Source organism: Phyllostomus discolor, chromosome 13 (genome assembly GCF_004126475.2).
Source record: "Phyllostomus discolor isolate MPI-MPIP mPhyDis1 chromosome 13, mPhyDis1.pri.v3, whole genome shotgun sequence".
NCBI classification, from domain to species: Eukaryota; Metazoa; Chordata; class Mammalia; order Chiroptera; family Phyllostomidae; genus Phyllostomus; species Phyllostomus discolor.
This window is the reverse complement of record NC_040915.2, coordinates 66,175,672-66,247,760: the sequence shown is the minus strand read 5'-3', so window position 1 is coordinate 66,247,760 and position 72,089 is coordinate 66,175,672.

Here is a 72,089-nt window from a genome sequence, read left to right as displayed (position 1 = left end):
CTCACTGTTTTCTAAGTAACTTGTTGACATCAATTGGAACACATTTTCTGTCCATGTCCTGCACCCACACATTTAATGCCTTTTTCTTTTTAACTAAGCACGTACATGCTGTGACTGTAACTTTTGCCATTTGAGGTGAAACAGCAAAACTAGCAAAACTTTCTTTTTCCTTCTTCAGTTTCATTGATAGTTTTGTTCTTACCGTAGGTCTTAGTAAACTGAGCATACTTTTTTCTTTCTATTATATCCATAGTTTGCACCTTTTCACTTAAAGGGAGCATTGCTGCTTTTGCACTTTGGGGCCATTATTAAGTAAAACTAGGTAAGCACATCGATACTGTGATAGTCGATGGGAAAACTGAGATGGCTACTAAGTGACTAGAGGCATGGGTGGATGCTCTGGGCAAAGGGATGACTTGAGTCTTGGGCAGAACAGAGTGGGGCAGCAAGAGATCCATCACACTACTCAGAATGGTGCACAATTTAAAACTTATGAATTGTTTGTTTCTGGAATTTTCCACTTAATATTTTTGTACTATGGCTGCAACTGCAACTGAAACCACAGAAAGGAAAATTGCAAGGAAAGGGAACCTACTGGATGTGTCTTTTCTCACCTTCAGAGGTATACAAACTTCTCTCTGCAGAGGAGTAAAAAATTACTCATGTCAACCAACTGGCTAAGGCATTTCAAAGGTGCATATTCCTGGCCTATATTTTTACATGTTAATATGTCTAGTGTATCCTTGTATGTTAATATATGTTGCTATATCTCTATACACATGAGATCATGTGGAGCTGGGCAGATGTGAGCAGCCATCACTGTTTTCTCTATCTTTTTTTCTTCAGAAATAGGTACTACTTCATAGTCTGCTGAGCAGAGGCATGCTGGGAAATCAGTGCTTTGGCCCAAGATGTTTTGCTGAAATAGTGAGTGAAGCAGCTCTTACCACTTGCCACAAATCTCCCTGATTTGTAAAATGTAACAGTAAAGACTCCTAGAGACCGGTCCTGTGACATCACCCTGATTACACCAAAGTTGTGGGTTCTGTCTCTGGTCAGGGCACACAGAGGAATCAACCAGTGAATGCATAAATGAGTGGGACAACAAATTGGTGTTTCTCTTTTCTCTCTCTCTCTACCTTCCTCTCTCTCTAAAATCAATAATAGTAACAATAACAACAATAATAATAATCATAGATTCCTCGAGACCATCGATTCCAAGCCTCTTTGTTTTACAGAAAGAGAAACTGAGGACCAGAAAAGAAACCCGATTTGCACAGGGCCCCTATTTCTGGTGGGCTTGGGGCCAGCATTTTGATCTCTGACTCCTTGGCTAGTGCTATTTTCAGTCAACAGCAAAACCCTGAGGGTCCCTTTCCCCACTCCTTAAACCCCGGTGCTGTGAGGGGGGCAGATAGGGTGACTCTGCTCTCAGCTGTTCAGTTCTCACACTCCTCGGCTTCTGCATGGGGGACTTATTTGGAGTTCCTTCTCCTGTCTCCTGGAGATTCCTGGTTCACAGTCCAAGTTAACACCAGAGAGTTCCTTCCCAGGGGCACGCAGGATATGTCAGCACTTTCCATCTCATCTGGGACAGAAGTGGCAGGACCTCAGAACTCTTGCTTTTTAGGACTCAGCTCAATCTCTACCTGACTCAGCAGAGGTTTCCCGGCTCCCCCTTCCTTGTGTGGACCAACTCTCAGATCGACATTTACCAGAAGCGGTAGGCTGCCTCTCTGTTTCTGCAATGAGAAGACCAAAAAAGCTGACGATGACCATTGAGAAAGCAAATTCACTACACATAAACACAGCAGTCCCCGCTCTATAAATAACCCTAATTAAAATGAAAACACCCGCATAGTCTCATCTCGTTTTATTTTCTCTGTTGTACATCATGGGAGGTCCTTGCAGCAGATTCTCTGGTGCTTGCCAACAATAACCAGGCTCTGAGAAAGAGCAATTTCTGTGCTTCTTCCACTTTTCTTGCTAACTGCAATCTGACTCTTTCTTGAGGTTTAATGCTGGTCCTTCTGGCTTTCCCCTCTTGTTTTTAAGGTGACTTTTAGAGCCCTATCCCTGACTATATTCACCTCCTAAAGTTTCAAGCAAAAGCCAGTTGATTAATGAAACCAGTTCAGCAGGGCTTAATTCATCACGCAATTCAAATAGTGCCAGGAGGGTTTCCCTTGGAGGGAGGAAAGTGGCTATTCTAGTCTCGTTTTTAAAAGGGACCAGATAACCTTAGACATAGCACAGAAATCTCTTTCTCTTAGAAGCAAGTGGGAGTGGGAGAAATGGCTCAGCTGTCTGAGGGGCTGAGAAGACTCCTGGGGCTCAACGGGAGGGCACTGGAGGGGCCGGTCTCTGTGCGCGAAGGGTGTGGGGATGTGGCTGCAACCGAGCAGCCTCAGAGCAGGCTGACTGCAGGCACAGAGCTTGCGGAGGTGCCTGCCCTAGCCCTACCCTGTCTCCTGAAAGAGGGGCTTGAGGTTTTCACATCCTGCCTTGAAGCCGGGAGGGATGCTAGGAGGCCACACTGACTAGCCCTAGGGCTCAGGGAAAGGGCCTGGGACTGGAGAAATCGTGAAATCACCCAACTTAGAATGAGAGTTTATAAAAATTTAAACTTAGAAATAATTGCCATTCAATTCCTAATTTTGTAAACAAGAGAAACAGAGTGAGAAGGTTTACTTGCTCCAGTTTATGCAGATAATCCATGGCAGAGCCAGGGCCACTCAAAACACGGTCTGACTCTAGGTGGTCTCTTTAAAATCACACTCTGCATCTGTGCATCTCGTGCCAGCTTCAGATCTCCAAACACTCCCACGCTGTTAGGCCACAGCTATTTATTGAGTGTAAATATTTAGTGCCCCTCAGTGCTTCCAAGCATCCCGTGAATGACTATCATTTTTCTAATGACATTGAACTCATCTGTTTCGAACTCAGCCTCTTCCACTGGTTGTAAAGATCGAAACCACGTCATATTCATCTTCATATTGCTGGCACCCTGTGTTTGCTGAAAATCACTGTTATTTTTCAGATCAAATTCTGTTCTAGATGCCTAAGAAGATATAAAAAATATAAAGTATATTCCCTCTATTCCAGCAGCTTACAGCCTGATGGGAGGTGTAACATCTTCAAAAATCACACATTGAATAAAATTGAAAAATTTTAACATGATATTCAAAGTGATCCTTCTCTTGGTCCTGTTATGATCTTACTTGCCCTATTCACCTGCATGTGTTTCAACTATATGGACAGTTTTAAGTGCCTTGAAAAGTCCCTGCATCCCCAACTCCCATCACTTTCTGTATGGAGCGACCTCCTTCCTCAGACTCTGTGCTGAAATCCAGTCTATTCTTTAGACAAGATCCATGTCAAGTGCTACTTTTCCGGGGTAACTTTCATCCAGGGGTGCCTTTGAGAGTCCTTCAGCATACTCACTTTTCCCTTTCTCATGACTCTTACTACACGGCCTTTCATATCACGGTAGCCGACTGTGTAGTGTAAGTTATACATCTGGTTCCTTCCTAAACCTGCGTGTTCCTCATATCTCACCAGTTTCTAATTCAGTAACTGTCGGTGCCTAGCACAGACAGTGTAAATGCCACGCTCAACTCACCTTTGTGGAATGGATAAATAAGTCTACCTTAGTAGACTGGAATTACTGTAGATGGGGGATTGTATCTTGCCCTTGCCTCCCCACCACATCTAGGTCTTTCTTCCAGTAGTATTGGCTTAATCTGTGTTTGTTGACTGAAAGAATAACTAGGAATTACAAACAAGCCTGTCAAAATAAAGAAGTAGAGGGTGTTTCCTGAAGGTACTTGTTTAGGAAATAGAGTTAAGTAGTAGGGACACTGAACTCCCTTGAGAAGGTTTGGGAAGAGTGTAAGAAAAGAGGAAACCAGAAAATGATCAGTAAGGAATATTCTAAAAAGGGGTCCAGAAAAGTCAATGGCATAGGTCTTGCCTACATGTCAGGCCTTTAGAGGATGGAAAAGTGAGTGGAAAGTTATTGGTTGGAGGTCAGAAGATCTTTGGCAAGTTGTTTCATTTACTTCTAGCTTCCATTTTTTCCCCTCCAGAACAGTAATTTGTTTCAGACCCACTGGGTGAATCAAATGAAAGAAAATACAAATACATATTTAAGCTGTTACTCTTTTGACATTTGCTGCAGTTTCTGGCATTTCTCTTCTATGACTTCTCCTCCACTGAACTGATATTTCTTGTTTGTTCTTGCTCTCTGCACACAGGGATTTTATTTACTTGTGAAAGGAATATCTTCAGATTGACATACTGACTGTTGGGGTTCCTTCTAGAAATCTTAAGTAAAGAATGATGGATTTAGCTATAGAGTTGCTCTGGACAACATTGTTTATGACAACTGAGAACCAAGTACAATCTAAATAGCTAGCTATAGAGGACTAAATAAAACATAAAACACCTATGTAATAAAACATCATTCAATATAAATTTCAGTCAATCTGTAAAATAAAAATGACAATCATATTTTTGGTATCCATTTGCTTTTATTTAATTGTTTAAAGAATTGCTAACCATTATTTTGTTTATTGGCTCCATGCCATAGTACACACACACACACATACACTTTACACACACACACTACACACACATATATCATATATACTTTATATTCAATATTTATACTTATAATTATTTACATATTTTCTGTGTTTGTTTTTAATGTGCAACTGTCTTCTAAAATGTGGAAGCCAAGTATAGGTGGACATAGCTGCCATTGCCCAGTCAAGACCCCTTTGAGAGTGAAAACTGGTGCTAGGGACAATGTAACAGGAAAACAAGCGTGCAGTCTGATTGCCAGGCCAGCATTAGGAGCATATGGCTACTCTCACACACTAAAGCTTCCAGCTTTCTCATTCCGTCTTCCTTATTCTTGTCAAAGGTTCACTTAAAAAATACACTTTTTATTTTGTAATGATTTTAGATTGACAGAAGAGCTGCAAAGGTAACAGAGAGTTCCCCTATACCTGTCATCCAGTGTCTCCTAATGCTCACCATCTTGGTACAGTTGTCAAAAAAAACACAAAACAGCATCAATATATTACTATTAACTAAGCTCCCAACTTTGTCAGTTTTTACAATAATATCCCTTTTCTCCTCCAGGATCCAATCTAGGAAACCATATTGCATTTAGTCATTATGTCTCCTTAGCTGCCTATGATTTGTGATAGCTCTTTTTTTATGATCATTATGGTTTTGTTTTGTTTTTTTTTTTTTGAAGAAGCAGGAACTCTCATTTATTGCTGGTGAGAATCCAAAATGGTACAGCCATTTTGGAAGACAGCTGGACAGTTTCTTACAAGACTAATACACAACTACTATATAATCATTATAGTTTTGAGTCGTACTGACCAGCTAATATTTTCTCTGCTGTTTTTCTCACGATTAGGGTTATGGGCTTTTGGGAAAAAGATCATAAAAGTGAAGGTCCTTCCTTTTCACATTATATTAGGGGGTACATGTTGTCAAACATGTCTTATCACCAGTGAAGTTCACCTGGTGATAAGGCAGTGTTTTTCTGGTTTTTCCATTGTAAAATGATCTTATTTTTTTTATTGGAATTTCAATCCCAGTAATAAAATATTCAATATTGTTTGGGCTGACACTTCTCATAGATTTTCTTTGATTTGCAAAATGTCAGGCTTATAGTCCCAGAGTGAAGACCAAGTCTAAATATTGCTGTAGGCACCAAACTCCTTCCCTGAAATTTATAACCAATGGCTCCTTCAGTGTACTTGATCCTCCAAGAGGTGGTGCCATCAAAGTAGTAGAAAGAACTGGCTGCAGCGTGGCTGGTCCCAGAAATATGGGCATGTTCAGGCCAAGAATTCCATGATGCCACAATCCAAATATAATCCAGGCTTAATTTCCTTAAACAATACCCTCTCACAATTCTTAGAGTCACTCCAGGTAGAGGTTAGGGGAGGATAAGAACATTTGTCCTGGGTGCAGGCAGTACAAGGATGTATTTTCTAGAAAGAATTTAAAATAATAATGAAACTCACTGTAAGTTGATCTTCCTTTTTATAATCACCATGCACTGGCAATTCTAAATAACATGTGGTCAAATATTCTTCTGCACCAGGGTACAGGTCTCACACCACCCTCATCTTTGGCAAGTCACTGACCATTCTTGGCTAAGATGTTGGATGAATGCTCCAGCTGTCTTAAGACATCTTAAAGGCTGTATTGGCATAATGGTTAAATGCTCCAGCTGTAGTCTAGCCTCTGTCATTTCCAAGTTTTCTAATTTCAACAAGTTACTTATCCTAAATATTTCACTAGTAAAGTGAGACTAATTTAATATATGATTTAATTAATGTAAAATGTTTAATATATATGGTAGAACTCAATATTTAAAGAAAGGGTCCTAGTTTAACCATGTGCTCCTGGCAACTATAGTAGAATATGTCAACTTTGAAAATAGAAAATGTCAGTCTAATACTTTCTGGACTTCCAAATGCCTTTGGCTTTCAAAAATACATACCATATTCCCAGGAAGCAACTGAATTCTGGGCAGAATTGGTCAGGAGGGTTAGTTTTCTGGGTCTTCTGGTTCAGTTTCAATATGTTTGTCTTCCTAAAAAGATTAAATTCATTGAAGATCTTTCAGAAACCCTAAGACATATCAACAGTGACAGCACAAGGAGTCATGAGTTAGGAGATAACCACCTAAGAGAGACCTCTACTTAGGGTGCATGGGGAAGCCAAGCCTGAGGTCAGAGAGAGTTCTTTGAGGGCTTGGGGGAGAGGGGAGGACAGGGTCCATATACAAGCCCCATTCAGGTTATTTGAGTTTCATCATCATTACTATTTGTGATTCCGAGCACATTCCATGGGCTGAGACACCCAAATCTTGGAGCACATATAGATCCATATTTATTTATTGGTTTGTATGTTTGTTTGTTTGTTTATTTAATTTACTTTGGGGGGGTTGAAACTTCTCGTTATTTACTTATTTATTTATCATTTTTCAGTTTTATTTTTATTGCTCATGCTGTTACAATTGTTCCTGCTTTTTCTCCCTTTCTCCACTTCCACCCAGCCTGCCCTACCCCAAGCCTATCCCATATTGTGGTTGGTGTCCATGGGCTATGCATAAATGGTCTTTGGTTGGTTCCTTCACTGTCTTTCATCCTGTTCTGCTCCTCCTTTCTGGCAACTGTCAGTCTGTATTTTGTATCTAAGGTTCTGTTACTATTTATTTTGTTGGGTTATTGTGTTCATTAGATTCCACATGTACATGAGATCATGTGGTATTTTTTCTCTGAGGATAAGTAACAACATAAATTCATGCTATTGAAAATTCAAGAGTTTCTACTGCATAATATTCCATTGTATAAATGTACCACAGCTTTTTTATCCACTTGTCTACTGATGGGCACTTAGGCTGTGTCCAGATCTTGGCTATTATAAATAGCACTGCTATAAACATAGAGGTGCATATGTTTTTTGTATTGGTGTTTCAGGATCCTATATTCCCAGAAGTGGAATCACTGACAAAAGAGAGTTCCCTTTTTAACTTTTTAAGGTACTACATATTGTTTTCCACAGTGGCTGCTCCAGTCTGCATTCCCACCAACAGGGTACTAGGGTTTCCTTTTTTCCTCAACTTCATCAACATTTGTTGTTTGTTGATTTATTGATGGTAGCCATTCTGACAGGTGTGAGATGATATCTCATTGAGATTTTAATTTACATTTTTCTGATGATTAATGATGATGAAACTTTTTTCCTATGTCTAGAGACACTCTGTGTATCCTCTTTGGAAAAGTGTCTATTCAGGTCTTTTGCCCATTTCTTAATAGGGTTGTTTGTCTTCTAGCATTGAATTGTGTTAGTTCTTTGTATATTTTGGAGACTAAATCCTTGTCAGATGTATCATTGGTGAAAATGTTCTCCCATACAGTGCTTTCCCTGCTTGTCTTGCTGATGGTTTCTTTAGCTATACAGAAACTTTTAAATTTGATTTAGTCCCATTTGTTTATTTTCTGTTTTGTTTCCAGTGCCTTAGGAGATATGTTATAAAAATATTTCTACATTAAATATCTGAGATCATAAATCTACCTTTAGAATGGACCAAAGGATCTATGTATCAGGTTGATAGCCAATAGCATTTCTAAGGCCAACCAAGTTCAGAAGCTAGTAGTAAACAGACTGAAAACAGTTAACAAAAATTGTCTTGTGGAGAAAATGGCACAAACACTTACATCTTATCATCCTCATCCTGCAGCGAACTGGAGATGCATGGATCCAGGGTCAAACATCATACAGGTTCAGACTGAAAAATCTCACACAGGTCACTTGCCTCTCCACTCCTCAGTGCTGTTACTATGAACCATATCTCCAAGAAACATCTTGCACTCTGTTGGATCTGTTAAAACCACCCACTTTACTCTTCTAAGGTGGAAAAACTCTTAGATCATCTGTAATACCCTTGAGATGAACCAGTGTTTCCAGAGACTAGCAGATTTTGGAGTCTGTAGTGAATTTCCTGTGGCTTTCTCATCCCTTGTGAGGACCTTTCCTTCACAGAGACATACCACTCTGGAATTAATATGCCAAAGCATGACTTGGAGACCTGCCATGCTACATATCCACAGAATTTTCACCACATAAGCTGGAGGAATTCTCAAGTGAAAAGATATATTGGTTTTCCCTGAGTAAATTTTTGGGTCAATGACTATAGGTCTCCATAGAGATTGTATTTAACTCATTATATTTTGTTCTGATTTTGATTATGCCACATTGAGTCTGTAAGATTAGGATACCTTACCTAGTACACTCCATAAAAATAAAAACTTGTTGAAAAAATAAGTCAATATATGTGGTATCGACCATTTTTGGTCTCAACTGAATTCACAGTTATATGCCTTTTGGTCACCTAGCCTTGTGACTTTAGTAAATTTGGCAGGCACACTGAGGGGAAAGTCCTTTCAATTCCAGCTTAAATTAAACGAATAGGAGAAAAGGAGGTAAAAAAATTACATCTAAATTCTCCCTGTAAATGATTAAGAATATACTGTTGTTTATCTATTTTTGCTGTCACGTAGATTGCTACCCTCATTTTTTGGCCGTCAGGCATCTTGGTAAATCAACTGGAAATGTCCAGCAAACAAATAATTCCAATTTTTTTTGGTTACATGCCCTGTTTTGTTTTCCCGTTGGAGGTACATAGTAAGTATAGGATCAGAGGATAGGGAGAGAATCAACACAGAACAAATAATAAGAAAAAATAAATTCTCGATGATAGGTGAAGAAATAAAGAAAATGAATTTCTCTATATAAGTAGAGGGGAGAGCCTAGGAAGAATCCTGTACATGACTCTGTCCTGGAATCTGAAGTTTCCCTCGTCTTCACTGGTTAATGGAGTGTCCTCTCCAGCCTGTTTACTTGATGTTGGTGAATGAGTTAGAGCCTTGCTATTTCCTGGGCAACACATAATTGTGGGGCTTAGCACCCAGCAGACTGAGATCCCAAACTTTTTGGTGAGCTCAGCCTCTGGGTATGGGCTCCCTAATTGAGAGACGACTCCGCTGAGCCAGACCATTAGCTAATATGCAGTGAACTCCTGTTATAAACTACAGAAAAAAGGCCAGAAGTGAGAAAAGTGGCATTTATCAGCAAGCTCAGTTCCTCCTTGGTCTTTTGAGGTGGACGTACTCATAATCCACCAGATGAGAATCAGATGGATTTTTCATGAAAGGATCCCTGGTAGTGTGGGTGCTTGTCAGACCCTGTGGGAGAGACCACCTAGTCCCTCCCAAACAAATAAATATGTTGGACTTTTGTTTTTTCCTTGATTATTAACTTTCCCAAGAGACTTTAAGAATAATGTGTTAGGGCAGGTGCATCTCCTTTCCTCTCAAGAAACATTCTCAGCTAGCTAACATTAGAGGTGAGAAGGCGGCAGGTGATTGTAGTGGTCAGGTGGATGGTAGCTGTCGGATGGTTGGGGTATGGAGTTCAACAATGTGTGTTTAAGCCCTCTCTCATCCTTAAAACATGTCTGATCTTGGACAAATTATTAATTCCAATGCCTTGTTTTTCCCACCCATACATCAGCACAGAACACAGCGGAGGCATCTGTACCCGAATCAAAGGGTTGTTGTACAGATGAAGTGAAACAATGCATGCCATGCTCGCAATATATTAGCCTTCATGATCATAAATATCATGCCAAGTCAGAGCTACTCTTGCCTCATCTTTTCCCAATACTTCATCTGAGGTGTAGGATTGACATTCGTAACTAGGATCTGCAACTTCTTACTCAATGGAGAATTCTAGCATCAGGCTATACTTGTGGTCCTCAGGCTGGCTAAAGACTTCGTGTAGACCCCATTGAGGGACCTCACACTGGTTTTTAAGGCACATCTCATTGTGTGGTTTTGTTGCCGCTGGTTAGTGATGAAAATAGGACCTATTTGCTATTTAGATAAGTAACTTAACCAAATACTGGGGCTTAAAGAATTAGTTTACATGAGTCAACAGTGAGATGTGACATCAAAAATGGCAGCGTAAACTCAGGCTATGATAATGGGCATCTGGGAACTAGAGCAGGAAAAGATGCCTCTGCTGTGTTCCGTGCTGGTCAGATCTCCTCTGGATTATCTTGTTGATTTCTGGGCATCAAACTTTAAAAGAAATATTGACAAATCTGAACAAGTTGAGAACTTTGGAACCAGTTTAGCACAGGGTCTTGGGACTATGTAACTCACTAGGGATAGTTGAAGGAAATGGACAGACAAAACCAAATGGGGACACTATCTTTTGTTCAAATATTTACAAGGGAGAAAAATTAAGCATTTTTTTTTACAAAGAAGAGAACTTAAATGGTTATAGTAGTTCATTTGGGGAAGAAGTTTAACATTTGGCTTAACGCAAGGAGAGTAAAGTCCTTGAGGGTAGGGACTTTTTTGGTTTGTTTACTGCTTTTCTCTAGTGTTTGAAATAGGCTTGGGCACCCAGTTGTCACTTAATAAATATTTATTGAATAAATGAATAATGGTTTTTCAAACAGTCAGAGCTGCCTCAAAATGGACTGGTCTTCTTTGCCTTGGAATTATCCAGATATGATCTTTGGTGAGATGTGATAGAAGACATCAAACATGAAATGTAGGTTGGGCTAGGTGACCTTCAAGGTCTATACCAACCTCAAGACAGAATTATTCTATAAACCATTGGAAGGACTGGCACCCATTGAACAAACACAAAGTTTAGGGCTCTTTCAAAGCAGTCTCTCAGCAATTCATTTGTCCCCCAGCACCCCATCCCCACTCTGAGTTTTGATTATAACAGACTCACGGCTGGCAGGGGGGTTCATTCGTTAACTAAATAATGGGGATGGCTTCTCTGATCTGACAAAGACACAGCTTTCAGCTCTGATTTCCATCATCTTCTCCAAAGGGCGTCCCTGAATGGAGTCTGGCAGTCATCAAGAACGGGCAAGGATACATTGTTCACTCAGAATCCAGGGTTGGTGAGTCCCTCCTTCCTCTGCCCATCACCTCTCACCCCTACAGCCAGTAAAATGCCTGCAGTGCTCTGCAAAGCTGCTTGGCCCACTTCTGTCTACACATCCCACCCCCGCACTTTTTTTTATCAGAGCCGGAACTAAATTCCCTGAGCCCCTAACTGGTGTATAGACTTCGAGTATAAACACAATCCCTGGCATTAATCATGGGTAATAGAAACCAGAGATGAAATGTCACGTAGTTGGCGATCCTGTTGCTGAGTCAATGCAACCTTAAAAAAAAAAACACTGAGAAATACAGGCGCAGGCTGGGAACAGAGCATGAAAGAAATTCCAAAGCATATTTTGCTTTCCCCGCTTGCTTTTCTTTTTTAATTGCACAGGAATTCAGTAACCAGAAAAACATAAAGAATTAAAAATAGAATCAGGACTTCTAAGGATCTGTAATAGAGTAGTATGTGGGGAAAAGCTTTTATTATTTAGATACCATTCTTGGAGCAAGAGATTTAACTATTTCAACATGGAAAGTACACAGTGTCCCTCTGGTGACTACCTCCTCACATCACTCATGGCTCTCAGCAACCCTGCTGTAGGGCAGAGATGGTGGTGGACAGAGAGCTAGTCTTCAAGTTAGAAGATATGAATTAAAATGTTCTTTCTTTCCTTTAGTATTTTTGTAACTGGGGTCAATTATTTTCCTTGCTCCTCATAATTAGTTAACTCATCTGAAAAATAAGAATACAAATATCCACCATACAGGATTTTAGAGATGATTTTAACATCATCTATGCTGTCCAAACTCTGAAATAAAGCAGGCACTTGACAAAGGTCACTTGAGTCTAGATCTGGACTTGGTTGGGAAACATCTCAGAAGCACGAAGCCCAACACTACCCAGGAACACGATAGCCATTCTTCACCCAAACCACTTTTCCTCCTGGTCCTCTTCTTCCTCCTCCTCCCACACACACGATGGAGTATCGTAATTACAGCTGACCACATAAATGGTTCTCATCACCTTGGTCTGTCTAACTGGAGTCAAGTTTCTTGAAAGTAATACAGAGACTAATAGAAAATATTTAGTAAATGCCCAGATCATGGCATTCCTTTCTTGGGGTAAAAGTGGCTATTTCTTTTACTTTCAACAATATTTTGGTTTCAAGCTTCTGAATCAAATACAGGTTTTCATAAACTATTTACATCTTCAATTTCCTCTTTTAGGTCTTTTGTGAAAGGTTATTTGGTATTCCTATAATACTTCAGTAAGTGTAGCTCCTTATGTATAGTTTGAAATGAACTGTGTAACCTGGTATCTTAATATAGTGGAAACAACACAAGACCAGAACAACAATATTTCATGTATTGATTCAAGTCTGCCATTAAGTTGCTCTTGACTTTCAGCGAGTCACTCAAATTTTCTAGGTCCCAATGTTTCTCATTCTGTCTGTCTCTATGTCTATCTATGTGTATATACATACATCTATTCATTTATACTCAAATACTAAAAAATTGCACACGTAATACAACCCAACCAGGAATCTTGAATACCCTTTCCAGCTTTAAGTGTCTGTGGTGTTATGCCAAATTTTATTTTATTAAAAAAATTTATTTATTTATTTATTTATTTATTTATTTATTTATTTATTTTAGAGAGAGGGGAAGGGAGGGAGAAAGAGAGGGAGAGAAACGTTGATTAGCTGCCTCTTGCAAGCCCCCAGATGGGGACCGAATCTGAGACCCAGGCCACGTACCCTGACTGGAAATAGAACTGGCAACGTTTCAGTTTGCGGGATGACGGCCAGCCCACTGAGTCACACCAGTCAGGGTGTAATGTTGAATTTTATGCTCATTCTGTGAGTATTCTGAGTTAGGTAGTAGAGTCTTGGGATATATTTAATTAATTTGGTAGCCTTCTATTTAGTATAATGCACCAAAGGTCACACTTAAAAAATAGTAACTGCAATTTCACTCATAGGATTCTTCCTTAATAAAATAAACCTAAATTTGATAATAAAACAAAAACAAAACATTTTACCCAAAGGTGTCTGCTATATTACTTTGAAAATAGTGAAAATTACCATTACCTAAAATAACAAACTAAGTCAGTGTTTCAATGATTCATGGAGTATCTCAATGTTGTTATGGCCATTTTTATGGCCATAAAGATTATGTTTTTGAGAAGCATGTACTTAGATGAGAAATATATTTGATGCCATAAGAAAAAAAACACAGGTGGAAAAGAATAAATAAAGTTGGCAATGTTGTTAAAAGTATATTATGTAATGGGGTAACAACTGGAGGAAAATGCAATAAAATTTATAGTGAGTGTTTTGGATGGCTAGAACTATAGGTGAATAATAGTAAAACAAGGCAAAACATATCTTTATTCTCCAAATATTCTTATTAACTGAAAACAACATAAATGATAAATACTTTTCCAAGAAACAAATAACATCTACTATAAAAATGGTCACTCCATGAGAACTCTACCTTCCCGGGACTGGAAGTGTTCAGCTGTGAGGTACTTAATGTAGACATTTGATTGCTTGGGCTTCCAGTCCAATGGCCTAGAATCTGTCTGATTGGTTGGTGACTATTTCTGCTGCTTTTTATTCAAAGTGATAAAGTTTTTATCCACTTATATCTGTTGTTGAGGAAACATCTGACTAGAGGAGCTGTCGTTAAGACCTGTGTCACCAAGGCTGACCAAAATGAGAGGCAAAGTGATGAAGAGCTGGGTCCTTTGGTTCCTTTGCAGGGCAGGGAGGGGGTCAGTATCATGCTTTATTCTGGTGACTCCATGATAATTTATTTTTTTAAAACAAAATTTTATTTATTTTTAGAGAAAGGGGAAGGGAAGGAGAGAGGACGACATTAACATGTGGTTGTCTCTCATGCGCCCCCTACTGGGGACCTGGCTCACAACCCAACCATGTGCCCTGACTGGGAATCAAACTGTTGACCCTTTGGTTCATAGGCTGGCACTCAATCCACTGAGTCATACCATCCAGGGATTATTTCTTTACTGATTGAGCTATACCTAAATATATTATTCTATTCCTGTTAACTATTCTTATTTTTTACTTCATAACTCCCTTTTAGCTTATTTTTAAAGTATATAATTTAATGTTTTTTGTTATATTTACAGAATTATTCAACTGTCATCTTAATCAATTTCAAAGCATTTTTAAAATCTCTCTTCTCAAATAAGTCTATACCCATTAGCAGTCAATTCTCTTTTCCCTCCATACTCCACTTCCCTTAGGCTAGGGACTCAACTTCTTTCTGTCCTTATAAATAAATTTGCTTGTGCTGGGCATTTCATGTAGATGGAATGATAGTCTTCTGTGGCTGGCTTCTTTCACTTAGCAAGTTTTCAAGGTTCATCCATGTTGCAGCATGTAACACTACTTTGCTTTTTATGCCTGTGTAATATTCTACTGTGCGCCTATACCACAGTACATGTATGCATTCATCAGTTTATAGATATTTGGATTGTTTCTATGTTTTGGTTTTATGACTGACACTGCTACAGATATTCTTGTACAAGGATTCTATTTTTGTGGACACATAGGTCTTCATTTCTCTTGGGACTGCTGGGTCATTTAGTGACAATGTTCAAACTTCTGAGGACCTATCAGACTTTTTCAAAGTAGTTGTACCATTTACACTCTCATCAGCAATGTATAAAAGTCTCAACATATCTACAGCCTCACCAACACTTGTACTATTTGTAGCTTTGATTCTGAGCGTCCCAGTGAAATACTATCTAATTGTGGTTTTGATTCAAATTCCCCTTGAATTCCCCTGATGGTTCCTGAAACTACTATTATTCTGTTAAAAAATAAACTGAGGTTATTAAGACTTTTTTGAGCAACCATAGATTAAGATCAAGCAGCACCAGACCAAAAATCATTAGGAGTGCCCCACTGATAGGAGCTGGGGGGAAGGCTCCATGGAGCAGACACAGAAGCAAAGCAAGAGTGATTTGATGGGCAATAGCTTAAGTGATTGCCTTATTTGGGAAAGACTCGGTGGCTTTTTGTGATTGGTTGTTCTTAAATTTTGTTTTCTTGGATATGAGTATGTTTATAGAAATTGGCTCCAGCTTAGGTTTTGGCTTAGGCAACCAGGGCATTAGAGCCACCTCAGTCTTTTGACGTCCTTGTTTAATTACTTTAGTAATACCCGTGCAATCATTTGTCCTGATTGAAGTAAAGAATTGTGGAATATTGCCAACATATCAGACATTGCTAAATGTCAGCTTGGGTGAGCAAGGGGAAATCAGGGATGTGTTAAGAGTTTTGCTTTATCCTGTGGAGGAAAATCTGATTAGCTGGGTCCTTGCCTATGCTCAATGCCAGCAGTTTCCCCCGAGGAAGATTTGAGTGTAAGGTATTCCCTTTAGACTGGAGCCTTTCCCTGCCAGCTGGCTGATGTCCGTCAGTGATCAGCACATTAGCAGATTGTGCCTGGTCCAACACCTCTGCACTTGCCCCAATGGTTTGTTTGTCTAGTGGCTCTTCCCCAGCCCGAGAGAGAGAATCACATCTCCCTTGAACATGCATCCATCTTTCAGTTCCCAAGATGACAGCTGCTGCTCTGACCTTGGCAGGCTGTTTCACGCAGCCTCTTCATATATCAAATGAGTTGTGTTAAAACCTAGTTTGAGAATAAAAAGAGAGCAATGCTTGAAACCCATCATTTTAAAGTAACTAACACTTCAGTGAAGACAAATGACAGGATGATAGCTTCGGAGATCGTGTGTCCTCATGGGCACAGGTTGCTTAAGTAGTTCTCAAAAAAAAAAAAAAACACAGGTGGAAAAGAATACATAAAATTGGCAGTGCTGTTAAAAGTATGTTATGTAATTGGGTAAAAACTGGAGGAAAATGCAATAAAATTCATAGTGAGTGTTTTTGGATGGCTAGAACTATAGGTGATTAATAGTAAAACAAGACAAAACATATCTTTATTCTCCAAATAGTCTTATTAACTTAAAACAACATAAACGATAAATACTTTTCCAAGAGACAAGTGCACATTGTAATTACTTGTGCAGGCCTTTTTTTTTTGAAGCATTCACTCCTATATTCCAATGTTTGTTGGTCTAATTCAGGGCAAAGCCTAAACAATTTGGGTTTTTTTTTGTTTCTTTGCTTTTTAATAAACTCCATCATTACCCAGGTTCCTGGAACTAGGAACACAGAGTAGCAAAACCAGTGAATAACCTAAAATGTATCTATTTCAGAAAAACATACTATTTTTCCTATACTAGATTTACTTCTCACGTTGTGTTGTGGGTGTTAGGACACCATTGGAATGATCTTATATGTATATGCTGGCACAGAGATAGCAAAGAATAAGTTCTCTATTGCATGCCTATGGGATAAAAATGCAAACTTCTTGTATTTATATCCAAAGCTTTCCATAGTCTATTCCACTCCTGTTTTTTCAACCTCATCTTTTTCTATTTTACCACTTGATGATCTACACCCCAGCCATATTGTGATGTCTAACCTTTCTTTGAATGTATGTTTTCTTTCTTTATGGCTTTGCAGATACTGTTGCTCTTGCCTGGAAAGTTTCTTTTACAAACTTGTCTTTCTGGCGATTCTATGTTAATTCTTTAAGATTCAGCTCAACAGCCTTCCTTGTAACCTATCTGCACACTTACTCCGAAGTTGGCCATCCTCTCCATTGTGCTATATGCATGCCTATTATTAATTTATTAATATATCATTAATTATTAAAGAGAAATTATTAATGTATTCTTTCCACATTTATTAAGCCCTTATTCTATGCTGAATATTTTTCTAGGCACCAAAACAATTGTAACATGGCCCATTTCCCTCTTAGCTTTCCTGGTATACTAGAAGGGAAAGAAAAATACACAGAAAATTGGTAATGTGTAGTAAGTAAAGGGTTTGTTAGGGACATTATTTGGGATGCTCTTGGAGCAGGTGGGACGGACACCAAACTCTCAGGAGAGAATATATCACTGATGGCTTTTCAGTAAACTGACATCTGGGCTGAACCTTGAAGGATGAATAAGAACAAACTGGGAAAAGAAGGCAGGAGAGCAGACTGCCTGCAAAGGGAGAAACAGCAGGCACATCTGGACAGCAAGAGCCGGGAGGGCACATTTGCGAGGCTGCAAGTCATCCAGATGGTTGCAGAACACAGTGTGGCTGCAGCGCTGGGGGGAGAGAGGAGGGCCAGAGCGGCTGAGGGCAACAGTGGGGAAAGTCAAAGCTGCGGAGGGAGATGAGGAGTCATTCCAAAATAATTACTTGTTTATATCTCTTATCCTGCCCTTTCTTTAAGAAAGCGGGTCTTGTCATATTCAGTTTACATCTCAGTGATTAGTGCAATATAAATTTATGGAGGACATTTCATAAATCTTTATTGAATAAATGAATAAGTGAATGAATGAATGGCAGAGGAGGTATGTGGGGCTGGGATGGTAACTGTGAGCAGCTCACACGGAAGAAACGCGCATTTTTTTCACAAACCATTTGGTTGACTTTGAGAAAGGATGTTGATATCATTCTTTTTACTCCCCATTTCATCTATTTTATTACCATATATTTCCTAAAGAGAAGGTCTGGCCAATATCAGAACAAAGCAGACTCCTCTGTTTTTAATTACCTTTTCCAAGGCTGCACTAGCCATGCCAGTGCTGCCTGGGTCTAACTAGGGCAGCAAAGAGAAACGTTTTGTCTGTTTTCCTTGAAAGTGCTGAATGGAGTGCATGAAGCTTCTATTGTTGATAAGGGTTGAATTTAGGTTTTATCTTTTAATAGGGCTGATAAGATTCTAATGCCTCAGGCCTCTCTGCTATCTGGATGCTGATGGTGGGAACAGTCGCCAGAGTCATGTTCTGGGCGGTGGGGGGGCCCTAGGTTAACCTCAGAGAAACACAAATATGAGTGGGCGGAGTGGTTGCTGTCCATGAGAATCTCTCTCCCTCTCTTTCACAGCCTGGCCCACACGATCGGGCCTTTTGCCAGTAAGCAAAGCATTGGATTATTTTTTCCATTGGTCATAGGAAGTTTTCTTTCTTTCTTTTTATTCTTTTTTGTGAATGGAGGAAAAAAACCCTTTCATTTTAAAGGAAAACAATAGGAATTTCATTTTAGTAAAATGAACGACTGTTCAGTTTCCCAGACGACCCTGGGGGAAGGTGCAGAGCCTGAGGCAACAAGGGCCCTTGGAATCTTGCAGATGTGAGTGTACATCCCGGCCCGACTCCAGAGCAGCTGTGCAGCCTGTGAAGGTGCTTGACCTTTTGGAGACTCAGTTTTCCCGACTGTAATAAGGGGGAAGTTTTAGGCAGATGACGTGAAAGGAATGCAAGTGAAATACTTAGAAGGCACAACTGTTTGTTAATTTCCTTCTTTTGCTCTTGAACTAAGACAAAGGATCACACTCACTTCCCACCAGTCTTCTGTATATTTGGGAACAAAGTCATAAATACCAAGTTAGGAAGCCCAAGGGAAAGCTTTGCACGTACAATGTCCTGTCCCACCAGCTGATCTTATTCACTCCAACTCACCAAATATTTATTAAGTGTATGCTTATGCTTAAAACTGCTAGTGACTGTGGGGTTTACAGTTGGATGAAAGATGGTTCCTGACTTCTGTCCTTAAAAATCTTGTTTTGTACTACAGAGACCAAACTTTATATGTAGGACAGGTTAATAGCACAAGGCAAAATATGTACGTGTGTGTGTATGTGAGATTATGCACATAAATAGTTTGGTGGGGTGAGAAATCAGCAGAGACATGAAAGGAACTACTTAATTTTTTTTTTGTATTGCCTAAGGTAGGAAAAGCTATATAAGGAGTAAAAACGTCCTCCATAAACTGTTCTTTCTCATGGGCCATGGTTTGGTCAAAGACAGAAGCTTTTGGATTTCCCAAATAGCCGGTTAATTTCCCTCTTAATTCCGCGCACTCTGTCTTTAAATGCTGGAGCCTCTATGTCTCCAGGCACCTATTTCTCTGGCTGTAATTTCCTCCTCCAGCGATAGAAATCTGACTCATTCTTTCAGTCCCAGATGAAAGCTTCTCTATTAAGCCTTCTCTCCTTTTATATATCTATCACCTAACGTAAACGTGAGACATATGTTAGGGGTGAATGAAATCAGCCTTATAAATGGTTTTGAAAGTTACTTTCTGCCAAAAAGACTCCATTGACCGCCAATCTGGTCTGGGACCTCTAATAACTTGTCAATACCTGCCTCTCAGTTGTTCTTACGGTCATCTTCGCCTACATCCCCCCTTACCAAGGTCAGAGAGCAAAGCTTCCGCAAAAGCATGAAGCCCCCTCTGCTGTTAGCTTCCCCAGAACGTCAGCTCCACAGTCAGAAGAAAAAGTGGAGCACTGGTGTTTGGGGACACACGGACCCCTCTGAACCAGCCCACAGGCGTCAGTGGCACAGGTGTGGCACAGACACGGAGGTTAAAGAAGGACACACAGAATATAAAGTGTTCAGCTACTGTGGGTCATACCATTTGTCTGTTGCAAGTAGATGTGACAAGTGAAAATTCACTCAGTTGGTACAGCAAACCAAAAAACTATGAACAGAAAAAAAAAACAAAGAAATTATTCTGTCAGGTAATTAATCTTGCCAGTTTCTCTTTGACACTGGTGAATTGATGGAAGGAATGTTGATAGTCTGCGGACACTGGGAAAACACCCCGGAGGAGAGGATGCTGCATGAATATTCTGCCTCTCAGTTCGCTCCTCTCTGGATGGAAATGACCTCTACAATAGAAATGATGATCATCTAAGAGTGGCTCAATGGCCTTGGCCTTAGGGCCTTAGTGAATGAGTCTTTCAAAATACCCTAAAAAATCATTGAGTCCAACTAAAATTCAGTTGGAAGCCATGGGGTCTTCCAATATTGATCGAGCATGTCCATGAGACAAACTTTCTTGGGTTCCTAAGAGTGTGGCTCACATTCTTGTTCAGTTCTGAGGGAGATGAGTTCTACTCATGCCATGCCCACCTTGCCACCTGTCTGTCCCCAGTTCACCCTGCTTATTTCGGCCAGGTACAGACAGGCAGCTGATTGGGATGGCCTGGTGTCAGAAGAGACATGGTGGCAGGCCTGTTCTCTGCTGCACATTCACACGCTTTCGTTGCTTTCTCTGCTTTCGTTGCTTGACTTCAGTCCCTGTCAAATATTGTTGTTAGCCCTTTATCAAAAAAGAGCCCCCTTGCTTCTCATGCAATTTGTCAGAAAAGTAATTTTTCCCCTTTCTTTCTCTCTCTCTCTTTCCCTCCCTTCCTTCTTCCTTCCTTCCTTCCTTCCTTCCTTCCTTCCTTCCTTCCTTCCTTCCTTCCTTCCTTCCTCTCTTTCTCTCTTTCTCTCTTTCCTTCTTTCTGATTGGAGGCAGCTCTAAAGACCTTCCAGGGCATCAAACAGTTGGTTTTTACCAATTTGCTGAGTACGTAGCATTTCTTTGTCTCTCTTCCCCCTCCCCCAACCAAAACTGAATGGAAACTCATTGGCAATGATATGAAACATTTATGTTTTTCCACCTCTTTTTTATCTGGAAAAACATTGGAAAAACAGATTGCATGCCCAGGCTTTTGGCTCTTGAAATTCCCTCCCTCTGCAGACCTATTATCTCAGTAGCAAGACCAGTTCAGATAACAGGAATCTAACTGGCTTTCACTTCAATTTGTCCTGGGGACAAATAGGCTGAGCTTGCTCTCCCCTTTGGGGGTAGAGACAGGGCTCTTTCACGAATTAAACTCCATTGGGAATGGAGTAGGAATTAGAGCTATACCCTGTCAATCATTTCCAAGTGAAATGGACTTCTTTGGGATACAAATTCAAGAGACAGGGGAGTCAGCACAACCCCATTGTAGGTAACAGGGACTGTTTCAGAGGGCCCTGCTATGGCTGCTTACCTGGATCTCACACCACAGCCTCTAGGTTACACTCAGGGTAATCATGGCCCTGGAATTCCTTGTCCAAATGGCCTTTAGCTTGCTTCCAGGGTTTCCTGGGCCTCTTGCTCAGGTATGTACTCTGGAAGGGATATTGTGTGTACATCTTAAGCCAGAAAGGTGAACAAAGGGTAGCTCTTTGAGGGGGTGCAGATGGAGACTATGCACTAACCAAATGTTAATGACTGTTAAAAATGAGATTTCAGGTCTGGATCCCTCTAAGTCTCATATGGGGAATACTTTGTGGATTTTGGCATGAGAATTGGGATGTCTTTGGGGGTAGGGTGGGGTATCCTGTTGGGAGGCATCCTGGGAAAAATAATAGCAATATCTGATCTTTCTCACAGAAGTAACATTGGGTGCAGGGTGGGCCAGGCTAGGGTTGGTGCATGGGAGAAAATCAGGACCAGAAGGGCTGCATTCTTCTTTTCTTACAGGTAAGCCAATGCTTTACTACAGCTCAGAAGTGAGACAAAGTCTCTGATCTGGGATCATGCAAGACAGATAGGAAGATCTTATAGATCTGCGATCAGGCCTCTCTACTTCCCCATTGTAAAGCACTCACTCACTCTCCAGACCCAGTTTTCTTTACTATTCTCAGGCAAGAGAGCAGTTTTGAATCCTTCTTTTGGTACTTCTATGGCTGATTAATATATAACTCGAGGACAAATACTGTGTCTTATACAATTCAGAATCCTTGGGATATTGAACCAGTAATGAGCACAGCACATATTTGTCAAATAAATACATTATTAGAAAGAAGGCTGATCTTGCAGGCTCTAGTGGGGCCACATTCTTTGCTGATTTAGAAAGACAAAGTATCTTGTGTGTGCTGGTCAGTTCTTTAAACCCATGGCTGCTCAGCCTTAATTGCCAAGTAGGGGCCCAGTGAAGACACGTCAATGACAGCGCCTATTATTTGGGGCCATCTCCTCCAGGGCAGACCCCCGTGGCCCCCAGGACACTGCCAGCTTATGTTTCACATCTGCTTTTACTTCTGGCTGGGCTTTCTGGGTCACTGCCTTGTCCTAGCGATTTCCCCTTTCACCTTGGTTTTCACTCCAGGTCAAGACAGGGGACCTCCTCTTTTCTTCTCATCCCCCCAGGGCTTCTCTCTACTCCCCGACTAGACTCTGTGGGGCCGTAGCAGTCACCCTGTGGCCACAGAGTCTGAGGCTGTCTCCCCGCACAAGACACTCAGGTGTCACGAGCCTGGCCCCACTCTCATTGCTCAATGAGTGCCTCTTGGCTGCAGACGTGTACTTATTCTGAACTTTGGGTCTTGGAATGTCAACATGCACACAGAGCAAAAGAATCCAATCTGCAAGAAGCATTAAGTCTTCCAACAGTCAGACCTCTGAGACGCTTCTTCACGCTGGCATTACATGAGCTGCATGATCTCTGAAATTATCTCCCTCTTCTCCCCTTCATAATTTGGGTCATAGTTGAGAGGACCTGCTGAGGTACAAGGCTAAATTGTTTGTGGTAAACTGGAGAAAGTACACTCAGTCTCCTTCCTTCTCCTCTTTGTTCTTGGCAGTGCATACTTTATCCCAAGGGGCTTGCAAAAAAAGACATGTTCAATGCAAAAACAAACTGGCTAGAAGGGTGAGGAAACCCATCACGGTTACAGTAGTGGTTGCGAGGGAAACCCAGTAGGAAAAAAGATGTGGTCTAAGATCTCAAGGAATTTGTAATCTGGTTGTGAAGATAGAATTAAACAGCATGAAACCACGGTAAGTCCTGTGGAAGAGATAATTGTGTGCCTAATTGGCACTTAGTAATAAGTGATCGTGGAGGCTATGAGGATTTGAGAAGGCTGCTTGGGGGATATTGGGGTTGAGACTGATTTGTAATGATGGCACGTGTGTGTGTGTGGATTTATTATATTCCCAAAATCCAATACAGTAACTGGCAACTCAAAGATGCCCCATATACATTTTGTATAAATTAATGCATTGGAAAGAGAAGGAAAAAACAAAGACAAAATGTGAACTTGGAGGTGGATATGGCATATTTGTGACCGAATAACTAGGTGCCAAGTGAATGGAAATACGGCAGGATTGGTATCATGAGAGGTGAGAAAAGGAAGCACCTGTCAGTTGTCCAGGTCTCTCTACTCAGTGTGAGTCCCGCTGTCTGGTGTTGCTGGCTGTGTTCATCAGGGCAGAGCGTGCTATGCTCGGATCACTTTTCACTTTCAAAGCCGGTTTTCTCATTCCAGGGTGTTTTGGGAGAACAGTTCTGGTATCACAGAGATCAAAAACGTGGGGCTGCAGATAAGGAGGGTAGGGTGACTGCAGGTGAGCAATAAGGGTCCCTGAGATAGGCCTCTATTCTGCAGCAAAGCAAACAATTCAGACTTTCCCACCCACAAGCTCAAACCCAAACAAGACTATAAAATGAGAGGGAAGAGCTGCAGGGAGGGAAATATGTGCCTAGTGTGCAGAACTGCAGCTGGGCCCGAGTGACTGGCCAGTACACAACTTTGCTTTAATATTATTGCTTCTGTAGGAAGTGTGAAAATCTGTGGAAAATTTTGCCCTGTGTATGAGGTTTGGCATATAAGCAGCAGGCTATATTTGCTGGCTTTTGAAATACTGACCAAATGTCCATTACGTGATAGTCTTGCATACACGAGGTATCTCCATTATCTATCTATCTGCATACATTTTGATTATTGTATTTGGGCTATGGGTCTTTTCCTTATGGGAGTTGACACTCTACTGGGGAGAGGGACAATAAAGAGGTAAAGAAGAAGTAAGTAGAAAGGTGGGGATGGCTATTTCTTCTATCATGAATATTCAGATGGATAAAGGATAAGGAATTTAAGAGTTCCAAAATATAGCCTAATTGATTCTATCTCCAGAAATGGTGATAGTACTTTACTTGTACTAGAAGTAAGGTTGAAATAGAAAAATCAAATAAAACCAAACTAAACAGCAACAACAACAACAACAAAAGAACCAAACAGGGTATAATGGGGCTGTTCCTGGAGCTGGGGCTGCTTTCAAGTAGACTTTTTTTTAAAAAAAACTAAACTTGAGGACACAGGGACCGATGCAAGTGTGCTTATGGAGAGAACGGTCCAGGGCATCTGCAAGTAGATACATTCTAGAAAATGCATCTTGGTTGAATGGAAAGGATACAGAAAGGAATGCGTGAGGGCTGCAGGGAAGCTGGTCTGTGGGGTCAGAAATGTCTGGGGTTTGATTCCACCTCCTGCTTCACCTCTCAAAGCCTCAGCTTCCTCATCTGTAAAACAAAGATAGTAATTCCTCCTGGGTGGTTAAATTCAATTTTTATGTAATATATCTAGCACAGATCCTGGCATATAATATGTGCAGAATAGCTTGAAACTATTTCAACCTGTGTCCATTGAGATGCAGAGGGTGGGTAGTGGGTAGAGATGGAAAAGGTGGGGCAGCCAGGGGAACATGGAACAGGACAGAGACTAACATTTTATTTTTATTGTTTTTTAATTCTCCACCCAGTCCCCATTCCCTAGAGTGACATTTTAATGAGAGTTGAGAGGGAACCAAAGACACTGAGACATGTTTGCTGGCTGAGAAGCAAGTTCAAATCCTCCAGTTGTCTGGATCCTTCTGTAAGGAACATCATACGTGTAGGAGTACGGTCACTCTTCCGTGAAAGTGAAGCACATTGGTCTCTTAGGATCTCCAGAGGAATTCAATCCTGAATGCTCGGTGCTGTTCATTAGAACAGCTGAGGGATATGTTACTGAATAGAGGTGGTTGTAAGTTCGCACATAAACACTCACCTGTGTTGCTGAATCCCAAATTTATGCAGTGTGTTCTGATGTACAGGAAAATACTGCTTCTAATTTATTTTTCTGCATGAATCACTATCCATTTAGTAGAGGGTGTGTGGGTGTATGTATGTATGTGTGTGTTAGACTTGCCAGAACAGAATGCATCAAAAATGCTGTTTTAAAGAGTCTTTTTTGGATAAATAGTCTCCTGGGTGAGTATGATCTTTCAGGTTCCCTTTCAACCCTTTCTGCTTCTCCCTCAGATGGTGTGTAAGAATGCTTATGTGACCTCATGGCAGTGGGGGACAGAGAGCTTCAGAGCTACCTGCTGGGCTCAACAGTTGGTATTCTGTTTAGTAAAGAGGCTGGTTTGACAGTTCAGGGTGGTTGTCAAGCTGGACTGATGCCACCGAGACAGGCCTGATGCCCACTGGGACAGGGCTGGTTCTTCTCCGTCTCTTGGGCCTTTGTTCTGGCTCCCTTTGCTATGATATCCATGGTCTTGGCCATTTGGTCTGTGTGTAATCTCCACCAGTCAGAGCACAGAGAGTCCATGTTTTCCTATTTCCTCACAGCTCCTCTTCTGGAACCTCTAGGGCTACAGACCATTTTGTCTTCCATACAGACACACTGGGGTGAATCAGGAGCACAGACTCAAAGCCCATCTTTCTAGCCAACTGCCTCTTAGTACTGCATGCTCTTTCTATTCCAAGCCAGTTTGGAAGTGACACTGAGCTGATGGCCAGTCTTCTTAAAGAGCCATAGTCTTGACCTTGGCTGCACATTGGAATTATCTGTAAAGTTTTTTCTAATACTGATTCCTGGTTCCTAGGTCCAGATACTATGTTGTTGTAAGTGGTCTGGGCATGTAGAGAGGATTCTGAAGTGCAGCCAAGTTTGAGAACCGTTGCCACCTTTCAGTCTCCCAGACTACAAAGTGGGCCACTAGTCCTTGTAGTTTTAGATCCACTTTCCCCCAAATGTTCCCATCATGCCCAGCCCACTGCTCAAAGTTCCTCACCCATGGTGGAGAGTGGCAATGAGGACACAGACAGTGACTTTTCTGTCCCACCTCTTCCTTTCTTCTCTCTGAAACCAGGAATTAAAGAACTTCCACTTTGCTTTCCTATCTCTTCCCAACTCCCTTTATATCACACATATTGAGTTGTTTTCACCCTTGCCTATTTAAGTTGACCAGGCAGTGATATATCAAAAAGAACATAAAGAATTCAGAAAATAAATTCCTCTCATGACACTTTGTGTTCAAGGCTATTATCTTGTTGGAGGATTAAAAAACACTATCCTAGAATTCAAAAACAGAATATTTTTTTCTTTCCTTTTTTTTGTATTTCTGCAACAAAAATATTAAACTCTACTAATGGAAATGAAAAATAAAGGGGAAAATAGGAGCCAATTTTATACATGTGTTAGTTTGCCAGGGCTGCCAGACTAGGTGGCTTGAACTACAGAAAATCATTTTCTCACAATTCTGGAGGCTGGACATCTAAGATCAATGTGCAGTCAAGGTTGGTGCACAGTGGTGCACAAGTCTCCTTTAATGGCCACAGTGAATGGATCTCTTCCAGGCTCTTCTCCTTGACTTACAGATGGCTGCCTTCTCTCTGTGTCCTCACATGGTCATCCCTCTGTGCATGAATACCCCTGGTATCTCTGTTTGTCCAAATTTTCTCTTGTTATAAGGACACTTGTATGATTGGATTAGGACCCATCTTACTGACCTCATTTGAATGTAATCACCCCTGTGAAGGCCTTATTTCCAAATGCAATTACATTCTGAAATACTGGAGGTTAAGACTTCAACATAGGCAATTTGGCAGGACACAATTCACCCTATAACAGTATGTGATTTATATGTGTATTATCTTATGAATGACACAGCAAAGTGATAGTCAGAACTTTTATGTATTTTTATCACACACCATATAGCTTACAAAGCATGTTTATCATTATTATTTAACTCTGACAACTTCTTAACTCTGACAAATTCTTAAAAAGCATTACCCTTATTTTATTGGAAGATAAGACAACTGAGGCACAGAAAATCTAGGTGAGGTTGTTCAAAATTATTGAGATATTAACTGGAAGAGAACTTCACTGTGTGTTTCTGTGTTTCAGTATATTTGGGTCTCATAGTGTAGGTCAAGCAATAATAGAAAAAATGATTAAATAACATTACTCCAGCCTACATTTGGCAGAGAGGGGTTTGTTGAGACCATCAACCAATGCATTTGTAGGAAATTAGTAAAAGCCCTAATACAAAATGATGGTTAGATCCCACAGCTCAGGTTAGAGATCCCAGTGAAATATTGAAGTGGTGAGTGAGTAATACAGAGATAGGTCCATGAAAAGAATCTAGACTAAACTGTTGCATGATGTTTTTCATGAAAGGAAACGCTTTAGTATAAAAATAACCTAAACAAATAAGACTAAGTATTGGTTACAGTCAGGATCCTTTACCCAGCCAGGGTGATGTAAATGGAGATCACAAAGTGAATTGGTATAATCTTATCCACTAACTTTTATAAAGTGTTTTTGAGTGAATTTTCTCATTGAATCTTTACCATGATCCTTTAAGAACGTTAATGTTATTATTATCTTCATTCTATTTTTGAGAACATTGAAGCTTGTACAGTTAGAAATGCATTGCCAAAGATAACTCAGCCAGTGCATGGATGAAACTAAAACCCAAGCACTTTGGTTAGAAACCCCACATCTTTATAATGCACTCTACTGTTGTGCTTTTCTTGCACCATTCACGAGGCAAAGATCTTAAAAGCAGACTATAATTCCTGCATTGTTCCATACCCAATGTACAGCCTGAAAGCTAGCACACTGTCAATGCTAAGTAAGTATTAAAAAATAAGTGAATTACATAGGAGAAGTCTTCTGTTCAAATGTGGAAGTGTTATCACAGATTCTGACAAATTTCTAGAAGATAGAAAGCGCATGTCAGTGAGATAACTGATGAAGTAAGGGGAGGGAACCACAACTGAATGTATCTGTGGATGAAAATGCAAGAGGATGGATGCAGTTATTAGCCCATTTGGGTCACAGAGAGTTTCATGTGTTGGAAATGTGGTTGTTGACCAAAAAAATAGGGCTGAACAAAAAGAAATTAATTTATAGTTTGTATATAGAACAGCTTCTCTTTTTTCCCAAATGAATGCAGCTTGAAGAAACCAGATAATTACTTCTCTGGGGGAACAAAAAAGCAAATGGTGAGGGGAGGGGAGAAATGGCCCTCCGGCAGGAGCTCCCACCTGGCGCTTTCATCCTTTGGGCTGTGCAGTGCTCTTCTGTGCAATGCAGGCTGTTCAGCAGCATCCCTGGCCTCATCCACTCAACACCATGGCATCCTTTCCCCTTCCACTTTTTAAAAATTATATTTTACTTTTCAATTATAGTTGACATACAATATTACATTAGTTTCTAATGATTAGACATTATACAACTTACTAAGTGATCATCCCGATAAATCTCATACACATCTGACACTGTCCATAATTTTTGCAATATTATTGACTATGTTCCCTATGCTGTACTTTATATCACCATGACTATTCTGTACCAACTTGTACTTCATAATGCCTTCACCCTTTTCACCCATGCCCCCAAATCCCTCCCTGCTGGCAACTGTCAAAATGTTCTCTGTGTATGAATCATTTTTGTTCTGCTTGTTTTTTTTCTTTAAATTCAATTGTTGATAGATATGTATTTATTGCCATGTTATGGTTTATATTTTAAGTTTTCCCCTCTTCTTCTTAAAGGAGACATTTTAACATTTCATTTAATATTGGTTTGGTGGTGATGAACTCCCTTAGCTTTTTCTTGTCTTGGAAGTTCTTCACATGCCCTTTGATTTGAAATGATAGCTTTGCTGGGTAGAGTAACCTTGGTAGTATATCCTTGCTTTTCATCACTTTGAATACTTCTTCCTAATTTTTTCTGGCCTACGAAGTTTCTATTGTGAAATCACCTGAGTCTTATGGGAGCTCCCTTGTAGGGAACTAACTGCTTTCCTCTTGCTGCTTTTAATATTCTCTTTTTGTCTTTAACCTTTGGAATATTAATTATGATGTGTCCTGGTGTAGGCCTTTTTGGTTTTATCTTGTTTGGGACTCTCCTGGACTTGTGTGTCTATTTCCTTTACCAAGATAGGGGAGTTTTCTGTCATTTTTCAAAAATAGATTTTCAATTTCTTACTCTCTCTCTTTTTCTTTCAGCGCCCCCATGACGCAAATATTGGCACACTTGAAGAAGGCTCCTTACACTATCCTCATTCCTTTTTGCTGTTCTCATGGGGTGTTTTTGCATCCTTATATTTCAAATTGCTGATTTGATTCTCAACTTCATCTACTCTAGTGTTGATTTTCTTTATTCCTCATTTTACTTAGTGTATTCTTCATATCTGACTCATTCCTTTTTATGGTTTCCATGTCCTTTTTTATGATGTTGAAATTCTCACTAAGTTCATCTACTTTCCCCTAAATTTATTGAGCATCCTTAAAAGCAGTGTTTAGAAATCTAAATCTAGTAGTTTTCTAGTCTCCATTTTGTTTGGTTATTTTGCTGGAGTTTTGCTCTGTTCTTCCATTTGGAACATGTTTCTTTGTGTCTTCATTTTGGCAGCCTCCCTGAGTTTGTTTCTATGTATTAGGTGGAACTGCTATGTGTCCCAACCAGGCTTGGTAGAGTGGACTTATGTTGTAGTTGTCCTAAAGGGTCCAGTGGCACAGCCTCCCTGTTTACCTGAGCTGAACACTCCAGGTGCGACCCCCCCTCCCTGTGTAGGCTGTTTATACCTCCTGTTGTACTTTAGCCTTGTTTATTGTTGGCACAGAAAAGGGAGGGATTTGCCTCTAGGCTGACTACCTGCAAGGACTGGCTGTGACCACCAAGGAGGATCAGCTGTACAGGGCCTTCCCCATGGAGAAGGACTTACTTCAGCAAGGATCCCATACCCACTGAGTCTGCCCCTTCAGTGTGTCCCTGTGGAGGAGGTTGGGTGGTACTTTGATTAGATATGAAGCTGTCTACCAGGTGTGCTGGCTCTGGGGCTTCCCAGGAGGTGCAGAACAAAGTCAGCTGACACTTGTGTCTTGCCAGGGGCCACCTGGCAAGTGATCTGCAGATGGCTCCTACTTGTGCTGGCCTTAGAGGTGCCCAGGAGAGACTACTATTGCTGGGCCTGGGGACACTTAGTGAGAGGTATAGAATATGCCAAAGCCAGATGCTGCTTGTATGAAAGATTTTAGGAAAGTTTGAAACATGAGCAAAGGCAGGTCATTTGCATGGAAAAGCCACTGGAAATGGCTTGGGTGGGCCTGAAAGTTGAGTAGGGTGGGGTCTCAGGGAATCACCGGGACAGAGCAAATAGTGATAGGCAGGTTGATAGAGATTCAGATATGGTGCTCACCTGCCAGCTCTGTGGAGAAAGGGCTCAGCAAAGGAACAATGGCCTTTGTCAGCAGTTCTGTCTGGGGGAAAGCTGCCCCTTCAGCTCTCACCCTGTTGCCAGACAATTTACTTCCTTCCTATTTGTCCCTGATGCCTTTCAAGCTGCTTCCTCATTACTGAAACTTCAGAGAGTCTGTGTAAGTCCATGCATGGGCCTTTTAAAAGGAAATTTTTGGGACTCCAGAAGCCCTGGTCTCACTCAGCCTCAGTCCCCACTGGTTTCTACAGCCAGAAATTATGGGGACTTCTTTTCCTGGCACTGGAAGCCTGGGCTAGAAAGCCTGATGTGGGGCTGGTACCCTTTACTCTTTGGGGGGACCTCAAAAGTTGATAATTTTTTATCTGCCACATGTGGGTATAAGACCAGCACATTCTGTACCCCTCCCCTCTTATCAGTCTCCATGTGCCTTCTTCCTTACACCCTTAGTTGTAGGACTCTGTTCAGCTGGATTTCAGGTGGCTCTCAAGGATGGTTGTTCTGTAGTTTAGTTGTAATCTTTATGTGATGAGTACTGCATTGAGCTATGCCTGCCATCCTGACTGGAAAGCCCTTCCTTTAGTTTTGACAAACAAAAATTTGTCTATAGACATTGCCAAATGTCCCCTGGAAGGCAAAATCATTCATGCTTGAAAAACACAGCCCTAAAGAAATGACTTCCACATCCTTTCATTTAGGAAACTCCCAGTATAATGCCCAGTTTGTCCTTGATTAACTAATAGCAAAAATCAACAATATCCAGAATCCACTTTTTAACTGCTTTTTCATTAAATATGAGTGAACAAGTATTTGAGAGAATAAAATACAAAGACAGGTGCTATGATAAAGGAAAATAATTAAAAACAGGAATTCTGATTATTGAAACATTTTATTTTATATAAGAAGTTTTAAAACGATTGGAAAATAAAGTCAGTCAGAAATCTTCAAGAGCATGTAATAAAATGCAAAGATATAGAAATATGGGATAAAAGTCAGAAAAATGGCTGATATATATAAGGAGTCAATACTGATTAACAGGTTTCTGATTAACAGGTTTTTGATTAAATATCTGATTAACAGGTTTCCAGAAAGAGAGAACTGTATATATAAAGGGAAAATGTATAATGAATTAATTTAACTATCTAGAATTAAAGGAGACATCTCTACTATGACATTTGAACATCAAGCACAATGAATGAGAAAAGGTTATACTTAGACACATCATTGTGAAATTATAGAATACCAAAAGGAAAAAAAGATTCTAAAAGCTGAGAGAGAGACCTGACTCAGTGGACTGAGTGCTGGCCTGTGAACTGAAAGGTTGCCGGTTCATTTCTTTTCAGAGCACATGCCTGGATTGTGAACTAGAGCTCTGATTGGGGGCATGTGAGAGGCAACCAGTCAATGCTTTTCTCACACATCAATGTTTGTCTCTGTTCCTTTCCCCCTTCCTTCCCCTTTCTCCAAAAATTAAAAAAAAATAAAACAAAGATTTTAAAAATAATTGAGAGAGAGAGAGAATTAGTTACCTTACAAACAGACTAGAAGACATTAGAGTAATAGCATTAATAGTGTTGGATTTCTCAAAAAAATGAGCTTTCAACCTAAGGTTCTATACCCAATCAAACTATCACTATATTGTTCTAGTAAAATAAAGATAATTTTTCTCTTTTAATGAATCAGAAAATTTACTGCACAAACTCAATTTTGGAATCTTCTTGAAGAGAAGTCTTATTGAAATTGGATAACTTTTAGTGCAAGAAAAAAACCCTCCAATTTAACTGGCTTACACAGAAGAAAGACAACATCTCAAATAACATGAAATTTAGAAATTAATGGTTGACTCAGTTATATCACAAAAGTTCTAAATTTTCCCATTTTTCTATTCTGTCATTCTTGGTGAGCTGCACAGTCCTGGATAGCTCCCCCTTTATAGAAGGTTATTTCTGCAATTAGATATTACATACAGATATGATAATGGACAGAGAAAGAAAGGGCAGTGTATGTTTTATGGATCTTTTTCTTTTAAATTAAAGATTTCACCAAAGATCTCTTAGCAAGTATTCTCCTGTGTTTTATTGTCTAGTATATGCCCACTCTTAAACCAATCGTTAGCGAGGTGAAAAGTATGAACATGATTTACTAGTAAAGCAGAGAATCATTAAGAGGAGGGTGGGATACTAGGATAAAATAAGATTTTCTTAGAAACAAGGAGAGATATATGAATGTTACAATGCAGCAACAAATCAGGGTTTAAAGCAACAGGAAGACAGGTTGTAGGTATGGTGGAACTGACCTACGGGAAAGGAGAAAAAAGAAATCCCAGGCCACACAATGCACAAGGCCTGGAGAGCACAGGCCTAGCTTGGGTCAGAAGGATGGAGGGATCTAGAGAGGAAATATCTACATCAAAAGAGAATGCAATTTTTGATTTAAAATTTTAAACTATAATAAAGGCAAAAAGTTAAAAAATAGGCATGTGAAATTCTGGAAAAAGCACCATAAGAAAGAACTAGAATCATGAAAATATTACTTAATTCTGGTATATTCAATATTGGCATGGTCATAAAAACAGAGACATTGTTGGTTGACTTTCACATCAACCAACACATCAGTAAAAGTTGGTTACAGAATAAAGGTAACTGCAATTAATTCTGACATTATAAAGGAGTCGCACATATGAGAAAGTGGGAGGTAGAAGGTTGGGGGAGAAGAGCTGAGAGCCGAAGGAATTAACACAGGGTTGTTAATATCCATATCTGATGGACTGGTGAGATAAGCAATCAAAAGGTACTCTTTTTAGTTGGTGGAACAAGGAATAAAAGAAGAAGTAATTATAGAAAGATAAAGTCTTAAGGACATAACAATTTTGATTTACTAAGGTATGGGTGAAGGGGAAGATAGATGGAGGTTGTATAAGCTAGATGCTGATTTGTCATAGCTGGAAAACAAGAGTTAACATACAAAATAAATAAGAAGTAGAGGCAAAATTATAGTATCCAGAGATACGGCACTAACTCCTAGGAAAAAAACAGCCAAAATCACTAAAAGTATTTGCTCTGGGGAGGAAATGAATGGTAGGAGGGATGGGGAGAGAAGCCTTTCATGTGTAAACCCCTCTTTTACTGTTTCTTTTTATTTTATTTTTAAAAAGATAGTCTTTTTACTTTATTTTTAATAAATAAATAAAATAAAGGAAGAGAAACATCAATGTGTGGTTGCCTTTCGAACACCCCCAACTGGGGACCTGGCCCACAACCCAGGCGTGTGCCCTGACCAAAAATCGGACCAGAGACCCTTTGGTTTGCAGGCCAGCACTCAATCCACTGAGCCACACCAGCCAGGGTGCTTTTTCAACTTTTATTTTTATTTATTTTATTTTTTATTATTTCTTATTTCAGACCTGTGCATACATTCATTGGGTAACTGATAATATATTATAAAAATGATTTATTTTTACTGTCATAATGCAGAAACATTTTATATTATGTTTTCTACTTAGAGGTCCATCATAAACATTTCTTTGATAATACATAGACGTTATAATGACCTAATTAATGGCTACATAATATTTTAAATTGCTTCTTTGGAAGTCCTGATCCATTAATATTTGTTCTCACAGTCCCGTGGTGTCAGTAAAAAACTGAAAGAAGTGGTTGAATTTGGGGTGGGGGGCAGTCTGTGACCAAAGAAGAAAGTTTTGTCTTGTTTCTCTAAAAAAACCTAAACCTTGAAGTGGCCTTTATTAGCACTATACATAAACCAAGTTCAAAGTCCAGGCAGGGCTGTGCAGAGGTCTTTGGTCATCGCAGCAACCCTGGGCGGTGTGCACACCCCGAGACACAAGGCCAGGGAGTGCTCTGGGACAGTCTGGACAGCATCAACCTAAGGCTGCCCTTTGCACTGATACTGCCCTCAAGTTCATTTGAAATGGGGCCTGGCAGAATGATGAGGCTCCATTTGCAAAACAAGGACATGGTTTTAATTATCTTTTCAATCCATAAAAAAGCGAGGGGGGTGGAGATAGATTTATGGCTTTAAATTCTCTTCTCTGCCGTTTATAAAACAGTATTTATCAGGTGTGGGGCACATGGCAGCTCTGGGGAGTGCCAGACAGGATCAAAAGCAAAGCATTAAAACCTTCCCCTTTCAACATACCTAATCTCCTCCTTCTATCTATAAATGGCCACTTTAACCTTACGGCAAGAAGAGAGATTCATTCTGGCACTTTGCTGTCTGAGGTATCGGGAATCAGTGAGAGGCTGGCTTCTGTGGGCCAGGCCTGTCTTGCCTTCCCTTTGATGTTTCCTTCAGAAGAACCAAGTCATGGCCAATAGCATCGGGGCGGGGAGCTCTGCACTGCCAATGTGGTGGAGACTGTCCCTTCCGAAGGAAGGCATTTAAATCCCTTCTAGGAGAGCATCAGATGGAAAATGTCTGGAAAAAGAGCAATCAATCATTCATTCATTCATTCAGTGCTGTTTAGTTGGGCCCATATGCACCACACACTTCCAGGTGGTGGTAGGGTCTAATGAAGCACAAGATATGAGCACCGGTTTTCATTCGGAAAATTTCAGTGTTATTTGGCAAGAAAATCCTGCACATAATAGACTCAGGTTATCAAAGCAATTTTTGCTGCTGTCCAGTTTGGGGAAGGAGTTGGTCATTAGTGAGGCTTCAAATTGAGTTGGGTTTTGCCAAGAAGGCGTGGTGTGGACTAAGCCCTGAAGACTGGGTGGGATTTAAATGCAAAGAAGAAAAGGAGATGGGGGAGATCTGAACGAAAGCCTTGAGGCCAGCATAAATATGACGTGGGCACAGGAGGAGAGTAGGGCGTGCATGCTGGGACGAGTAGTTTCTGTGTGTGCGCCCCATTCTCCGAATTGCGGATTGATCACCAATAGAAACCTGAAAAGGGCAGGTTTGGGAAGCAGAAGTATCTTTGCTTCCAGTAAACAAAGTAATATTTCTTTGTGTCTTCTGCTGCCATAGCTCTAAAAGGTCCTTTGCTTTTCCTTCTGCAGATTGGGGAAGTGTCATCTCTGAAGAGGAGCGCAGTGAAGAGATCTTAGAAGCATTGAAACCTTGAGGTTATCTGAAAAGTAACCTCCATGAAAGCAGGAATTTTTGTTGGTTTTATTCCTTTAGCATCTAGAATAGTGCCAGGAACATAGTAAAAGCTCAATAGGTACTTATTGAATAAATAAATGAATGAAAGCCTTGTCTCCCACACAATTTACAGACCTCTGGCTCCTGCACTGGGAATCAGGAGACTCAATTTCCATCTTAACTTGGACTTTTATTAGCTTGGGCTAATATATAGATACTTTCAGTAACCCAAAGCCCTTTAGTTTTTGTTTTTTTTTTTTAAAAAACTTTCTATATGTTCATTTTATGCATGTTTTGGTCCATTGATTTAATAACTCTTATCTGTCTCAGGGTCTCAACTACAGCTACTATTTTTTGTTTTCTTCAACTTTCTGCATTGTTTTTGTTTATTTGGATGTGTTTTTCATATTAAAGAATTTCCTCTCATATGTGATGTTCCTTGGTGTTCTGTCCATATTTGAAAATAATGCACAGAAAACTGGAATCTCTTTGTGCTTGAGTGGGCATGTGAGCTGGTGGGCTTCACTATAGGGTTATTTGATTGGTCACATTTTTGAGACTTCCCATATATAAGAATCTTTCCTTTGGATTAGGTAGTTTCCCAAAAAGGAATCTCTGGTCTTTTGTAGAGGAAGACTAAATTTGATTACCTCTTTAAAAGCAAGTTGTGGGAGGAACACAGGGAGATATCTTGTCATACAATATGATTTAACTTAATCCTCTTCTTTTCAGTATAGTACTCTCACACTCGGCTGAATCTCACCTCTCTAACGCTAGCATGTCTTTGCTTCGGCATGTCCAGAAAACAACTCTATTCTTTCAGGAAGAAAGGATGATTCAGTGCCCAGCAAGGTGAAAGGGATGGAAATTCAGGAATATAGGAATCTAGTCCCTTAAAAACTTTAATCAATCATTCTATTTTCAGGATTATTTCTGCCACTGCTATCAGAGGTATCTTGTCATCTCGGATCCCTGACTCTTCCTCAGATGGAGCAAATCAGTCTTCCAGTAATTGCTGCCAGAGAAGTTTCCTCTTTCTCTGTCCTGCTCAGGCAGCCTGACGCTCTGCTTGCTGCCTACTGTGCTTCTTCTGTCGATATGCCATTTATCCATCAAACTAAAATAGTAAATTATTCATTTCTTCCCCACCCAAACATGCTGCTATCCTCTCCTTATGTCACTAAATGGCACCCCCAATCACTCAGTGGCTCAGACCATCTTAATATTTTTTTTTACTTTTACCTTCTTATCCAGTTCTTCTACAAATGCATTGACTCTGCCTCAAAGTGTACCTCAGTTATGGCTTCTCATTCCCTCTACAGCTGTTGACCAAGACCAGTCCACCATTAGTTCTCACTACAGTCACTCCTAACCATTCCTCCCATGTTCCCCTATCAGGAATATCCTCTACCCAGCAGGCAGGGTGATCTTTTTAAAATATAAATGTGATCCTGTATTTCCACTGCTCAAAGTCCTCCACTGGTTTTCCTTCATCTCTGGCAATGAATCTGAGATTCCTTCCTCAGCATTTTATGCTTTCCCTGCTCAGGTTATATCCCCTGGCATGATTGCTCCCTCCTTTTTCTTTTCTTTCTTTTATTACAGTTTACATTCAATATTATTTTATATTAGTTTCAGGGCTATTGTGAAGTGGCCATAAAATCATACACTTCACAAAGTGCTCCTCTCAATATTTCCAGCACCTACCTGGCACTGTCCATCATATTAAAATATGAATGAGTATATCCCCTATCCTGTACTTTCCACCCCCATGACTATTCTGTTAACTACTAATTTGTGCTTCTTAATCCTTTTACCTCTTTCCTGCATTCCTTCAACCATCTTCCCCTCTAGTGACCATCAGTCTGCTCTCTGTATTTATGAGTCTATTTCAGTTTTGTTTGTTCATTTACTTTGTTCTTTAGAGTCCACATATAAATGAAGTCATATACTATTTGTCTTTCTCTGACTGACTAATTTGACTTAGCATACTATTCTCTAGGTCTGTCCCTATTGTCATAAATGGTAAAATTTTATTCTTTGTTTTTGTTTATATTTTCCTTGCCTGAAGAGATATATCAGAAAAAACTACTGCTAAGAGAAATATGATCTCTTATACTTGTTATACTCAGCCCTAATTCCCTTCATTGTTTATTAATGTTCTCTTGCCTTAAAACCCTTTCTTTGCTTGCTCATCCCACTTACCTGAAATTCTCTTGCTACAGGTATTTTGATTCAAAAATAAAATTCTTTTCCTTTTCCATCTTCTCACACATTGTATGCAAGTTGCTCAGTTCCAAAGACTACTTCACCCACTGCCATATCCCCAGGGCCCAGCATAAGCCTGACACATAGCAGGCACTCAATAAATATTTACAGAATGAATTATTAAAATTCCAGTTTAATGAAGTTTCAGTGGAAGTGTTAACAAATGCACGCATTTATACAGGCATCTTTAACTGGAGCACAAATATTTTTAAATACAGGAAATCAATTAAATTAATAAAGAGCTATAATTTTTGTTACTGTTTGCACACCTCAAATCTTAAGAGTCTGCCACTATAAAGTCAGTGAATGCTACCTTTAGGGAGAACTAATGATGTTAAAGAATTGTGCTCAGCTCACTATTTTACAACAACAACAACGGTAACAAAACCTCCAATAATCTGATTAAAAAAGAGCAAAGGACTTAAGTGGGTACCACATTTTATCATGTATAAAGCACAGCCATGGTTCTGGCCCAGACTTTCAGGAAAAAGCCATTTGTTTTAATTTTTAAATTCAATGATTTATTTATTTATATTTAGATACTTATTGTTTTATATTATAAAGGAATTTTAATATTTGTTTTTAAAATATATTATGGTACAGTGAAATTTTATGTAAAATAATTATAAAACACAAGAAGAGATACAACGTATTTCAGGTACTACCTGTGTATAATGTGCATCCTTATTTTTCCCCTCAAAAATTTGGGCAAAAAGTACACATTACACATGGCAAAATATGGTATTTCTCCAAAAAAGATATATAAATGGCCAATAAGTACATGAAAAGATGTTTGACACCACCAGTCATTAAAAAATGCAAATCAAAATCATAATGAGATACCACTTCATACTCATTAGGATGGCTACTATTCAAAAACGCAGAAAATAAGTGTTGTGAGAAATTAGAAAAATTAGAACCCTAGTGTGCTGTTGATAGGGATATAAACTGACACAACTACTTTGAAAAACAGTAAGATGGTTTCTTAAAAAAATTAAATACAGAATTATCATAGTGTTCTGCTGTCCTACTTCTGGGTTTAAAGACTGGAAAGCAGGAAGTCAAGGTGGCATTTGTACACCGATGTGCATAGCAGCAGTGTTCCCATTGGCCAAAAGGTGGAAGCCACCGTAGTGTCAGTTGATGGGTGAGTGGGGAAACAAAGCGTGGTCTATAAATACAATGGAGTATCATTCAGTCTTCAGAAGAAATGGAATTATGACACGTGCCACAACATGAATGAGCTTAGGGACCTTGTGCTAAGTGAAATAAGCCAGTCACAAAAGGACAATTATGGCGTGATTTCAATTACATGAGGTACGCTAGAGTAGTCAAATTCAAAGAGACAAAAAGTAGAATGAAGGTTACCAGCAGCCTAGGGGAGGAAGAAATGGGGAGTTACTGTTTAATGAGATCAGGGTTTCAGTTTGGGATAATGAGAATGTTCTGGAGATCAGTGCTAGAGGATGGTTGAACAGGGATGTGAATGTTCTTAATGCCACTGACCTGTACATTTAAAAATGGTTGAGATGATACATTTTACATTACATATTTAACCATAATTAAAAATAAATGTTTTCAGCTAAAATAAGACAAACAGGACATTTTCCCTAAAGTGTCTATTTTTAGCTACAGGAGAAACCTCTTATAATATTAATGGAAACATTTGAATACAGCAATCAGTGATGGAGCAAAAATTCCAAAACTTATACTTTCAAACTAATGTCCCCATGCAATTACCTACACTATTTTCTGGTTTCCTAGTTGGCTCTCTTTCTGTCACACACTATGGAAATATCAGAGATCCCACAACTGCCAGTAGTGTTCAATAGGCAGCAAGTCACTTTCTCAGAGTTTATTTCATAAAATCGCTAATGTATCTTAAGATGTCATGAGGTATTATTAAAAAGGATGGGTTTCATGGTCAAATGAGCCAACAGTATTGTTTGTGTTATTGCTTTGGCAGGAGTTTCCAGAGCATTTGGTAGGCTAACGTGCATTATCAATTTCCAAGTGCAGGATAGAGTATTCCGGCTTCTCAGACATCATTGGTCACAGCTTTTTTTCCCATTTCAATAGCTTTCCATGGAACATCAATTTGGAAATGTTCACCAGTGTAATTGTTAACTCTGTTGTGTTTTCTGAGTCCCATCAATTCACGTGTTTTTAATAAGTGTATGTTCCAAGCACAAAAATTACTTCTGCATCTAAGATATGGGGCTTCTCAGTTCTTGAAAATAATTTCCCTGAGTTGTCCTGTGAAAAAGTCAGCTGGATTTCTTGTGCTATGATACAGAAACACGTACTCTGCACACATAAGGGACATTGTCCCCATAACAGACTCTTGCCTGTTGTCAGGCCCCAAAATCATCTCACTTGTGTGCCACTAACCATGTTTTGAATTTCTACAATTTATTATATAGGTCGACGCTTTCTTATTCAAAGTCCAAAGTTGTTGGCTATGGTTTGTAATAGGGGCTTTGTGAATTTTAGAAATATAATGCCTATACCATTACATTATACCCCAGCAAGGTCTGGAGCTATACCCTATAAACAAATGCATCAGTATTTGCTGAATATTTAAACTCACTGGGGTAGATACAGAATATAAATAAACATATTAGTCTATATCAGCTTTTGTTGCCAAATGAGATTCAGTGACTCACTTACTAAAAGTACCTTTTTGTCACAGGGTTTTTTTGTTTTGTTGAATAGTAAATAAGGGATTATAGGCATGGTAGTGAAAATAATGCTAACAGATCTTTTTAACAACAGGCACTCATATGTCTCAATATTCTAACCTTTGGAGGGACAGTGGATAAGTTTCCATAGAGAGAATCCTTAAGAAAAATGGGTGTAATTGATCTTAAGTCTACCCTCCCTGGCCTCTCTTGTTTGACTGTAATATAGTCCTAGAAGGGTGAACACATTTGTTCTAACTTGCCAATTTCAACTGAGGAAGGTGAATACTCACCAGTTATTGGAAAACAAAACAAAAGAATGAGGATAAAATGGTTACAGGACCTCAGGTCAAGCAGCACCTCTAGGATGGTAGACAGAGAATGAAACTCTCAAAAGTGAGTAGCATTTCATTTATGTAGTGGGACAATCCAAGGGCCAGAAGTTAGAGATGTGCTATGTTATCTACAACTTAAGGGGCCTTTGGCAAAACCCATACCCTGGATGTTTCAGTTTCCCTACTTACATAGTAAAGGCCAAACAATCATTTTATGATCTACTTAGTATCTCTAATCAAAACGTAGGGAATATAGTGAATGGTATTGTAGTAACTATGGATGGTATCAGATGGGTGTTGTATTTATCAGGATGATCACTTCATAAGTTATACTAATGCTTAATCACTAGGTTATACACCTGAAACTAATATAATATTGTATGTCAACTGTTACTGAAAAATTAAAAAAAATTCTAAAACATCCACTAACGGGTTAACTGCAAGTGAACCAAACAACTAACAATGACACTGATTTTCTCCTGAGAGATATACTTCCAGAAAAAAAAATGCAACCCCCCAAAACATGAATGAACATTATTAGTCTCCTCTGTTCTTTAGGGCATTTTACTCTTCTCACAGCACATCACGCTACATATTAAATGTCGCCAATAAGGATTTCATTTAGATTCAATAAGTCGGAATTGTAAACATTAATGAAATGCCAATAGAGTGACCGACAACACATGCTTTGAAGTTCTTCAAATGGGGCAGGGTTGGGGGGAGGGAGAGAGTGAGAGAGAGAGAGAGTGTGTGTGTGAGAGAGAGAGAGGGAGGGAGAGAGAGAGAGAGAAAGAGAGAGAGAGCGGATTTATAAGAAAAAGTTCTAGACATGAAACTTTATCCTGTAGTTTATTTATGGTATTTTTTTTAAGTTGAAACATCTCTCAAATGCTCAGTTCTGAACAAACAGAAGAACAGCAGGAGGAATAAAAAGAGAAGAAAAACAAGGCTGCATTTCAGTCACCCTGCAAAAAGAAGAAGAAACTCTTTAAATGATGTTCCATTCCCACAGCTCCCAGAGGCAGGCTTGCTAAAAAGTAATTTGAAAACACATTCACCCTCCTCCTCTCTCCTCCCCTTCACCCCTGCCCTGGCTCTGCTGATTCTGAAACTTCTTTATATTAGTTAAAGGTTTCTGGTATTTTGCTCTTTGTTTTTTCCTGCTCTTTGCTGAAGAACCACCTAAGAACAACACTATTAGAATAGAAGTCATTAGGGATTTTTTGCATTATCCTAATTTCAGGAAAATAGCACAGAACCATCATCTTGGAGTTTACCTGGTCCACGTGCCCCCTTTCCTGATGAAGAAGCCTAGAGAAAGGAAGCAATCTTGTTGGGCATCACAGCTAGTTTGCAAAAAGAGTTTTACCTGATCCTAAGTCCAAGACCAGTACCTTTTCCTTCAATATGGCATGCTGCCTGCTGTCCCCAATTAAAAAAGATAGTTTGCTTTATAAGTCACCATGGCAATGCATACATACCTCTGGGGTATGGTGTAGAGTTAGCTTCATCTATGACATGAACTCCATGTAGTTGGGTCCTTATATGTTCAGCACCTGAGAAAAATTAAGAGGAGAATTGAAAATCATATCCAGCTGGGCGTTAGCATGTGTTAAACAGGGTTTTGATGTTCAAGGGTTTTAAGTGCGTGACTGGTACACCTCAGGGCAAGGCCCAGTCTTCCCCGAGAATCTGTTCTTGCTTTTCTTTCTTTTCTCGTCTAATCAGTCCCATTCAGTTTTCAATTCTCTTTCTCACTTCGCAAAGTGCCTGACAAATTACTGGTATCCTCTATGAACCTCTGGTTTCTTTTTGTTTTCTGAACTGATACTCCCTTGAGAACATTTCAGGGTAAATCTTGGTCAAAACACAGTTAATAAAAGTTTTAGGAACATAATTAAAGCAAATACCTTTATACAAGGTCTATAGTCCTTGATATTCCATTTTCTAATTCTCTTCTGGAATATGCGTACTTTCTTAATAGTTTACATTTCTTTTTACTCCAAAATTCTTTTTGCTCTTCAGCTTCAACAACATGTCCTCTGAACTATGGACTGTCCCAAAGTGTTAAGATGATTAATGCAAGTTGCTGATATTTTTGAACAATTTATGACCTATAAAGATTGCAACTTCTTTTGGTTCAACCGAATACATTGTAAAACAATTTGGTAGATATGTACATTTCAGCAGAAATTTTTTTTCTTAAAGTAGAGAAACCATGCAGTAACACAATGATCTCTGCTGAACGTTGGAATGTAGAAATTTAAACATTTTAAGAAAAAATTCTGCTTAAATGGTTTTTGTTTGCTTGCTTATAGTACACGAGACCTTAAGTCTCAGTTTGCAGGTCTTCCCTGTTGCCCAGCATTCCATCCATTTAGCACTGTCTTAGGATTTTTCACTTTCTAACAACATATTGCTGTTAATTGTTGCATTAAAATAAAGGCCTCTGCTTTGATTCTAAGACTTCCGCTCTGATTCCTTCCAGTGGTGTGTGGGCTGCATGTGTACCAGAGGTCCCAGCCTAACCTGTAGTTAAATCGCTCTTTTTAGACACAATTAATAGATGTCTTCTTTCCCAGGGGAATGTCGGGTGTTCACTGATAAAATGAAATGTGCTCACATATGAGCAATGTGGGGTGGCCAGCTCTTTCTGTCCTTGAGCGGTGCTCAGAGAGGCCTTTGAAGTTGTTGTGCTGGTGGGCTTTTTTTTTTTTGCCAGTCAGTGGTGACACAGCCTTGTCATGACTCTTGCTGAAGCTTCCAAGCCACCAGTTGACAGCATCAATCACATACTCGACATGTGTGCCTGAGTGAGCAGCTGGGTGGGCCCGTGCAGATCACGTAGTGACTAGTGTGAATGCTTTTGCTGTGGTGGTTTTGTCACCATAGATATGACGGATCTAAAGCTACCACCTTATTGTTGGTGATACCTTGTTTTTGCAATAAACTTTTTGACCAAAAATAAGCTCAAAATAGAGAAAAGTGCCTGTTCGATGAAAATTCAAGTATCAAAATTTTATTCTCAAGAAAAGTGATGAAGACTATGTAACTTGCACAAAATGTTTGTCCACATTTACCATTTACCGTGGCGGCCGTGGAGCCGTCGCTGATCCAGGGAAACAAGAAAACGCGAATCTGCTGAAGACGCGTCTGCCTCTGCATCTGCTAGAGACTCTGTGTGTGGGCAGGCGACTGCTGCGCGCTGCGGGTCTGCAAGCAGAGCTTTTTGTAGCTTGACCACACGAAGTTTGGCTCTTCGTGTACAATTTTAAAATGACGATTCTTCTGATAAATTCTTTTATTTTTGATTTTTCTAAATTCTTGTATGTTTTATCCCACGTTTTCTTGTGTACATGATATAAAAGTGGAAGTATAATTGTTACTGCATTGGCTCCATTTACAGAAGATGTTCACTAGCAGTTGAATGATGACAGCCTTACATTCGTGTGGTCAACCCAGTTATTCGTCTGAGCCACAGAACACGGAAAAGTGATTTGAGAGACTGTTTTCTCAATTCTGTCCAAGATGTTGCATAGGTACATAAACAATATGATTCCAGATGTGCATATGGTTGCATGCAATAAATGCCTTGGAGCATTAGAGCTTAATTCTCTTAAAAAACCCTGGTGGAAGAAGGCTCAGTCTCATGTTTCAAACTGAAACTCCAAAAATAGTTTTTCAACTAGTCATAGAATCAAGTAAAGGTTTTTGTAAGTCCATTCTTTCAAAGGTGAAATTTCTGACATTATTTTGAATACAATTGTCAATTCAGTTAAAAATTTCAACATTGAGACAAAATGATATGCTTTGTATAGACAGGACAAATGCAAAGTTTGTTGGAGCACACCTCCAATGCCAGACTTCAAAGTTACTTTAAAAATTCAACTTTCCTGGCTGGTGTAGCTCAGTGGATTGAGCGCGGGCTGCGAACCAAAGCATCACAGGTTCGATTCCCAGTCAGGGCACATGCCTGGGTTGCAGGCCACGACCCCCAGCAACCGCACATTGATGTTTCTCTCTCTCTCTCTCTATATCCCTTCCTTCCCTCTCTAAAAATAAATAAATAAAATTTTTTAAAAATTAACTTTGATGCAGGAAACAGTGGGACAAAATTTAAAATAATAATACTGCTTGAATAAAAATAAATTATTCAGAAAAACTATTTGTGACAGTTTTAGGTGAAGCTACAGCTGAGAAACTGATTGAATAGTACAAAGCTATGTCAAGAATAAACAGTTACTCTGCTTATATTTTGATGTTCAGAAAATGAATGTAAAGGAGTTTCTCGATTTTATTTTAAAGCACACAAACATATTTTTGTCTTTTAGACAAGTTTTTAAAAATCCTCTTGACTAGAACCACCTTTATTTATGTCTCTATCAATATTACAAAACTAGCTTTTTTAATATCAAGAAATAACCTGCGGAATAGCGTCCCTCTCCCTTTCCCTTTGGCCACGTCCTGCCCTTCCCTGCCCATCTCAGCCAGGAAGGACTTCTCTGAGCTGCTTACCCATCATGGATTGCTCGTCATCTCACTTATCTTTGAGTCTCTATTACCTTCCACCGAATTATTTTTTCACACATTTCCTGTGGCTTTTAGGTGGTATATGTTACATCTCATAGCTTTTGTGTCTCTGTATAAGGGTTGGTGCAAAAAAACTGCATGTAGTTGGTAATGATATGGCCACCCCACATTAATAAAGGAAATGCTAGACAACATGGGTTTTAGGTGGAGGGTGGGGAAGGGTGCAAATGAAACATAGAGGCAGTGGAAAATCAACTATTACTATAATCTTTTTTTTAAAAAAGATTTTGTTTATTTATTTATTTTTTTAGAGAGGGAAGGAAGGGAGAGAGAGAGAGAGAGAGAGAGAGAGAGAGAGAGAGGGAGAGAGGAACATCAATGCGCAGTTGCTGGGGTTCTGGCCTGCAACCCAGGAATGTACCCTGACTGGGAATCGAAACTGGGACACTTTGGTTCCCAGCCCGCGCTCAATCCACTGAGCTACGCCAGCCAGGAAAATCAACTATTACTATAATCTTTTCCCTAGCAACAGAAGCTCTTATAGTTCTGATGCTGCGGACAACAAGAAAGGCCAGCTGGCAGCAGTGGTGATGGTGACTGAGTGGGGTGCGGGTGGGGTGTGGCAGACACTTATACTTTAGTTGATCAGAAAGGATGAAAGGCGTGGTTAGGGGTGGGATATATAGAATTATAGGAATTGTGAATAAATGTATTTTAGAATAGTCACATTGGTAACTTGGGGGGTTTAAAAGTATGGTAGGGAAAAGAAAGCGTTGGAATCAAAGAGTAAAAGAAAAGAGACACTTCATTGCAGTAGGAGAATAGGGAAGAGAGGAAATTAAACTGGAAGTTGCAAGGGAATATTTCTTTTATTTTACTTTAGAAGACCCTAAAATGTGATGTGTTAAAATTCATTACAGAAACTAATTTAAAAGAAAATGATCAATAAAGCAATAACACAGAAAGGAAAATGGATTGGTGTAAGTAGTGCTATATTAAAAGGGCTTTTTGACCTGGCTGGTGTGGCTCATTGGACTGAGCACTGGCCTGTGAACCAAAGGGTTGTTGGTTCGATTCCCAGTCAGGCCACATGCCTGAGTTGTGGGCCATGTCCCCAGTATGGGGTGTGTTATAGGCAACCACACATTGATGTTTCTCTCCCTTTCTTTCTCCCTCCCTTCCCCCTCTCTAAAAATAAATAAACAAAATTGTTAAAAAATGGCTTTTGAGAGGTTTTATGAGTATTCCACCTCCAGCATTAGCTTTTCAGAAGAATAACAATGGCAAGAGAAAAAGCTGTAGTGACTTTAAAACCAGGGTATTGATACAAATGTGTGCTGGAAATTAAGGCACATTAGCATTCAAAGATTTACTATTAGCTTAAGAGTATTTTGAATCGACCATATTTTCTGTGTATATAGGGTAATATCTGAGAGGGAATGTAATCTTTTCCCATTTCCTGCTTGTAAAGCATGTTCATTAGAGATACTGGTTTTCTGACATCTTGTTGTCCCAACCATCGACAGAGGAATAAAAAATAAAAATAAATTAGAAGAAGTTTTAACCTTTGCCTAGGCATGGAAGACATGGGAAGAATGACAGGTTTTTAGATGACAGTTTCAGATTATAAAGATGAGTGAGTAAGGAAAGAAAGTTAACTTTGGCAAATAGATATGTTTGGAGTATGCCAATTTTTTGTCTTCTCTGATTTTTGAAATAATTATTAAGAGGAAATTAAGAGACCTCAATATGTTGTAGAGATTTTCAGAATTGGATTAAGGAGAATGGAGTCTTTTTCTTCTGAACAAGATTGTACTGATCGTGCACAGAGCAGTTCACCCCTGAGTCTCAGTTTCTTCACTTCCCAAAAGAGGATTGTGCTGGATGAAAGCTGAGATACTTTCTCACATGTGATTATAAAGCCTGTGTTGTGATAATATGACCCATTGATCCAAATGGGAAGATTCAAGGGGTAGAATGGATGAGAACAAAGGAACTGTCCAGGGTGCTTAGAAATACTTCGATCCATATATTCACTGGAGTTATGAAGCCACAATACAATTTCATGTATCATTCAAGTGTCATTTCTACTATGTTGAAAACATAGTGAGCTATTCTGTCAGTATCAAGTGGATATAATTCAATGTGAGATCAATTTCCTTTTGCTTAGGGAATATTTATAATCATCTCTGTTCTGTGTCCAACCAGTCACTGGTCTTTAGACAAGTCGTTTCATTTATTTGTTATTCAGAATAGGATATCACAATAGTTTTTATGGCATACTTGCAACATTGATGTCCCAAGAGATACCTTAGGGCATAGGAGGCTATGCACATTGTTAACAAGGTAGGGGGGAGAGAGACTTGAAAAACGCACGTTTGACCATAGTACAAAAATAAAGATAAGGGAAAGAGGAAGAGGAAAACATGTAGGACAGATAAGGGAGTTAATTGTCATGAAGCAATTCTTAGTTGCTGGGCCAGGCCACATTGAATGGGACTGTTGGCGTGTGTGTATGTGTGGGGGGGGTATAGTAGTTTGTCACACCATGACTTATACTCTATCTAGTAGTAGCTGCCACAGCTACATGTTGATGACCCACTTTGGTGGTGGTGGAGGGAAAGGTGAAAGGAGAATATGATTCTGGTGAATTTCAGTGAGAGGCAGGTCTACTGGGTGAAAAGTGGGTAGGTGAGAACTCCTTGAAGCTGAGCTACCAGTGCTAGGTCTATATCTTGAAACTTTACTCTTGTGCTTACTGTTTCTGCCTGGATCCTCTTTCATCTCATGTCACCCTGACCTTTCCTTCCTTTCTGGTTCTATGCTGAACTTGAAACCAGAGCTTCTAACCAGTGAATGTTTGTGATAGCAAATGGCTTCTTTCCCTATCAACGGTCCCCAAAAGTCCAAGCCTGGGCTGTCTTTTCAATTTTGAATATACATTACAGCAGCCAGGGGACCAGTTTGGGAATTATCACAGCACCAGAAACCTTTAACTAACTTCTTCATTTCACCCTATAACTGACACACATTTTCCATGGTGCCTACACACAGGATTTCATGAGTTGCTTGGCTTTGGGGATATACAACTTTTTTTTAATGAACCAAGGCTTTATATATTGACTCATATTCTCTCTCTATCCCTTCCTTCCCTGAGATGTGTTTTCTCCCAAGATGCTCATCTAACCTCATGCAAGGTAATTTCGAGTGGGTACAATCATACACTTGTTTCCCAGCTATATCCCCATACATACGTGAATCCCAGGACTTGGTATAAATTAAGTTTGGGTTCCAGACGTTTTCCTACATGTAGGACACTTTCCCTTCTAGGATAGAGAAAATGGCAGGTAAGCACCAGTCTTTCAAGTTGCTGAACTTGCTGGTGTCAATAGCTAGGCTAAGAGCTGGGCGCCTGATGTTGTAGGCTCATCATGACAGTCAAGGTCTTTAGGTAAGTGTGATGTTCACCACGGCATGGAGGAATCACTGAGGTCGCACTGCTGTGGCACAGGAGACCCCCAAGGAAGGTTCGGCAGGAATGGGACAGTGTCAGGGCCCCTGCTCAGCTCAGCAGGGCTTCAGTCTGAGCAGAGGGTTTGCAGAATGCATAATAAAATAACCAACACAGAGGCCAAGACAGAATTGATTCTGTCTTATCAAATAGAACAGCGGGAGCCAGCCCTACAGACACATGGGTGCCAGGACTCCTAAGATGCACTAGGCACCAGATTATAGTAGGAACTAGGGAGAGGTAAAGTAAAGGATGGCTCAGAAGTTCTGAGAGTAACTGACTAAAATACCTGTGAATATGTTTACTTAGGCTGAGCACAAATGAGAGGAAACATTTTGGAAGAAAGATGTTTAACTCTTTTTTAAAAAAAATTCTATTGAGTATGAGGTTTTTATAGCATAGTCAGAGGAGGTTGTGTATTGGGTGGTCAAAATGTGAGTTTGGATTTTGCTTAAGAAGACAGTTTCTGGATGCTACTTACCATCCTGCATACTGATTTTGATTTTACCTTCCTATGATGGCTCCTGGATATCTTCCCTTATTTAAATAATTTCTTATGTATTTATCCAGTACTTCTAGCAGCTTTGTAGTGAGAAGTTTTTGGATTCTTAGTCCGCCACATTGTTGGAAGCACATTACTGGGCACTTGATAAATACTGTGAGACAAAATAAATGAGCTGACACTGGGGGTAACAAGTACATTTGATGGAAAAACTAAGCTAAAGCCCTCAACAATATGATCTGAATAAAGAAGTCCAAGTAAGTGGCAGGGAATCCAGTAGTGGGCTGAGCTGGGTGACAGAAAGCAAGGAGGAGGTTGGAGGGTGGGAGGGTTCACAGAGGCTGAGTAGTAAGAGGTTTGAGACAGGGGTACGGGGTGGTATTTGGAGACTGTTAGGTCACGTTTAAGAAACCAATTTCTGTGGGTGAAGAGAGAAGAACTTAAATTTTAAGAGTTTGGGGAATGCGTGGGAGGGCAACAAAAAATGTGGCTGTGAAGAGAAGGTGAGAGGAAAAATGGTAGTTTGAGTGGGAAGCAGCTTTAAGATAAAGAAGACCGTAAGTTTGAAGTTTTAGTCACACCTCCAATGAGTGTTTATGTAGAGTTTCAAAATAAATCAAACTTTATTAACTGATTCTTCTGATGAATACTGAAACTTAAACAACTTTTAAAAGTTTAGTGTGTCATATGTAAAAAAAATTACACATTAGGTCATAAATAGGGATAGTGGTATAAAACCTGTGAAGCTTTATACAATAAAGAATATTATTATTACTTTCTATCCTCTTTGGCATAGTTTACAGATGATCATAATAAAGTCAGAAGCTCTGCTAAGCTGAGCTATACACATTTGAACAATCATACTTTTAATGTTTAGATGCATTAAAACGGAAACGCACTAACCAAATATCTGTAAATGAGAGGGTTTGCAAAGCCTCTGCGTCCTTCCCTAGAATCACGTCAGGAGCACCGAATATGCATGCACGCAAGGAGCCGTCATAACAATTTTCTCCAGGAGCGTTCGGTCCTGTTCGCTGAGCTCATTAAACTCAGCTGTTGTTCTCAAAGAACCAGCTGAGGGAAGTGGCAGGAGTGGTGACAAAGAGGCAGAAATAGAAGAGGAGAGAAGGTGAGAAAGCTAGGGCTGAAGCGGGGATCACAGTTTCACACTGTCTCTGTCCTGTTTACCCCAGCGTTCTCATTCTCGAAGTAAGCGATTCCTTCAGTAAGGTCCTGGGTAATCCCACCAACAACTCTTTGCTATAAACAGGACCGGGCTGGCTTGAACTTCCTGTAAAAACTAACCTAAAAACTAGCCTTAGGCCCCCCTGCTGTCCTTGGACAGTGCGAGGCGTGGGACTTCTTCACTCTGCCCATGCCCTTTATGCTCGCTGGCTGCAGGGCCTGTGTGCTAACTGATATCCCCATCCCATCATCTTCAGGGCAGAGTTCAGGGACGCATGAGCTCTGTGGGCTGGTGACAAACAAGGAGAGTGCCACAAGTACTCACCATCATTCTATGTGGCCGCCAAGTGGGAGGCAAAAAGCGGCTTGTGGCAGTCTGCTGTTGGCCAGAGTGAGATTAATTAGGGAACAGGGTAAACGTGCGTGTTGCTTTTGGATAAGTGCAGGGCAGCCTGCCTCCCAGAAATCACTTACCCCGAAGACTTGGGTAAACACAAACACTCACACATGCTTATGAAAACGTCCCTTCAGCCCCGAGTAGAGCCAGTGGAGAATACCAGAGGCACAGACAGAGCAAAAATTCCTTTCCTCAAATACTCAAATTCTATTACACCCATCTAAATACATAGACCTTATTATATATAACTTGTGTTTAAAAGTTGGATGGCAGTAAGTTGAACTGGAAAATGCATTTCTTCTGAGGATGCTGACTGGAGAAAATATGTAAATAATTTTTCTCATGAAACAATAGAGACCTGTTTCAACTAATGTTTTGCTAATGTTTTGTGGGGGGGATACAGAAATTTTTGTGAGTCTGTTGAAAACTATAGACAGTTTCCCTAGAAAAAAGCACACATGAGAGAAGAGAGAGAGAGAGGAAGAGAGAGAGAGAGAACTTAGAGAACTCATTGTAGATGCTGTTTCAGGAGAAACATGCTTCTTCTGAGTCTCATTTGTGGACACGTATATGGGTTCAGGATGAGAGGTCCCATCACAGTGTATTATGGGAAGTATGTGAGTTAGTAAAATCTGAAATTTTAGTGAGGGTTCCCTATGTACCAATAACTTTATTAAGCAATTGATGGCTATTATTTCTAATTTTCAAAACAATCTTGCAGAGTAGCTACCATTACCTCTCTTTTATGGATGAAAAATTGAGACTGAGAGATAAAGTAACTTGGCAGGAAAACAGTATTTCCTAGGGGTCCATACCCTAGACTCTAGTGTCAGATTACTTGGGTTCAAATGCTGTTTTTTTCCCACTTGTTAGTTAAAAAATTCTGGGCAAGTCTCTTATCCCTTTGTGTCTCAGTTTCCTCAGCTGTCATAGGGGACAATGATGGAATTAAGTTACTTCATAAGATCTTATGAAGATTAAATAAAGTGGGCCACACTAGGTGCCTAGAACATTGACTGGCATCTGGTAAGCACTATATAAATATTTGCTGTAATTGCTGTTATGGGTAAAGACCACAGACCAGTAAGTAGAGGAATTAAACCAATTTCTGTCTGCTTGGAGCTTCTGTCTGCCACTCTGTGAAAGTTTCCAAACTTGTTCTATATTTGTTCTTTGGCAAATCATGTAATGTTTCCAAAATTTAGTTTCTGCATCCAGACAGTGATAGTAATAACAAAGCACCTCCCTATTTTGTTGAAAGGATAAGTACAGTTAGGTAAACGGTCAGGTGCTGTGCCAGCATCCTTTGCTGTTGTTACCAGTGATAAAAGAAGCAATCCGACTCAAAGCAAAGGGCCTGGTGATGTCAACTGTACATTTATTGTCATGGCGTTGAATTTCTATCACGTGCCTTTGCCTCTGAATCTAGTTTGGATGATACAAGTGGTTGGGGGAAGGTCCCAGGTCTGCAACAAGAATTCCACCATCTTGATGAGTCAAACTCGGAAATAAGGTAGAGTTTAACCACCCCATTGGACCTTCAGGAATATTTGCCTAAATTGGGAAGAAAAAAAGAGTAAAGTTTTTCTTATATTAAAACAAATGTTTGGGAATCACATTTCTGTTTATCCAAAAACTGAGAGAACATAGTAGTAGCCAAAAGTTCATTATGTTGGCACAGAAACTTCTATTTTTTTTTAAACATCGAGTTCAGTGTCCTTAGCTGGAATGCATGATTTCAGTTACTCTCCAAAAGGTCAGTTTATTTCTGGGAGTAATATTTCTGCAATGCAAAGAACCAGAGGTGAAAATAGGAATGAAGACACGGCCTGTGGAACAGATTATATCCCTTCCTGGGATCCCTGCAGGGAAACTCAGAAACTGGAGCGTAGCTGTCTTAACGTGGAGACTTGCACTCCGGAATGAAATTAGGATGTTGCAAGAGACCCAGTTAATCAAATTTAGCTCCATCTCGTTCACAGAGTCTAATTCCCTAGACATCTATGTAGGTCTTGTTTCTGCTAATTCATGTCCGTCAACTTCTTCAAAATGTAATTCACAGTATATCATAAGTCGACCAGGCATATATTGAGTGCCTAATAGTTACTAGATGTGTAATCCAAGTAATCCAAGACAAAAGACCTGGTTTCTTTTCCTACGTTGCTCCGCCTAGGGACAGAGACAGTTCTGCCGTAACTCATTCCAGAAACTGCTACGTGTTAGGCGCCCAGTTAACGTCAGTTGAAAGGATGACTTCATGCGAATGAAATTATAAATTGCTGTTGGAGAAATATTGTGAGAAAATAAGGTATTTTGGGGGTAGGTGGTGGTCAGGGAAGAATTCCCAAGGGAAGTGACTTTTGTGCAATTTGGTCGAAGCGCAGGCATTTGCTGTGTGGGAAACAAGTGAGCATTGTGTGGAAGAGCGCAAAGGTACGAAACTGCAGGGTGGGTGATGGGTTCCTTCAGCAGCACTGCTTTGCTGAGATTTCATGTATGAGTGAGAAAGGAAGAGGCAGCTGGCAAGATACACAGGGGACACACTGTCACTGCTTTCATATTCTAAATAAAAGGAAGTACGTGTTTACTCTGTACTTCTGAGGAATCCCAGGAAGTTTCACAGAACTAATCTCTTTCTCTCATTTGTCCTCTCAGCACTTTGCGCTCACAGAAAATTGCTGACATTTTGCCCATGTGAGCAGAGAGTTTGGTATTGAGTCTAAGAGTTGGTCACGAGAGCCAGCCCCGCCCCACTCCAAGGGTCTAGCTCACCCCCCATACTTCATTACTTACAGGTCCTTCACTGCTGTGCTGCCTCCTTCCATGGATAGGAGGCCAAGTGGCTGAGGGGCAGGGTAGAGGGTTCTGCCAGTACTCACCTGAATTGTGGGAAGGTGGCTGCTTGAACTGACATCGGAAAGAAATGCCAGGTGAGAAGCACAGTGAATAGTCTGCAGCCAGGATATGTGAGCATGGAATGAACTTGAGACACAAGGTTGAGCAATCAGGACCTAGAGGAGATTGGAATTAGATGTAGGGAGAGGATGGTAAGTCTGGAGAACTTTCCTGGGCTGGTTTCAGATACTTGTGATTCTTTTGAAGAATTGTCTGTGGCATTCTACAGGACTAGGCTGAGATCAATACAAGGGTTCATTATGGACTGATGGTTAGAACCGCTTCTATGAGCTTTCATGCCATTGCATCCTGTGCATGCCTATCACATTTGCAATTATTTGTTAATGCCTGTATTCCTCACCAGGTTGTAACTCCACAACAGCAGAAACTGTGGTGGCTGCCCATCTTATGCTGCAGCCTCAGTGCCTAGCTTGGTGGGTGTGCAGTACATACTATTGAAGGAATTGTTGCATGGTTGTACGGCTGGCCTTGCTCTCTTTTCTGGCTCTGCAGGGTGCACAGTTGGTAGTTTTGTTGAGATGAAAGGGGTGGGTGAAATCTTGACTAAAACTTGGACCCATTGCAGCTCTTTCCCTAAAGGAAGGAGTGTGACAGACTCTTCTCTCTTGAAGGGAGCTGCTGCCTTTTGAAGTGGTACCTGAGGGACCCGAAGAGAATCTTACCCACTCTTCTACCACAGAACACAATCCTCCCTGAGCTTCCTTTCTTTCACAGGCCAGGACTAGGGTTTTTTTGGCGTAGCAGACACTCAGGAAATGCCTGTAGAATTGACTTTTTAATGTGCCATACAAGAAATCAAAAGGCAAGGCATTTGAGATTTCTCTGAAATGAAGAAAACAACTTGGATAAAGTTTATAAGAAGGAAGAGGGCTTTTTTTTTCACAAGTACAAATTTAGATTTGGAAGTCAGCCCTACCCTCATTTTATATACAGGGACCCTGAGAATCGGGGGCTGAAATGCTTTGCTCATGCATGCAAATACCTAATGTTTACATGTCTGTGTGACACATAAACCTTGGTGCATGGATTGGAGCATTCGCAAATCCAGCACTTGAACTGAACTCTTTGGCCTCTTCTCCCTCATCAGCCTTTGCCCTTTCTTTCAGAAGGAAGAAGGTAAGCGTGTCTGGTCTAAGATATGAAAACAGAGGCCGAAGGTGGTGAAGGCAGCTGAATAAAAAGCCCAGAGTGTGCACCTTATTAGCCTTGATTTCCTCTTAACTTTGAAGTTCCTTCCAAGGCTTTGAGAGTTTTCTTTTATTCACACACACACGGCTCTGTACCTCCCGACAGCTCCCCAGCTATACACACGTACACATGTATAATTTCTACGGACAGCTTTGATGGATATTCGTGAGACCACATGTTCCTCCATTCATGCTTTTTCTTTCTCTTAAATATTTATAAAGGTTCACAAGCAGAAATAAAAGTCCCTCAGATTCAGAGCCAACTAAAAATAACACTTCTATTTCTTGCCAGGCAATCTGGCATCAATCAAGGCCATTGGGAAGATGCTAGGGAGGAAAGAAGAGGAGCTGATTGATAACCTCCTTATCCAGTTTTTTAGTCATCCCTCTCTGTTATTAATAACTTAGCAAGATTGACAGCATGGGATGTAACACAGATGCTTTGGGGTTCCTGCTGCTGAAGATAGCTTCTTCTTCATGGGTTCCTTGATAAAATGTGTCCTCGAGGAGAGAAGGTTCTGAACTAGCTAATTGCCAGGGAACTTAAGCTGTTGAGCAAAGGGAAGAATGGGTGGAATCTTTGGAATTAGGTGGGGACTTTATGAGCTCTCTAGATAAGCACGATTTCTGTTCATGGGGATTAAGTTAACATTGGGCCTTCTATATGGGGCTGTCATTGACTAATACACTCAGTAGTGGTTACCTTATAGCTTCTATGTCTATATGGGTTTCTATTTAAGTTTTGCGGCCCCCAGCACTATAACATTGGGAAGCTTGGCAGTCATGCCTTCCCTTCTGGGATCACCCATTCACTGCCTCTAGCAGAATGATTTAAGTTTCTCTTGGGGATTTTGATCACTTCATCTCTCCCTGGGTGCTTTTGCAAAAGGTGGGCGTTCCTCTCAGGGAACTGCAAGTATTGAAATTCTAGTCACATCTCTCTGATTCTCTTCTTCCTACCTGTGGTCAGACTTTATCTTCTTTTGGTTTAGAAAAATGTTTTTAGATCATAGTGCATTCTTTTCTGTTTTTTTTTCCTTGCCTCCCAAAACTTTGGTTTATGTATTTGAAAGCTTTGATTTTCAATACTTTTCTCACGAATATGGGTTTTAAGGGCAAATTTTCAAATTTAATGCTTTAAATTTGACTCAGTTTTTTAGTTGAATCAGCTGCTTTCCACAGGATAGTATAGATAAAGTTATTATTACTAGCAAAATGGTAACGAAGACAGTGGAAAATGGAAAGCGTAATGGGTATGAGAGAGCAACAGGAAACAACCTTAGGTAATCACCCAAACTGTTATTCTATTATACAATCCACTGCTTTTTATTGTCATCTATTCATTCTTATGAACCTGGAAATTGTCATCGGGAAGGGGAAAGGGAAAAGATGCTTCTTCCAAAATGGATTTGCACTGAGGAAAAGAAATTTAAAATTAAATTAGGCTGAGCCAGGAAAGCGACATTAACAATCTATATCCTCCATATTGCGAGCACTGGTTTTTCCGTCAAAATGACTGGGTGGCGATCTCAACTTTCAGTTCAGTGGAATCAATGTTGTGTCTCCTGATGGGATCAATAGGCAATGAAGGGAATTACAGTGTTGGCTGGGGTGATTGATTCTATCAAGGAAAAAGCGTACAACCACTCTATAGTGTTGGTAAGAAAGAGTGTGTCTGAGATGCAAGAGGTTCCTTAGTGCTTCCTGCTCTGTGACGAAGGTCAATGGGAAAGTACAAGAAAGACTACTAATCACCAGGACTACTCAGGATTAAAGGTTCAGGCCACTCCACCAGGTAAAGAATCACAACAAGCTGAGGTGCTTGCTAAAGGAAAAGATAATAGAATGAGTAGTAAAAGGAGGTAGTTATAAATACCAGCTGTGGGCATAAGACCAGAAATGAGTGCTGTAATTGCAATTCGTATCTCTTCCTTATTTTGTTATATTTGTGTATATATATACATATATACTAAGCAAATATTTTTGTTTTATTCTGTCATATTCCCTTATTTTGTAACATAAGACTTATCGACTTTATATTAGTATCTAAGTGTTAATTTTACATCATAGGTATGGGATATCGGGAAAAGTAAACACATTCATGAACTTTACCTCCTCTTCCAGGAAAGGGATTAGTGTGTTTTGAGTTGTACAGAGGATATTTGACTTCTCAGCTCCATAATTTGTGAGCCAATTCCTATAATAAACCTCTTCTCATATGTGTCTATACATATCTTATTTGTTCTTTTTCCCTGATGAATTTGGACTAATACATACAGTAAATGCTAAGTAGAATTATTAAGAAGCTGCTGGATAATCTATTGGGGAAAACTGGGAACATTTCATGAAAGAGGTGAAGTTGGAGACTACATTAGAGCCTACTTTTTGTAGGTGGTATTGGTGCCAGAGATGGTTCTGGGCTAAGGAACAGAGTAATATCTGAATGCATATGGTAATATCAGGATATGCAGTTTCCATAATCCTTTCCTGAGGAAGGCCAGCTAGTAAATACAGGGTGTGACATAAATAGGTTAATAATTGTTCATATGGAAAATAATATAATAATTAATAAATAATAATACAACAATAACCTCTGTGTTTTGTGTACTCATAACTGTAAACCTACTTTTACCCTACCCTGTATTTTAGGTTTGCAAGCCATAGACTCTCTGTTTCAACTACTCAACTCTGCTGTTGCACTGTGAAAGCAGCTATAGATAATATGTAAATGAAAGGGGATTGGTGCTGTTTCAATAAAACTTTATTTACAAAAGTGCCCAACTTGGCCCATGGCCTACAGTTTGCCAACGTTTAGTCTAAAGAATTGAGAGCAATGTACCTGGAGTGAACTGAAAATTGACTAATTAATGGAGAGCATTGAAATCTGGGCTAAATATTTTGATATATTTCTAGGGTAAGGGAAAACCACTAAAGGATTATAAAGATAAAAACAATCAGAAAAATATCAAGAAAACTTTTCTGATGATGTTGAGGATGGATGGAAATGGAGAGAGAACACCAATTTATGGGATTATAATAAGTAGATTTTATTAAAGGTTAACAAATGTCTAACTCAAGTGCTAGGTGTGAAAAAGACTCTTCTCAGTCGTTAATATGTATAATCCTTTCTCAGATGTCTCCTTTATCACTCAGGGTCTCAGGAGAAAGCAAAGAGTACTTAAATTGGGCAATTAGAGTTTAGAAGAGAGACTATTTATAAAGAAGTGGACAGAGTGTGGGAAAAGGATGAGGAGTAATATAATACTCTCAGCTTCGTAAGAGTAGGTTGTTGGCCTCCCCGAAGTGGATTCTGGAACCCAGAAAGTAAGAGTGGAAGTGGGGAATGGTAGAACCTAAGCCCCACTCCTGATGATGCCACAGGAATACAAAGGAATTACTATCTTGACCTCACTGTCCTCTCCTGCAGGTACTCCATATTGACCAACACAGGAGGAAGCGAAGGGCAGATGAACATTTGAGGCAGTGTGTATGGTTCAGCCTTCCAAAGCACAGAGTAGGAGGGAGAAGGATAAAGAGTGCCCTTTGAAGGGAAAAAAATCTTTCTGGCTGGGGACTGAGTTTACTGTCCTTGAGAAATAGTTTGGTAGATATTCACAGCTTCCTGAATATTCATGTACTCCCCAAATTTCTCACCCCCTTTGTACCAAGTGAGGTCATGTGACTAGCTCTAAAAAAATGGACTGTAAGTGGAAGTTACATATGTTCCTTCTGGGTTCAATCATTTAAGGAATGGCACTGAGCCCCACGGCTTTCTAGTTTTTTGCTGTGGCAACCTGGGGGCCTTGTGTGTTGATGCCGGAGAGTAGTGGAGAAGGAGATTGGGGCCTGATCCGCCTTCTGGAAGACAGTTGCCTGGAGAGCTGCTGGATCTGCAGCAGACTTTGCATCGTGATCAAGAAAACTCTGCTGCTGTTGTACTGAGATGTTTGAGGGTTAATTTCTTCCTGCAGTGTAGCTTAATTGTCCTGATAATACAGTTAGGAAACACCCAGCTTCAGGCACTGAACTCTCAAAAAGTAATTGGCTACTGTTATTTTGCTAAAGAAGAGTTTTTCAGAATAGGAGACTGTATGATGCACTTTAGAAAGAATACCTACCACGACTGGTGGGATATTTCTTTCTGCAGGACTGTACTAGGAGGTTACTAATACTGGCATCCTTACATTATTCTCATTCTGAATGTGCCTCTTCTGCAAAATTTCACCTTTCCATGTTTCCTATCCAGAGGTAATGAAGTAAGGTACTTATTCAGAATCATGTCTGTGGAAGGATAGAGGTCAATTGAATTGCTTGATGTGACTGCAACTGAGGTTTTCAATTTGGAATCATCAAATCTCCCCTGAACGGTGGGAAGAGCCTGGACTTTGCAGCCAGACAACTCTGTGTTTGCATCTCACTCCAGTCACTTATGACCTCTGTGACCTTGTGTGTATTACTTAACTGAAATTCATTTATTTTCTCATTTGTCAAGTGATAAAACTTTGCAGGGTTATTATAAGCATTAAAAAAGATGTATGCTAAGACAATAGCACAGTCACTACTTGATATACATAGAAACTATATGATTGATATTCTTCCTTATTTATGGCCTGTGAGAATTGAATTAAGTTTGTGGCTTACAGTATTTGAGTCTCAAGTGTCTTTACTTCTTGTTTGGTTATGTTGGCTGGGCCTCATTCTCATATAGATTGGAGGGTTTTTAAAAAAAATCAAAACAGATATTTTTGTTTGGAGAGTATTCTATAACATAATGTTCAATAGAAATGTAGAGTATTGCTTTGGTAAGGTTGTTTGAAATAGCGGATCAGAAATTAGTCAGAAGATGGGGTTATTGGCCCCATCTGTCATCATTTTTAGATCTGTAGTCATTGTTAACTAATTTTCTCTCACCAGTTCTTGCATCCTCCTTATTAAAGTGGAAATAGGCATGCCTGGCTTGCCCGTACTCACAGGGTTATTATGAGGTTAAAAAAAGTACAAATGAAAGGCTGTGGATATTTATTAGTTGGGTAAAGTTATTCCAGTTATTTCCATATTTAGCAGTGTCTTGCAGTTGACTAAATGTTGCTGAATGAAGATGGAAGAATAAATAAAAACCAAATCAAAGGAAACAGAAAAGACACTTGGGTTACAGTCAGTTTTCCCTGAGGACAGAGAAGCAAACATTGATGTCTACTCGCTTAGACTCCTGGAGATGTATTTACAAGGCTGGACACAGTAAGTTAAAGCTACAAAAGCTCCCCCCTGGGAAAGATTTCGAGTGTCAATAAATACAGTCGTCTCCATCCATTAGGAAAGTGAGCACAGATGGTAGTAATGGCTCATGGACAGCAGCAGAGTTGGGGTCCCAACCTTTGTCTTCAAAAGTTAAGATGGGTGTTGCATGCATTCGATCAGGCAGCAGGCTTTCTGGCTTCGTGATCTCTCCTTCAGCCGTGAGATTGTGCAGATTCCAGAAAAAATGAATGTGGCCTTGTTAGCGCCCATGTGGAGGAGACCCGATCCATGTGTTTCGTTTTAAATCTACAAACTATACACTCATTAACATGCACATTCTTCTCTCAAATAATCCCAGAGAGTATTTATAGTTGTGTTCTGCGAATTTAAGAGTGACAGGTGGATTCTTCATTCTCTCAGGTTCTGCCTGTACTTCCAAGGTCTGGAGAATCCTCGTCAATTGAATAAAGGCCTTTGCCTGTGGTCTATTCCAGGTGCTCTGGTGTTTCCAGGCATTTGTGGAGGTTTATCAGGCACATGGGTGATGTCACATTCTGCCACAGCTTTGCCATAAACGCACTTTCCCTGTTGAACTGCTCTTGCATTGAGGATCTTAAGGGAACAACAAAGTTTGCTTCTGTGTTGGCCCAACCCTTGACCTGTAAGATTGAAATTTCTGTGCTAAGAAAAACTGCTGAATTTCTGAAAGCATCGTTCTTGTTGGCAGGTTGACTGCCAAGTCTTAGCTCCTGATTCACTATTCTCTGTTAGAGGTAATGTGTGAGAGTACATGTGGGTGTGGACATGTGATTATTTGTTCAATGACAGGAAGTGTAATATGAACCGAGTAATGCTCTTTCTGGCTATCAGTGGTTTCTTACCACAGATTGGAAGCAATCCAAAGTTGAATTTCGGCATAGCTCTGAGGTATTTATTTTGTAGGAAGCACAAATTATGCTGTGCGTGTTCTTTATATCCTTTGGCCCTGAAGAACAATGGGGAAATTCACCTTCCTCTTTACCTTGGGCAGGATTATTGGTTGCTAGCTCACAGAAGATTCCAGACACTTGTTTACAGGGCCCTTCACATCAAAATGTAACCCAAACCTGGGTCTTCAATGAAAATGCAAGCTGAGAAAGTTTCAAACATTCTCCTGGAAAAACAAATTCAGTTTCACTTACTGATAGGCACGGGTATTTTTCACGAAAAGATGTCTTAAGAAAGAGAAACAGTTTTTCTTGATTATATAATTGTAATAGCACCCTAAATATATAAAATACCCTTTCTCTGGGTCAAAATTCCCCTTCTGTGTTAGTAGTTTTGATCTAACTTGTGTGTGTGTGTGCACATGTGTATTGGAAAAACTTAAAACTGGTTATGGGCCTATTACTTGGCAAAACCAATTAGATATGAATAACAGGGAATGTGGGCAAGGTATTTAGGATGACTTCGTGTTTCTGGTTTGTGATGTTCAACACACTAGGGACAGTGTGTTGAACATTATTTTTTCTAACCCATTAATCTAGTGACTTACTGGAGCTGGAGGACATGGTCTTTGGTTTTCTCATATTCTGTGCTTTTAGGATATGGTAGCTGTGAAGTTCACTTCCCTCTGGAGCTGCTGCATCGCTGGGTGAGGCTTTTGATCTCACTCGGGGCCTAAAAAATAAGACTAAAGAAAGTTATCTATAACTGAGTGTTTGGTCCAAGCAAAAGCAAATTTCAATATTTCCCTTGGCAGATAAGACAGATGAGGCTATTTAATCACATACTTTGCAGAAAAAAGTAAAGGCAATAAGGGAAAGGGGTAAAAGATGAAGTGAAATAGTGCATTAAATCCTTTTTTAATTATACATTTCCCAAAGTTTGATTTGAGAATTAGGTGAGGGTGCAAGTCAATGCCTTTGACAGGGACTGGCGAGAGATAAAAAGAACCAGTGTGCGGTAAATATCTTTCGATGAGAAAAAACAAATTCAGGTATCTGTGGTAACACTGTTTGTCTCCTTGTTTATCTCCTCAACCATCCCTTCATCTGCACAGAACCGCTAAAGAAAAACCACTGCATAGTCATCACATTGCCCCAAATACCTCTCAGAGGGCCGACCTGAAAATCAGATGGAAATTCCGTGACTGGAGCGCTTCATTGCTCAGGCTGTGCCTTTGGCCCGTGTTGAATACTGACCACTCTCATGGACCCACAGTCTTCCTCCTTAATTATTTTTGATGTGGGGAAACCTGGCCACGGCCTTCAAAGTCTAACCTCTTTAATCTGTAATCAAGGCCAAGCAATTCTTAGAAACAATGGCTGAGAGCAGGAATTTTTAAAAACATGAAATACATCACCTAATAATCACTCTTCAATTTAGAATATCAAAAATTCTCTTGCAAGGAGCCCCACAGGGTGTGGTTCAGTTGGTTGGAGTGTTGTCCCATGCACAAAAAGGTCATAGGTTTATTCTGGTCAAGGGACATTTTTAGGTTGTGGGTTTGATCCCTAGTCCAAGCACATAGGGGAGGCAACCAATGGATGCTTCTTTCTCACATCAAGGCTTCTCTCTCTCCCTTCTTCTCTCCCTTCCTCTCTCTCTAAAAAAACCAATGAGAAAATGACCTTGGGTGAAGATTAAAAAAACTAAAATTCTATTTTAATAGAAATTTAAATAAAATTAGAAGAATTAGAAAATAAAAATTAAAATTAAAGTATGAAGAGATGCTTCTTTTTTATTTTTTAAAGATTGTATTTATTTATTTTTAGAGAGAGGAGAAGGGAAAGAGAAAGAGGAGAGAAAAACATCAGTGAGTGGTTGCTTCTTGCACACCCCCTACTGGGGACTTGGCCAGCAACCCAGGCATGTGCTCTGATTGGGAATTGAACTGGTGACCCTTTGGTCTGCAGGCCTGCGCTCAATCCACTGAGCTACACCATCCAGGGCTGAAAGGATGTTTCTTTGAGGGTTGAAGCTGAGTATTCTGTCCCCATTTCATCGATGAGATGTGGTGATGTGGAGCACATGCTCACCATGTTGAAAGGCCTACATTTTAGAGCTGAAAATTGCCAAGGACTTAGAGGAGAAACACAGACACATTCAGTTTGATATTCAGTTCTGTGGAGCCTGGAAGCTCCTATAACTCTGAGTTCTGAAACCGTCAGCATCAGCGGAGATTCTGAGATCTAAATAGATGTTCCCCGTACCCTTTCTGAAAAAAGAATTAATAGCTTCCTTTATCTACTAGTATATCATTGTACAGGGCAGAATCTAAAGTTTTTGCAACTGTCCAAACAGACTATTTTTCTAATTTGCCCTTAGTTTACAGTTTTATTTCTTTCACAAATATCTATTTTATGCCTATTCTGTACCAAACTGTGGTCTAAGGCATTGAATAGTCATCAGGGAAATTCGACACTTCAGGGAGCTTGCTGCCTGCATTATTTTCCTTTCTGTAATAAAAAAATCTGCAATTTCTATACCTTTCATATCAATTCATCTTTGTCTCCCACTGTAACTGACATCACTATGTGGATGATACTTAAACCCCTGTCAGGACATTTAACATCTCTAATATTTTCAACTTTCTACTTTACATATATCTCCCACTGAAACTCTCTTAGGGTGCCCACACAAACTTCCCCTCTTCTCCACCGATCAGACTCTCCTCATAACTTCCTCTTTCTCTTTGTGGCACAACATTCCTCCAGCCCCCTGGCTGGGTACCACTCTCCTCAGTGGACTCCTATAGGCAGCCTGTCACAGGTTGTCCCACCAGCTCTTGTCTCCATTCCCACTGCCATTTCATTCTGGTTTAACTCACCATTATCTCTCGCCTGCTCTGTGGTCGTCTCCCACCGGGTCGCCCATTTCTTCTCTCTCTTCCATCTTAGTCATCACGCACACTGCAGTTCACTCTTTCCAAAACACATTTTCCTCTATTGTTCTTTTGCCCAGGTGCCTTCTTTGATTCTCCTTTGTCTACAGATAAATCCTAAATTAGGTAATATTTATTTTCTGGCTGTAACCTCTTCACTTTGTTGTTAGCATCCATGGTTCCATATATATGTGTCATCCTTACCAGTCTACAAAGTCACTCTCCGCAGACACGTAGTCTGCTGTGTTATGCTTGAACCTGTTCCTGTCATAAATGTTTCCTATTTTGGCTCTCTCTCAAATTCTGGTTTAAGGTTTGGAGCTCTTCACAAAGTTTATGTCAGACCTCCCATGGAAACCATTACTTCTCAGGTAAAGCTCACCTGTCCTCTCAGTGTTCTTATTCGGGGCTCATACTCTGTGCCCCTCAGGCTAAAGGACTTTGAGTGCATAGTTCAGATGGCTTTGTGTCCATCTTCATTTCTCACACAGTGTCTAGCCGAACATGTTGTCATATCAGATATTTCAGGATATTTGATAAATGAAAAGGATAAATGAATTAATGGGAGATAGGAAGTGAAGTAGGTACGTGAGGACCCTGAAGTCAGAGGTCTGGGTTCAAATGTGGGCTTCACTTCATACTACCTGTGTGACCTAAAGCATGTTACTCTACACGTCTGGATCAGCACGGATGGAAGGAGGATAGTATTAGAACCTAGCTCCTGAGGCTGCTGTAAGGAGTCATCACGTGAAACGCTGAGAATGGCCGGCACAGAGTGGACACTCAGTAAATGGGAGCAATCACTGCTACTATTGCTGTGACAGATGTGAACATTCAGAGAAAATGAAGTTCAGTGTAAACTGGAGTAACCGAAAGAAGCTTCCTGAAAGAGGCAGGGCAGGAACTCGGGTCAGGAGTGATGGACAAAAGATGAGGGCATGTTGTGTTTTGTTTTTCTTGGAATCTTCTCAGAGCCAGTCATCAAAATGGTGTTACTTATCCTCCACCATAAAGATGGTACTTCTTTTCACTCTCAGTTCTTCTATTAATTAAAACAATCATGACTGTTTAAGATCCTTTGTTACAAGACGTTGTATCTTCCCTGCACCTGGCCCACGTTTTTAGTGAAGGCCATTAAGACTCAGAGTTCAGGGCCGCCTCCCATGGCTTCCTGCTGCCAAAGCGTCTGCTCTCGGCCTTGCTCAGGCTCAGCTCAGGAAACATCTGCAAGGGCGGCTTCACAGGGACACAGTCCCAGCATCAGAACGCCTGGCCCAGAGCAGCCTGCTGGGCTCACCTCCGACAGAATGCAAAGGGGAGGCCCAGGAAGGAGAGCTGGGGGCTGGGCTGGTCACCTGGGCAGGAGGGCTCAGATGACGTGATCCTATTGTTTAAAGACAGCCGGCTGTTGTTTTGTGTTTGTTGGTAAAATAAATAAAGCCTTCGTTTCTATGGTAATGTCTGAGCCACCTGCTGAAAGGTGACCTGATGGTCCCACTTGGCCTCACTGCCTGGGCTATCAGCCTGGAGAGTTACGGAGCAAGTGGGAGACTAATGATTTGCCCAGCTCCAGCCTAATGAATAGTTTTGGTTAGGAAACTTCCTGGAGCTGGCCCGGATAACTCCATCCATGCAGCTTGATTGCAAAGGCTGTTTGAAGTTCATTTTTGTGACTCTCAGAGGGAAAGGCCAGCTGATGGAGGCAGATTTTCCTCAGAGGCCAAGCACGGTTCACTTACATTACACTGCAAGATGCAGTAGCAGTTCCCGTCACTGTGTCTCCCCAAAGGAGCCACGTCTGCAAGAGGGTGGTGGAGCGGTCCTCTCAGTGGCTTGGTCCCTTGCACCTACACGTTTCCTGCTTCTCTTTCAACTCTTGTCCTTTCCACTGTGAAGGGGTTCAGCTCAAGTTGGAGGTAAGAAAAGATTTCAGAAGATTTCTGTGTTCAGAAAATACCCTTCTCTCCATCTCACCTTCCTGCACACCAGAACAGCAGAGGGATGGCTTTTTTTCTCCCATTGGCCTTGGAAGCCACTGGCATTCCTCTGAGACCTGAAGAGTAGAACGAATCTGTTTCTGAGATGTTTGACCTTAGCTATGCCCAAGGAGTCCTGAAAGGTATTTCTTAAAGGGGGTGAGTGAAAGTCTGAGGAGAGGGTGGCTTGGTGGGTGGGTCAATAGATGATTTATTATAATTGGGGATGGAGAAAGGAGGTTCGAGCTGGTCAAGCTTCAGGTTTTTTAAATGCATGCCGAGGAGCCCAATGAAACTTTCTTCTCAGTTTAGACCTCTGCAAGTCAGCGTGTTTCCCTTTGATATGAAAATGTGCACGTGGATCCAGACGCTGGGGGACCTGCCAGCCTCGGCACCCACCCCTCTGGGAGGAAGTCTCAGGTTGAAAGTGGGAGAGCAGAATTCATCTGGGCTGATTCTACTTCCTCCTCACTTCCGTCGGAAGGTTTGTTTCTCTTCTGATGTTCTCTTTCCTATCTCCCATTCTTGTCAATGCTTAGGAAAATTTCTTCCCATTTTCAAAAGCAAAATAAACAAAATTGCTGTGCAGGCTTGCCCTGCTGCTAAAATACACGAGGAAGTAAAACGTATAAACCTTGAAATTAAAGTGAGCTTTGGGAGATGGATGCTCTGTGCCCTGCCCATGAATAATTCAGATAGAGCGATTCTGTCTGTTTTCTAAGTGGCTTGTGGATGGACTGAACGAAGACATTGGATGGGATTTCAGGCAACGGAGCCAAGGCCAGGGAAACAACCAAGACAATCACCAGGGACTTGCTGCTGCATTTCCTCAGAACATGAGGAATTTGAGGCTTTTAAATCATGAAGCTAAAGGTTGTTTTTCAAAGAACAGTATTCATTTTTGAAGACTATGTACTTATTCCAACTGTGGATAGTAAAACTTTCCGGGACCCATCTTTGGAAAAATCTAGAGACAAAGCATTGCAGCCATAGCATCCCTACGGTGAGCAGATTTTTCAAGGCCCTTAAATAGTATTTGAGACTAGAAAAAATGGCTGGTCTCCAAATTAAAAAATAAAGCAATAAATAAAAAATTAATAAATGTGTTAATTATGATACAATACAACAATACAATACAGCCTATAACAATACAATATGGAGATGATCTACATATATATTAGCCATGTTTATGTAAGGCAGAGGCATGCTGTCGTATGTTTGGTGCACTATGATGTCGGGCTCCAGCAGGTCCCGTGATTAAATTGTTGTAATGTCGCATGGTGGACCTGTAGCGGGTCCAGCTTATGGAGCATCATTTGAGACTGCTACATTGCAAAAGCATTGAGCAGCATTATGGTTAAGAACTTGGGCTCCAGATTCAGACCTACTTTTAATTCAGGATCTTTATATGACCTGGGGCAAGTTCTTTATCTCTCCGAGATTCTTCTTCTCATCAATAAAATAGGAACAAAAGCAATGATATTCATGGTTTTTTTTAAAGGAGAAAAGTCATTTGTACAATACCTGGAACTTAGAAAGGATTCGGCAAAGTTCGACTGAAATTATTTTTCTTCTGTTGACCTAAAGTTGTTTGTCCTGTGTTATTGCTGTTAATTCATCATGCTGAGTTCTGAGATTTAAGGCTGTCTCTGGATATCAAATTCATAACTAAAAGGAAAAAGAAGAACCACTAATAAGGATATTTGGAACAATATGTTTAGGCTTGGAAGGTGATTCTAAATGATAAGCTGTCCAACTATCCTGTGCGATGTGGCCACCACTCAGAGACATACAAAATGCCTCTTTGACCAGAACATGCTCACTTGGCTGGTTTTTTCAGGCACTTTTGGTTTAAAGAACAAAACTGCATATAAGAAATAACTGTATTTTGCCATGTAAAATGCATACTCACGTTTTGGCCCAAACTTTCAGGAAAAAATATTTTAAGTTTTAATTCAAATGTTATTTATTTATATTTAGAAACAAAACTGATTATCACATTCCAGGGTACTATTTTCCATACAGATATAGTTTTTGTTTTCTTGAGTTACACTTTTAATGCATAAGCATAAATAAAATATTTAAAAACATTTATATAGATACAGAATTAGTACTGCACATGTATAACGAACATTCTTATTTTTCACTCAAAATTTGGGCAAAAAAGTGTTCATTATACACGACAAAATATGGTAGCTACATTTCTTTTTATGTGGAAATATCATTTGGAATGACAGCTATCTCCATAAAATGTAAATGTCTTCCTAAAGTTTTCCCAGATCCATCATGCTTTCTCATACCTGTCTCTTTACACGCATATCACAGCCTCTCTGCCTTCTCAGACTGACTGCTCTTTTTCTTTGTCTGACATGCTCCTCTTCATTCCCAACCCTTCTCAGATGGAGCTCCAAAGAAGCCTCGCCTGAAGCTCCCAATTTGCACTAGGCTCATTGCATTTAAACTTCCCGGGGTAATATCTACTTTCTATTATATCAGATCACATCTGAAGTTAGTGTCAAATCAAAATTAACAAATGCTTAACTAAATACCTACAAAGCATTATACTATTTACACCTGGTCTACTACAACTTAATTCATATAGAGCTATACATGAGGTGTGTCCAGAAGGCATCCAACCATGTACTGTGAAAAACAGAGACATCTATCAAAGAAGATATGAAAGACAAGAAACAGTGTACACAGGACAATGATGCCCCTGCCCCCTTCAAAATAGGCACCTTGGCACCTCACACACTTCTCCCAGTCGCCATCAGCTGCCCCATCATATTTTCCTTAATTTCATCGACTGTCTGAAATCTCTTCTTTTTCAAAGGCGAGTTTAGTTTTGGGAAAAGCCAGAAGTTGCAGGGTCCCAAATCTGGGCTGTCACCTGGGTGATTAATGTTTTGCCAAAACACTCTGCACAAGACATGATGCATGAGTGGGCGTGTTGTCATGGTGAAGCTGTCAATCACTAGTTGCCCATAGCTGTGGTGTTCTGAATCATTCAAATAGTTTCCCCGGAAGAATGTTCAAGCTTAACGCAAAATGTGATGCAGATTCATTTCTCTGCTCGTTCAGTCATTTTGAATGTGATGGCCTCACAGTACACATGCTCACTCAGTGACTGCCCCCATCAACTGGTACAGTGAAGTCGTCATTGTTCACACATGCGCATTCCAGTCCACTCTCCTTGGCTGCCAGGTTACATTGATGTCACATTAATCATTCTCGTTATATTAACAATGGCTGGACCTTTTTTTGGCCAGACCTCGGTATATGTCACATTAAATGTGTGATTGAAGGGTTTTTTAATATGAAATGAAAGAGAAAATCTATAAAATAAAAGTGCCTAAGGCCTGTGAGGATCTTAAAAGACAAAGATGTTTAATGATAAAGCACTTAAAGGTTATTATTGAAGAATAGTATAGAATAGCGAATACCTCTGTGAACCTAAGGATTAAGCTGTCTGGGGTTGAATCAGTCTTCTACTGGATACTAATTGTGTGAATTAGGCGAGTCATTTAATTCCTCTAAGCCTTCCTTACCCCATCAGGAAAATTGAAAACAATAGTAGCAACAAAGAGAGGCTCCTTTGAGGTTGAGTGCCACGTTACCTGCACTGTGTGTGCTGCTCACCTGACACACGGCAGGTCTCAGGGAAGAGCTCTCTCAGGGAGACCCCGTCAGCCTTGTGACTGCTGTGTCCACAGTGCCAGGAACAGTGCCTGGAAACTCACCACTTCTCATTAATATTTGTTGACAAAAATGCTGATTGGACTGTGTCAAGCGGTATGTTCTGTTTCTGATACCAATCAGGGAGTCACCAAATGGAAGCAGTGTCCATCTGTCCAGATTGTCCCATAGCTGACTTGGTATCTGTTTCACCTCTTTAATTCACCATTCACTTCAGAGCCAGAGCATTTCTTTAGCGTAAACACAATCTCCGAACTCCCTTTATCCGATTATTAAGTGCTTCTTCGGTAGCTTGAGGACCAAGTCCAGGCTCTGGTGTGACATTCAAGGCTTCCTGGGGCCTGGGCTGTGCCTAGAGAGCCATGCTCCTCTCCTGCCCCTCTTGTGCTGCACTCACGGCTGTCTGAGCAGCCCAAGGCCCCTCTGTCCCCTGTCCCTAGACAAGCTGTTTCCTCGGATCCTGTGTCCTCTCGATTCTCAGTCTACACACCCCCAGCACCCCCAGAGTTTGGCATCATTATAAACTCAGCTCTGACATTATCTTCTCTGTGAAGATATTTGGGATGTTCTCATTATCCCAAGCAATTTTAGGCTCTGTGTTCACATCTGTATTTTATTCATATATACATATATGTGTGTGGGCACATGCATGACTTCACACACACACACACACACACACAATTTCACATCAGGCTCTATTGTTCTCGATGTGTCTATTACCCTCTCCAATGTATTATTCCTCAAAGGAATTACCCTGCCATCTAGTACAGTGTCTGCCATAAAGTATGTTGTACATAGTTATGGGTTTCAGACAGGTTATTTGGTGATGATCCTGACGTATTTTCTTTTTCTAGTATTTATTACTACGGCTCTCTGACTTTAGGTTTGCATGGAGTAGATCAGAGTGAGGGGTACAGAGGAAATTGGCCCCAGGCCTAGCAATCAGTGTCTACCCTGCCTCTCGTATCTGCAAGTAAGAAGGCGTGGCTGGGGTAGAGAGCTCCTTCCTGGCATTTCACTCTTTTTATTCTTTGAAGCTAATCTGAGAAATAGGGCTGTGTCCATATCTGCAGCTCAGACTTTCAATCTCCCTCTCCTACAGGAAGGCTGTTTTTCCCAGACGTGGTGGCATAATGCAGTAAAGAGACCGCTGGGATGGACGGGAGAGTTGGGTGCAGATTCCAGCAGGTCACTCGAGCCCCTTTTCTTCCTCAGGTAAAGGTGGGTGTGTGGGTGTTTCCTCTAGCTTTGACATTCTTGTGTTATCTGGTGACTGTGGTGCTGATAAGGATGATCACAGTGTGGTAGTAGCCTTAGGGAGAGGTCAGTGATGAGTTCAAGTCCTCCAGGCAAGCTCTTGCCTCCTGTGGCATAAAATCAAAGAGGGCATGTTTTGCTAATGTGCTTTATCTTGCCCATCAGCTCTGGGAACTAATTCCACCGGGTGATCATGGTTAGCAGCCTCCTCATCTGAGGAGATCAATCCCAGGGGCAGCTGCCCTCTGACCTGTGGGCTGGCCTGTGCATCACTCACCCTGTCACCAGTCCCGGGACTGGCCCCCTGCCTGCCAGGAGCTCTGCAATCTGGAGCAGCTGAGCCAGGAATGAAACAGGATGCCTGCTGGGAGAGGGGGCAGGGTGGACACCATCAGGCCGGGCGGACGGATGATGCAGCCCAGACCAAACACACATACAGGCTCAGCCTGAGTGCTTGAAGACATGGGGATGCACACAATCAGGGACAAAGAGACGGGCTAGATGAGCCCCTGGGAGAGAAGAGTCTGGCTGTTGGTTACCCAGACGCTAGGGGAAGATCACGGCTCTGCCAAAGCAAACATTCAAGGCAAGAAGCTCTGCCATGGCTGATGTGTTGGTGGCTCCAGTCACCTCTGCCTGCATTTCCCATTCATTGCAGGGCTCTGACTGCAATAACAAACAACAAGGAGCAGCCAAGATCTCAGTTCCTGACAGGTTCCACAGTGGG